Source organism: Equus caballus, chromosome 20, assembly GCF_041296265.1.
Source record: "Equus caballus isolate H_3958 breed thoroughbred chromosome 20, TB-T2T, whole genome shotgun sequence".
Taxonomy (NCBI): Eukaryota; Metazoa; Chordata; class Mammalia; order Perissodactyla; family Equidae; genus Equus; species Equus caballus.
The window spans coordinates 29,050,330-29,122,418 of NC_091703.1; the positions used below are offsets into that span (position 1 = coordinate 29,050,330).

Genomic DNA, 72,089 nt, shown 5'->3' on the forward strand with positions numbered 1-72,089 from the left:
ACCTTCACCACTCTTATTTAACATAGTATTGGAAGTCCTAGAAAGAAGAATCAGGCAAGAAAAAGAAGTAAAAGGGATCCAAATTGGAAAGGAAGAAGTAAAAGTGTCACTATTTGCAGATGCCATGATTTTATATGTAGAGAACCCAAAAGAGTCCATTTCTGAAAAAAACTTTCAGAAATAATAAATGACTACAGTAAAGTTGCAGGATACAAAATCAACATGCAAAAATCAGTTGCATTTCCATACACTAACAACAAAGCAACAGAAAGAGAAATTAAGAATACAATCCCATTTGCAAGTACAACAAAAAGAATAATATATCTAGGAATTAATTTAACCAAAGAAATGAAAGATCTGTACACTGAAAACTATAAAACATTGTTGGTAGAAATTGAAGAAGACACAAAGAATGGAAAGATATTCCATGCTCTTGGATTGGAAGAATTAACATAGTTAAAATGTCTATACTTCCTAAAGCAACCTACAGATTCAACATAATCCCTATCAGAGTGCCAATGATATTTTTCACAGAAATAGAACAAACAATCTTAAAATTTGTATGGAACAAGAAACGACCCCAAATAACCAAAGGAATCCTGAGAAAAAAGAGCAAATCTACAGGTATCACACTCCCTGATTTCAAAATATACTACAATGCTATAGGAATCAAAACAGCATGGTACTCGCACAAAAACAGACACACAGATCAATGGAACAGAATTGAGAGCCCAGAAATAAACACACACACCTATGGAGAGCTAATTTTCGCCAAGGGAGCCAAGAACATACAATGGAGAAAGGAAAGCACCTTCAGTAAATAGTGTTGGGAAAACTGGATGGTCACGTGCAAAAGAATGAAAGTAGACCATTATCTCACACCATACACAAAAATCAACTCAAAGTAGATTAAAGAATAGAAAAAAGAAACACATGGGACTACATCAAACTGAAAAGCTTCTGCACAGCAAAGGAAACCATCAAAAAAATGAGAAGATAACCTCACAATTGGGAGAAGATATTTGCAAATCATGTGTCTGATAAGGGGTTAATATCCAAAATTTATTTTTTTTTTAAAAAAGAACACATACATTTCTACAAAAGAAAACTAAGACCCCAATGAAAAACTGGGCAAAAGATCTGAACAGACATTTTTCCAAAGATATACAGATGGCCAACAGGCACATGAAAAGATGTCCAACATCACTAATTTAAATTATAAGGGAAGTGAAAATCAAAACTACAATGAGATATAATCTCATGCCCATCAGAATGACTATAATTAACAAAACAAGAAATAACAAGTGTTGGAGAGGATGTGGAGAGAAGGGAAGTCTCACACACTGCTGGTGGGAGTGCAAACTGGTGCAGCCACTATGGAAAACAGTATGGAGATTCCTAAAAAGCTTAAGAATAGAACTACCATAAGATCCAGCTATTCCACTGCTGAGTGTTTATCCAAATACGTGAAAACATGAATGTGTAAAGATACGTTCACCCCTATGTTCATTGCAGCATTATTCACAATAGCCAAGATTTGGAAGAAACCTACGTGCTCATCAAGAGATAAAGATAAGGAAGATGTGGTATATATACACAGTAGAATGCTATTCAGCCATAAAAAAGATGAAATCTTGCCATTTGTGACAACACGGGTGGACCATGAGGGTATTATGCCAAGCCAAATAAGTCATAGGGAGAAAGTCAAATACTCACGACCTCACTTATAAGTGGAGGATTAAAAACAACAAAAAACAAATACATAGAGACAGAGATTGGATTGGTGGTTCCCAAAGGGGAAGTGGGGAAGGAGGAGAGTGAAAAGGGTGATTAGGCACATGTGTATGGTGATGGATGGTAATTAGTATTTGGGTGGTGAACATGATATAATCTATAAGAAATCAAAATATGAAGTACATCTGAAATTTATATACTGTTATAAAGTGATGTTATCTCAATAAAAAAATTTTAAAACAGAATTCACTTTAAGTGATGATACTCAAAAGAAAATGTGTTTCTTGTGAGTTTGACTCACATTTGGGGTCTCTGAGATCACTCACCACTTGAGCCAGTGGTGTGTCCTGTCGCTCAGAGGACGCAAGGCCTGGAAAAATCCATGAATTGCTCTAGGGCATAATGATAGTCGGGAACTCCAGATGCTCAACACAGATGGGACAAAAAAATTTAGCCTAGCCCTGGGTACTATCACTACTGCCTTACCACAGTTGTTGGTAAGAATTCAAAAGGAAACAGTCCAAATAATTTTGGGGGCCATTGACACAATCCTGTAGTCTGTTATAGACAAAGCATGGAGAGCATGAGAAGGTAGAGATCTTCGATCCCATTTGAAAAATGTTACAGCACAATACTGAACTTGTGTTTGGTCTCTTGTTCAATTTTTTTTTTTTTTTTAATATTTTCATGGGGCTTAGAGATCTTTATTATCGGTAATTCATTTCCAAGTAATGTAACTATTCAAGTGCGATTCACGTGTTCACTTAAAGGAAATAAATCCATTTGGTGGCAGCATTTTGTGTGTCATTAAGAGCACAGAAGTAGTTTTTCACCCAGAACAATAGTCTCTGTAGTGTCGACGCAAATAACCAATAATTATTTCAATGCAAAAGAAAAGAAAAGAGTTTTATTTGAAACAAACCAACAACTATATCCTGGGAGTCTCAGCCGTCACAGGGGAAGCAAAGGTCCTGGAGAAGAGTGATTTTTAGCACAGATATATACCTTTTCGAAACAAAGATACATACATCAAACATGACAAGGGTTCATTGCTGCAAGGGTTCAAGGAGATGTTTGTGACAGATTAGCACGTACACAGCGGGTCAGCATGACCGTGGCATTATGGGAAGGGATACTTATCTTCAAAGAGTGCTGGTGTCATTAGAAGGGAGACCTTAATTCTTATCTTCAAAAGAGTACAATATTTTGCTTTTAGGTAATGATTAAAGCAGACATACCATACACATTTGACAGGCCAAAAGTCAGGCTTCTTTGGTTCAAATAAAATTCAGGTGAGTAAATTCAAACCTGAATGGCTTCCCCACATACTTCAATGGATAAAAATTTTCTTATATCAGTGGCTTCAGGAGACCTTAAAGTTTTCTGCAGCAAAGAAAGTTCATTTAAAGGATTTGAAAGTGACCATTTGGGTCTACTTATCAAGGTGCTGTTGAGCAATAACAGAGAGTGGGAAATTTGTCACCACTGGGGGTAAACAGTATTCCAAAACTGTTTTTATACTGGTATACATTAAGAATTACTATGGTGCCAAAATATATGGTTTCCCAAGTGTTGACTTCAAGTGTGAATGCTGGGATGCTATTAAGGATATAGATAGAATCTTGACCATGTGTATAATTTCTCCTAGCTGTCATTTCCGCCTCGCCAACCTGTGACTCATGCAAGATCAATTCTCATGAGCATGACCAACTGAGGGGGTTCAAGGCCCGGGAGGATGCAGGTAGTTGTCAGGACAAGAGACTATATAATAAGTTTTTACATATGTCTCCACCCAGAGACACACATGTACTTATCTGCACTGTACTACATATTGGAAAAATCTACTAAAAATCATAAACATTTCTGTGATGATACCATTGTCAAAGTTATAACCTCCACAGAAAAATACACTGTGCATGACATTAAAGATATACAAACACTAGGATTCATATCCCAAAACAAATTTACACTGAAAACTGAGCTTTGAAGGGGATCTGAGGGCTAGAATGTCAGATTCAATTTTTCCGGAATGTTTATACTTGCTACATAATTCAGAATTGAATGATGATTATTTCACGAGATGGCTGTTTATAAAGTTTAGGTATATAGACATTTTTAAAAATTAATACGCACATTATTCTTTCAATTTCCTCCTGATGAATCTGAGTAAGCTTCCACAAAACATGAGGTTTCCTGGGAATAAGGGGCCACTACTTATATCTGTATAGTATGTCACCAATTCAAATTATGTGGAGTTTTGCCAGATGTGAGATACAAACGCCATGAGCAATAGATGCCTGAATCAAAGAATTTTATAAAATGGTAAGAAGAGAGAAATTTAAACATATTTTTACCCTTTGGAAATTTTGCTGCATTACTGGAAGTAAAATATGTATAATATGAAATAGAACTTGGGTCACATGCTATTCATATATGATAACATCCCCCCAAGTCAGATTAAAAAACAGAATGGGGCTCACAAATTTAATATAATCAACATCCGTACCTCACATCCATGTTTTTTATGGCTATGTACCAAATTATAGGGAAGCACTACCAGCTAATGGCTACCATTGTCACCGGCAACATCATATCACTCCCTCACCCAGTGATCCTGTGTACAGCCTTCTATGAAATGAATGCTGCATAATATGGCTGCAACGGCAGTGAGTTCACTATATGGACTAACTTCAGAATGACTTTATCAGGATTGATGTTAGTAACTCTTTCTTTGAACTTAAAGTTTGTTTTTCTTACAGCTTCCCCCACCTACTTCTGTGAAAAACCTCTAATGTAGTCAACCTATGGACTTTGTAGTAGAACCATGATCAAAATGCCAGACTAAGTGATATCCCTCCAGCAACTGCTAGAAAATGCTAACAAGTTAATATTTCTTACAGCGTTTCAGTGGTTTTATGCTCTTATTTGGCTGTGTCTTTACAGTATGTACTTAAATGTCTTTTTGCAAGAGAAACAGAATAATGTTTCCAAATGGGGTTGCAAATAAGAAAACTTCATAGAGCTTTTAAAAATAATAAATATAACACAGATGTTCTAGAGACACTGAATCACCATCTCTGGAAGCTGGAATGAATCTATGAATGTTGATTTGAACACACGTTTTTCATAGGACAAGGAGGTAAGAAAATTCCCTTGAGAGTTGTTAGGGAAAATTTTAGCTGACACATGGAAGACAAAAACATCTTAAGGGCTCTGGTATTCAAAGACCTTCCATTAAACTGTTTTCCTCACCCAGTTATCTGGAGTCATGACCATTCCAAAGAACATTCTTCATTGCTCCCTTCACATCCTTGTTCCGCAGAGTATATATGAGGGGGTTGATCATGGGAGTAACGATGGTGTAGAAGAGAGCTATGAATTTGCCCTGATCCTGAGAGTAGTTGTTGTTGCGCTGGAGATAAGCATAGATGGCTGTGCCATAGAACAGGGTGACCACTGTGAGGTGAGATCCACATGTCCCAAATGCTTTTCTCTGCCCTGCTGCAGACTTTATCCTTAAGATGGCCCTGACGATCCCACCATAGGAGAACATGATAAATGCAACCGGTATGAGAAGTATGAAGACAACTACAAAGAAGATCTCAGACTCATTGATACTGGTGTCAACACAGGCGAGCTTGAGCAATGCAGGTACTTCACAGAAAAAGTGGTCTAATTTATTTCTCCCACAAAGTGGTAAAAGGAAGATGAGTACCGTTTGCAATAAGGAGTTGGCAAAACCAATGAACCATGAAGCAGAAGCCATCAGGGCACAGAGATGGGGAGGCATGATTACTGTGTAATGAAGGGGCCTGCAAACAGCTACATAACGGTCAAATGCCATAACTCCTAAGAGAATGCATTCAGTGCCTCCCAATCCTAGAGAGATATACAGCTGAACTACACAACCACCAAAGGAGATAGATTTGTTTATTCCCCTGAGATTGACCAGGAGCTGGGGAACAATGCTGGTAGTGTAACACAGGTCCAGAAAGCTGAGGTTGGAGAGGAAAAAGTACATAGGGGTGTGAAGATGTGGGTCCAGGTGGGACAATGCAATGATGGTTGTGTTTCCCAGCAAAGTGAAGATATAGAAGATCAAAAGAACCACAAAGAGGACCAGCTCCAGTTGAGGCCTGTCAGAGAAAGCCAGCAGGATAAACCCAGTGAAGGAGCTTGCATTTTTCTCTTCCAGCCTTGCTAGCATATGGTTCCTATCAAGACCAAGCATTTAGAAATTTTTAGAAGGTGTCTTTAAAAGAAAAGGAGAGAGGAAGAGGTGAATCTATCATGATAAAAGACACAGTCATGGGATTTTTATATGCAATTGTTTTCCGAAATGATGTACTCATTGAGATGGACATATCTTATACCAATGTAGTTCCACATTATCACAAAAAGTTATATCATTGATATTTAATGTAAGAAAAATCAAATAATAGACCTTGTGTTCCCATCATTCATGGGTATGAAAGGCCTGTTTCAGATTGAGTTTCATAAGATTTAAAGTACTATAAGAATACATGTACATTAGAGAAAATGAGAATGAGGGAAATACTGGAGCACGATCAGAAAGAATAAGAAAGAGAAGCAGACAGAGGCAGAGAGATTATTTGAAACATATATCTCAAAATTCTACAGAATTGTACATACCTCACATGCAATAGAATATAAAGCAAGATAATCTCTAAAATACATTCAGATATTGGAATTCGTGATCTAGAATGTACTTATACAAAGGATTAAATTATATTAAAAATATCACTTACAGCGCTGACTCTACATATTTTGGAAGTTTTGCTCTGTACTCTACCTAATCCATTGTATTTGTGAAGACTACCCTGGTCCTTTTTATGGTAGTCAAACAATTAAATACTCAGTCAGACACCATTCAATCACCATTATTCTGTTACAGTGTTGAACTCTTGCCCTCAAGATGCTTGAAATTACCAGACCAACTTTACAAGTCCTCTGAAAATTCACTGGCTATGCAGAGTCAGTTGGAATCAGAACTCTAAAATCCAGTGGCCAACAGTTTCCTTTTCCTTTTGCTGATTTCATTTTCAAATATTACCAACAACTAGAGTGTGTGGATTCCGGAAAGAGGTGGGATTATTTTCTATGAACGTTCTAATCAAGGTAAACATTTTTAAAAGTGATCCAATTGTGTAACCTATGTACAAACTGTAATGCTTTACATCACTCCCTGTGATAAAGTAAAAAAGATAAATACGTAGAGATAAAGACAGACACATCATCACAGCAACGACAGGTCAAAGACATATTGTAAAACAAAAAGAAATACAAGGAAAGGCATAAAAAACGAGATTTTGGTATTATAAAAATCTAAGAACATCCATCTACATTCACTTAATTTTATATACACAGCTTTCTGGAAGCTATCTTGAAGAGTGAGTTACACTGGACCAAACAGGTTGCCAGCTCTAAGGATGGTTGATTGCCGTTTTCATCCAGTTATTTAGTATTGCATAGCATGATCATACCCCAACTTAAGTGGCATCAGGAAATGAATATTTCAGTTCTAGCATATTCAAATGGATAATCACAGTAAATTTTTAATCTTTCTAAAACTTTTAAAATCTGAATCAAGTTAGTGTATAGATACACTAATGTGCAAAATAAATTGGTACAAAGTGGTAGAAAATAAATATTAACAAAATCTGAATAAGGGAAAAGTAAAGATCAAGGGAAACAAGAGTTAGTGGTAGAGAGGCCACTGGGAAATATCCTCTATCACAGGCATAAATGCCCTCCTTGTCCCATAATTTACTTCCAAGGAAAGCAAACAACCAAAAGATCGATGTTTTGAAAAGTAAAAGCATTCCCAGCAGCAACGTAATACATCATACATGAGAAGGATTAGTTAACTAAATTAACTTTATACTCAATCAGAAAACAACAGTATGTTAGAGTACTATTTCACATGTCTATCAAATACAATATTTAATTTGTACAAAATGTTTTCACATTTAAAGTTTGAAAAATTAATGTATCCAAAGGTTGAAGGTTAAACTGATATGCTACTTACATTAATAAATGTTAATACTGGCTGGTATTATTGAGTGTTTGATATGCTCTAAAATATTAACATGCATAATCTCAACTAATCTTTTAAAAACTTTTTGAAATTTATTACCGTCCCCTTTAAACATATGAAGAAATTGATTAAAGTGGTTAAATAGCTTACCCAAGATCCTTAAACTCCTAAATGTTTTAACATAAACCCAGGTCCCTTCAATATCAAAGGTCATACTTTCAACAACATTACTTTATCATCAATCAAATGGATTTAATAAAATTCAAAGGAATCGTCACGTGTGACATAGAAGATGTAGCATTTCACAATATTTCATAATTCCTTTGATTTCTTATAAGAATGTGATCAGTGATATCCACACAAAAATCTAGGCACAAAAAAATTCATAATAGAAATGATTATAAAAGTATGAGAGACAGTCTAAATGCGAAATGAAAGGATACATCCTCTGACTCACACCTGTTCAGAAGAGCAAACAAAAACAAACCATGGTCAGTCTCATGCATGCACACACAAATAGAGAGGCACTCGTTGAAATGAACTGCTGGCTAATTTTTAAATTGTATCTAATAAAGAAAGCATTCATGGAAGTGGAGAGCAAACATAAAATGCTAACTCATCCAAGGAAAACACCAAAATAATAATGCACCATTAAAATTAATTTACATGATTTCCATTTTATCATCTAAATAAGGACCAAGATGGCAATTGATGAAAGATAAAACCCCAGTGAGATCACGTTGTACAAAATATTTGTTGCTTTACATGATAATACATATATGAATAAAAAAGAATGCTGAAAGGCTACCTATTTGACAGTTATAAAAATGAATGATTTCAGGTTGAAAAATAAAATATCAGGCACAGGACATGCCCACTAAAACAGAAAAGAATGTGATTGTCTCAGTGTGTGATCATTGCTTCCAATGTCATGCAGGAGCGCATACTGGGAGGTATTAGGATACTAATGTCATATTCTATCTTCTGACTTTGAATTTTTTTCTCATTACAATTCTGGAAAATTATTATCTTTAGTAAGACTGGACATGGGAAAGATCTAATTGCAAAATGCTCTATCCCATTGATTCTCAAGAGTATGTTCGGCTGATCTAGATTACTTTGTTCTGTTCATCTTTTCTTACTTGGAATCCAACCTTTCTAAAGCTGCTTGCACCACCACAAAGGCAATCTTCCAAGAGAAAGAATTCTTTTTGGCTAAGGTCAAATGAGAAATTTTACTTCATTTCCTTCCTACCACATTTGAAGCATTGTGTAATTTGACTGGGAATCATCATCTCTGTTTAGACAAGCATCGTTTGACTCAATGCAGCAAGAAAGATTGATTCATTAGACAAACTATATAAATAATAGCGACTGGAAATATTATTCCTTAGGTACAGGAACAAAGGATGGTGTCCTTAGTAGCCATCACAATATGACGTGATATAGGAAAGTTCTGTTATAAAAATTACACATAAATTATTACTTTGGGTGCAAAAAAATAAATAATTTTTTAAGTGAAGATTATATATGAAGGAAAAAATTTAAATAGGTAAAATAAAACATATCTACAAAACAAAGATGGCATTCTATATAAAAATTACTATCAATAAAAGAATATACAGGGAAACAACATCTCACAAGCTGAGTACTGTATACATATTTTAGATATTTTTGTGCTTCTTTAAGAGAGGAAATAAACTGTTTAATACTAACAATACTGAAGATGCATTTTAAACATAGAGAATAAATATTGTGTTTCACAGAGAATAAGAAGCCAAAGGGAAAGAATGAAAGCATATTGTCTAATACTTTCAATACACACGTACACTATTTTTCTGTTACTGAAGGGCATATTTTATTACACCTAAATATGTTATATTTAAATTATTTTCCATGTGTACATACTGAGGTACAATGAATGTACTACAATCGGATGAAACGTCTAGGAATAAATCATTAGCTTCTAAAATGAACAACTAATTTAGTTCTAATATTTGGTGAATTCTGTAGTCTGTTCCTTTTGCCAATGGACATATATGCAAACCGACTGAGCTTTTTGTGGCAACAACAATTGCAACTGAAAATAAACGAACTTGCCAATTCCAAAAGCAACCGTGAGATCAAGTTCCATTCTACTCACCTTTATTCGTCTTATCTGTGCTTCCTAAGCTACTTTCCTACCTCATCTCCAGCTTACAGCCTTTAACAGAGTACTGGGGTTGGAACTCTGATATGTAGAATCAGGAATCAGGTTGTGCGGAGTGCAAAGGTTGATTATATCAGCATTGGATTATCCAGAAATTTTTCTTAAGCAAGAAGACACTTTCTCATGATGAGTTCACTTGTTTTCATGTGGCACTAGACCTGCTTTTGCCTCTAGGTGGTAGGAAGATGAAGAAAAGCAATTTCAAACTCTCAGTACTATTTCCCCAAATACAATGACTTGGCTTTATGACAGAGAGACCCTATGAGCAACATGAGAGGGTGAGATGGCACTACGCTGTGACTGGGCTGGCACAGATGGAGACTCAAACCTGTTTACCTGGCTGAAGTTTCAAGGGAATGTATGTTCTATGCTGTTGATTAGCTGATGTCACCAAGCTGTCCAAAGATGACTATCCTCAGGGAAAATGGGCAGCAAGGAGAATGTCTCTTCTTTAATTTCATATATTTGACAGAGGACGGGTAACACCCTATAGCTCTCTAGTTACCTTAGTTCTCAACTTTCAATGACTTAGATGTTTTACAAAGCCCTTAGATTTTTTTCTCAAAATTACAAAAGCTTTTTATGTATAGATAGATAAATCAATCATTCGGTTACTTAATTGTAAAAGTATACATGTAAATAAATTTTTCATTTAAATTCATTCATCACCAACTTATAAGGGATCACAAAACCAATAATTAAGCACACCTTAATCTTTAAGGGAAATATAATGGAGAACAACCATCACTTTTATTAACAAACTCCTAATGTGGCTAATGAATAATGTCTCATATCCTCTATAACAGTCTTCAGTTTATATATAAAGGTTTTAATGATTTACTCAAGTAATAAAAAGAAAATTCTTTAGTGACATTTACATGGTTGGTTATCTTGAATTTCACTAGTCTTTGCATTTAAATTCCAAATGATTTTTAGTTCACCAGGATAGTTACAAATATTTGCTAAAGAAAAATGGAAGAAAGTAGATGGAGGTTTCACGTGTTAAAGTCAAGTTTGAAGATCAACCAATTTATTTAAAAACATCTTTACTTGACTATACAGGCAACAGACAGCTATAAATAACAACATCTGACTTTGGCAAGCTTGGGCCCTAAACATCAAATGAAACTTCAAAAAAGATAAAATACCTTTATCCACACTGGAACACCTTTTGTTTCAGAGTAATAGACAACTGCTAAATAGTGGTATAACCTAGCTCAGAGAAAGCCATTTAGGCTTGAAGCATCTTGGTTTTTATACGTCATTAGTGACACAAGTACAGAGAGCGTCTGTGATTAACTTCCATTCTATAGTCAATTGTTTCCCATATATCGACAAATTCCAGTTTTATTTGTAAGATTTAGCTAGTGAGATAAGCTATCTTTCTCCTCCTAAAAACATTCTTAGGTTAGAATTTTCTCAGTTACAGCCCTACTGGTTAAAATCCCATCATAATATTTAAAGGAGGTCTAGTGAAGACTAATACTGCTTAGGGTGTCAGAGGAAGGAGGGAATTACAGAGCTACTATTAATGCTTTTCTTCCCTGTTCACTCTTGCAGTTGTAAGTGTTAATTGGTAAAATCACTTAGGTAGGATAATAGTTTTACTTTATCTGGGAATGCTGACCTGCAATAACATTCCTCAGTTTAATATTCTCTCAAGTAGTTCATGGTCATGTTCCCCAAACACATGAATAAGAATGCTCATAGCAGCGCAGTTTGTATTAACCCAAACCTGTAAATAATTCAAATGCTCATCAACAGTAAAATGGCAAAACTGTGAGCTATTCATACAACACAGTACTTTACAAAAGAAAGGAATAGACTACAGCAAAACAAATTGAAACATTGTCCTTCACACAAAAATGCTGAACAAAACATGCCAGTCACAAAGGAATCAATCTGTCTACATAAAGTTCAAAAACAGGTAAAATAAACTGTTGTTTATGAATGCAAACATAGGTGGTAAAACTATAGTTATAATCAAATATTATAGCCAAAACTAAAAAGAATATCGAAAGGCTGATTATAACAAAGTCAAGATCAATGAAGAGAGAAAGGGATGCAATTGGGTAGAGGCTGTCTGAGGAACTGTCCAGGTTCTAGTTTACAAGGGTGTAAATATCATGACTATTTACTTAATTATTATTTAAAATGAACATTTTTAAACAGGTATAGGGAGAGACAGGCAGACAGACAGACAGAGACAGAGAGAGATGGCCAGAGGAAATAAGAAATAACACATAGGACAATGTTATACTCATGTTATACCCAAACTATACCTATGACTATAAGAAAGCAGGAAACAAAGCAGCTATATAAAAATAGCAAAAATGATTAGGACTGTTTTTAAATGAATAAGGCTGATAAAAATCACATTTGGAAAAGCTAAGTTCTGAACAAAGGAAAAATTATTAGGGATTTTTAAGGAATCAAATTGGTGGACTAAAAGGAATACAAGTCTGAAAACAATCAATACTGATCTGAGGAAAAGTAACATTAATGTAAAGGAAAGAACAGGAATGCTTCTGCACCCGGTTCCAGGACACCATTCTCTCCGTAGAGTAGACACAGTGAAGATAGCCTTTCTTCTGAAATATCTAAATTGCCACCACCTCAGTAAAGTATTGAACAAGCTATTTCTAGGCTCTGAATTATTCCAAACTCTCAGATTCTCTTCCTCACTGCTTGTCGTCTGTCTGAGATAAGCGGAAGGGAAGGTCCACGCTTCCTAAGTGAAATGTTATACCACCCTGTACTGCTGCTCCGCTTTTGGATTTCTGTATTCATCACTAGATAAATGGATAAAGAGCCCAAGTGGGGAAAAGGAAAGGGAAAAGGGCAGAAACAAAACGAAAGATAGAGAAGACAAATACAGAATGACAAGAACTGAGACAGTAGATATATGCAGAGATTTCAGTGAAAAAGACTACAGATATATACACTAAATGTGAAAACAGAAGGAAAGTAATAGGGGAAACAATAAAATTATGGGCACAGGGATTCTCAAAAGCTCAAAATGCATTAATTACAAGTAAAGTAAAATATAGTGCCAGACTGTAAAGCCAGCAGGTTGTTTAATTATTCTATAGTGGAAAATATTTCACTTCTTGAAAGGACTTTCACATACATGGTCATCTTACACAAAATGTGGGATGTATTGAATATAGACTCTATGTTTCCACCAAAAGTCAAGGGTAACGAAATCTGAATGCTTTCTATTGAGCACATCCAGTCCCTCACCCCTCTCCTCTGCAGGATGTGACTCTGGAGATTCTCAAGCAGAGTTTTCATAGACAGTCCCATTGCTTCTATGAAGTTCTTGAAGGATCCTCCCAAACTATTTCATCTTGGAAGGAATTTTCTGGAATCTAAAGAAAATTACATATAATTAGTCTTGTGGGGAAATGATTATGAGCACTATAACCCAAAACCTGTGGAAAAACCCCCAGATCACATGCTGCATTTCCATCATCCATTCCCTCCCACTCCCAAAACAAGCACTTACATTTTCACACACACAAGACATTTGCTTTAGAAAGCTTCCAAAATTTAGTTTACTATGTCTTCTTTGATCATTTGACCAATGAGTGAATCTGTGTTCAGGATGCTGAATATATAGGAAATCTTATAACAATTTGAACCAATTTCTATCTTAACATATTAAAATTCTATTAACTTTAGTCATTATAGGACTATCCTTATAATTCTTATGTAATTAAACTATGGAAATTATTGACATCTTAAAATTGAAAATTATAAACACAAGGCTTATAATCACACTGAGGAAATCTTTGAATGTACAGCATGCTAATGAAAACATTAAGAAAGGTTGATTGTCATTTCTTGGTAATCATTAGCCTCTATCTAGTGAGAGTAAAGGCTTATTAAAAGGAATAAAAAAAAGATATTCCATTATTCCTTGGAAAGAGCATAACTTTGAACTCTGAAAAATCTGGGTTCACATCTTGATCTTGTCATTTAGAAGCTGTGTCACTTCAAGCAAGGATTTAACCTCCCTGTTCCAGAGTGTGCTCAACTGTAAAATAAGGATGATATTGTCCCTTAAGGTGTTGTAGCAAACAAATAAGATAAAAAATATGAAAATGCATTACAAATTGTAAATCATTGTATAAATGCAAAGAACTATCAGCATTTCTAGCCAAAATCATTCTTTTTCTTCAGTCCATTTCCTCAGATCACCTTCAGTCATGCCATGCTGTTGGCCACTTCCTCCTTGAAATGGTCTTCATTAGCTTTTATAAATTGTTCAGTCCTGATGTTCCCACATGACAATGACCATTACTTTTGCACTTTTTCTGAAACCCAAAATCCTTTTCCTTTAATTCTCTTTTTAGCCATTTCCTCTTCAAAATGATGGTACTTCAGTGAACCACAAAAGAATTGCCAAAAGTATATCAAGCTCTGAACCCTCTCCCCAATCAGACTTCTACATTTCCATTGCCATTCCTGACACATGTACTTCAAAATTTACATACACTATGGTTCTATAAATCCACTGTTTCCCTCTCCCCAACCAAAAGTAGCAGTTTTAGTTTCCTGTGGCAGCCATAATGAAGTACCACCAACTGGGGTATTTAAAACAACAGAAATTTATTCTCTCACACTTCTGGAAACCAGAAGTCCAAAATCAAGTTATCATCAGCAACGCACTCTCTCTCTGAAACTTCTAAGGGAGAATGTGTTCTATGCCTTTCTTTGAGCCTCTGGTGTTGCCAGCAATCCATCACATTCCTTGGCTTGTAGACTCATCTTTGTTCCAATCTTTGGCTCTGTCAACACATAGTGTTCTCCCTGTGTGTCTGTGTCGTCTCTGTTTTCCCTTCCTAGAAGGACATCAGCCATATTGGATTAGTACCCATTTAATAAAGTATGGCATCATCTTAACTTAATTACATCTGCAAAGAATCTATTTTCAAATAAGGTCACATTCATAGGTACCAGGAATTAGGACTTTTTTTTGTTTGGAGGTACAATTCATACCATAGCAGGAGCTTTTCATCTAGGCCCCTCCATTTCTAACAAAGGAATCAATCAATCTCTCAGTCATCAAGCAGCTTTTAAATACACTATACAGTTTTATTAACTATAGTCGCCATGCTCTACATTAAATCACCTCAACTTATTTATTCTATATGTGGAAGTTATACCTTTTGTCCACCTTCACTCATTTGGCCCACTCCCAGACCCACCCCTGGCAACCACTAATCTGTTAGCTGTGTCTATGAGTTTGATTTTGTTTGTTTTATATATCACACATAAGTGAGATCATATGGTATTTGTCTTTCTCTGTCAGACTTTTTTCACTTAGCATAATGCCCTCATGGTCCATCTGAGTTGTCGCAAATGGCGGGATATCCTTCTTTTTCATGGTAGAAAAATAGTCCATTCTGTATATATACCACATTTCTTAATCCTTCATCCATCCATGAACACAGATTGTTTCCATGTCTTGGCCGTTGTACACAATGCTGCAATGGACATGGCAGCGCAAAATCTTTTTTGTTACTGTTTTTGTTTCTTTTGCATAAATACCCAGAAGTGGAATTGCTGGATCATATGGTAGTTCTATTTTTAATTTTTGAGGAACTCCATACTGTTTTCATAGTGGCTGCCAATTTATCACCAACAGTGCACAAGGATTCCCTTTACTCTACAGCCTTGCCAAGACTTATTTCTTGTCTTTTTTTTTTAATTTCAGGTGTGCATCATTATATTTCAATTTCGGTTTAGATTACATCCTGTTCACCATCCACCACCATACACTTGTGCCTAATCACCCCTGTGTCCTCCTCCCTCTCTCCTTTCCCTCTGGGAACCACCAATCCAATCTCTGTCTCTTTGTGCTTGTTTATTGTTGTTTTTATCTTCTATTTATGAGTGAGATCATATAGCATTAGACGTTTTCCCTCTGACTTATTTGGCTTAGCATAATACCCTCAGGATGCATCCACGTTGTCGCAAATGGCAAGCTTTCATTTTTTTATGGCTGAATAGTATACCACTGTGTATACATACTACATCTTCTTTATCCATTCATCCCTTGATGGGCACCTAGGTTGCTTCCAAGTATTGGCTATTGTGAATAATGCTGCAGTGAACATGGCAGTGCATATATCTCTACGCATTCATGTTTTCATGTTCTTTGGATAAATACCCAGCAGTGGAATAGCTGGACTGTATAGTAGTTCTATTCTTAAGTTTTTGAGGAATCTCCATACTGTTTTCCATAGTGGCTGCACCAGTTTGCACTCCCAACAGCAGTGTGTGAGACTTCCCTTTTGTCCACATCCTCTACAACACTTGTTATTTCTTGCCTTGTTAATTATGGTCATTCTGATGGGCATGAGATGATATCTCATTGTAGTTTTGATTTTCATTTCCCTGATAATTTAAATTAGTAATGGTGAACATCTTTTCATGTGCCTCTTGGCCACCTGTTTATCTTCTTTGGAAAAATGTCTGTTCAGATCTTTTGCCCAGTTTTTAATTGGGTTGTTTGGTTTTTTGTTGTTGAGATATATGAGTTCTTTACATATTTTGGATATTAACTCCTTATCAGATATACGGTTTGCAAATATCTTCTCCTAATTGTTAGGCTGTCTTTTTGTCTTGTTGATGGTTTCCTTCGATGTAGTCCCATGTGTCTATTTTTCCTTTTGTTTCTCTTGCCCCGTCAGACATGGTATTTGAAAATATGCTGCTAAGACCGACGTCAAGGAGTGTACCGCCTATGTTTTCTTCTAGAAGTTTAATGGTTTCAGGTCTTACATTCAAGTCTTTAATCCATTTTGAGTTAATTTTTTGTGTATGGTGTAAAATAACAGTCGACTTTCATTCTTTGCATGTGGTTGTCCAGTTTCCCCAACACCATTTATTGAAGAGACTTTCCTTGCTCCATTGTATTTTCTTAGTTCCTTTGTTGAAATTTAACTGTCCAAGGATGTGTGGGTTTATTTCTGGGTCCTCGATTCTGTTCCATTGATCTGTGTGTCTGTTTTTGTGCCAATAATGTGCTTTTTTGATTACTATAGTTTCATAGTATATTTTGAAATCAGGAAGTGTGATACCTCCAGCTTTGTTCTTTTTTCTCGGGATTCCTTTGGCTATTCAGAGTCTTTAGTTGTTCAAAATAAATTTAGGAGTTTTTGTTCTATTTCTGTGAAAAATGTCATTGGAACTTTGACATAGATTGCATTGAATCAGTAGATTGCTTTGGGAAGTATGGACACTTTCACTATGTTAATTCTTCCTATCCAAGAGCATGGAATCTCTTTCCATTTCTCTGTGTCTTGTTCAATTTATTTCAACAAGGTTGTATAGTTTTCAGTGTACAAATCTTTCACCTCTTTGGTTAAATTTATTTCTACATATTTTATTCTTTTTGTTGTAATTGTAAATCGGATTGTATTATTAATTTCTCTTTCTGCTACTTTATTTTTAGTGTATAGAAATGCAATTGATTTTTGTATGTTGATTTTGAATCCTACAACTTTACTGTATTCATTTATTATTTCTAAAATCATTTTAGTGGATTCTTTAGGTTTTTCTGTATATAAAGTCACGACATCTGCAAATAGTGACAGTTTCACTTCTTCCTTTTCAATTTATCCTTTTTATTTCTTTTTCTTGCCTGATTGCTCTCGCTAGGACTTCCAATACTATGTTAAGTAAGAGTGGGGAAAGTGAAAATCCTTGTCTGGTTCCTGTGCTTAGAGGTATAGCTTTCAGTTTTTCTCCATTGAGAATGATATTAGCTGTAGGTTTATCACATGTGGTTTTTATGATATTAAGGTACTTTCCTTCTGTACCCATTTTATTCAGTTTTTATCATAAATAGATGCTGTATCTCATCAAATGCTTTTTCTGCATCTATTGACATGATCATTGGTTTCTATTTGTCATTTTGTTAATGTGGAGTATCACATTGATTGATTTGTGCATGTCAAACCATCCCTGCATTCCTGGAATAAATCCCACTTGATCCTAGTGTATGATCCTTTTAATGTATTATTGTCTTCAATTTACTGGTATTTTTCTGAGGATTTTTGCATCAATGTTCATCAGTCATATTGGCCTGTAATTTTCTTTTTTTGTGTTGTCTTTGTCTGGTTTTGGTATCAGGGTCATGTTGGCTTCATAGAACGAGTTAGGGACTTTCCCCTTCTCTTAAAATTTTTGAAGAGTTTGAGAAGGATAGGTATTAAGTATTCTTTGAATGTTTGATAGAATTCACCAGGGAAACCATCTGGTCCAGGACTTTTATTTTGGGGAAGTTTTTTGATTACTGTTTCAATCTCCTTACTGGGGACTGTGCTATCCAAATTCTCTATTTCTTGATGATTTGGTTTTGGAAGGATGTGTGATTCTAAGAATTTATCCATTTCTTTAAAATTTTCCAATTTGTTGGTGTATAGCTTTTTGTAGTAACCTCATATTCTTTTGTATTTCTGACTTGTCCATTGTAATTTCTCTTCTTTCATTTCTCATTTTATTTGTTAGAGCTTTCTCTGTTTTTTTCTTAGTGAGTCTAGCTAAAGGTTTGTCAATTTTGTTTATCTTTTCAAAGAACTAGCTCTCGATTTCATTGATTTTTAATTTTTTTTGTCTCAATTTCACTTATATCTGCTCTGCTTTTTATTATTTTCTTCCTTCTACTGATTTGGGGCTTTGTTCATCTTTTTCAGTTCCTTTAGGTGCAGTCTTATATTGTTTGAGACTTTTCTTGTTTGTTTAGGTAGGCCTGTATTGCTATAAACTTCTCTATTAGAACCACTTTTGTTGTATCCCATGAATTTTGGCATGTCATATTTTCCTTTTCATTTGTCTCCAAGTGGTTTTTTATTTCCCCTTTGATTTCTTAATTGAGCCAATCATTGTTCAGTAGCATTCAGTTTAATCTCCACATTTCTGTGGCTTTTCTGATTTTCTTCCTGTAGCTGATTTCTAGTTTCATACCATTCCAGTCAGAAAAGATGCTTGGTATTATTTCAATCTTCTTAAATTTATTGATACTTGTTTTGTGGACTAATATGTAATCTATCCCAGAGAATGTGCCATGTGAAAAGAATATGTATACTGCCATTTTTGGATGGAATGTTCTGTGTATATCTACTAAGTCTATCTGGTCTAATGTGTCGTTTAAGGCCAATGTTTCCTTATTGATCTTCTATTTGGATGATCTATCCATTGATATAAGAGGAGTGTTAAAGTAGGGGTACTATTATTGTGTTACTATTTCTCTTTTCATGTCTGTTAATAATTGCTTTATATATTTAGTGCTTCTGTGTTGGGTGTGTAGATATTTACAAGTGTTATATCCTCTTGTTGGTTTGTTCCCTTTATTACTATGTAGTGTCCTTCTTTGTCTCTTATTACAGTTTTTGTTTTAAAGTATATTTTGTCTGATATAAGTGTTGCTACTCCAGCTTTCTCTTCATTCCCATTTGCATAAAGTATCTTTCTGCATCCCTTCACTTTCAGTTTGTGACTGTCTTTAGGTCTCAAGTGTGTCTCTTATATGCAGCATATATACAGGTCTTTTTTTTTTCCAATTGGCCACCCTATGCCTTTTAATTGGAGCATTTAGCCCATTTACTTGTTTAAAGTAGCTATTGATAAGAATGTACTTATTCCCATTTTGCTACTTTTTTCCAGGGGTTTTAGTAGTTCTTCTCTGTTCCTTTCTTCTTCTCTTGCTCTCTTCCCTTGTGGTTTGATGGCTTTCTTTATTATTATGTTTGGGTTTCTTCCTCTTGCTTTTTTCTGTGTTCATTATAGATTTCTGGTTTGTGATTACCATGAGGTTCATATATAATAATCCAGGCATATAGCAATCTTTATTAGCTTAATGGTCTCTTTAGTTTGGCCTCTTGCTAAAAGTCCTGCTCTTTTACTCCCCTCTTCCCACATTTTGTTTATGATATCATATCTACCCTCTTTATTGTGCATATGTGTCTGTTACCCTCTTATCATGGAAATATACAATTTTAGTACTTTTGTCTTTTGACCTTCATATTAGCTTCATGGGTAGTGGATCTGCTACCTTCACTGTATTTTTCCCTTTACCAGGTTTTAATATTTTTCTTATTTTTTTTAATAATTTATTTATTCCTTCTTTGTGGTCTTCTTTTTTCCACTTAAATAAGTCCCTTTAGGATTTCTTGTAAGGCTGATTTCTCAGTGATAAACTCCTTTAGTTTTTGCTTGTCTGGGAAACTCTTTATCTCTCCTTCCATTCTGAATGGTAACCTTTCCAGGTAGAGTATTCCTGGCTGTGGACTTTTTCCTTTCAGTACTTTAAATATATCATACCACTCCCTTCTAGCCCATAAGGTTTCAGCTGAGAAGTCAGCTGATAGCCTTATGGGGTTTCCTTTGTACGAATCTTGTTGCCTTTCTCTTGCATCCTTTTAGGATCCTCTCTTTATGTTTAATTCTTTTTTCTTTTTCTTTTTTTTTGAGGAAGATTGCTCTGAGTTAACATCTGCTGCCAATCCTCCTCTTTTTGCTGAGGAAGACTGGTCCTGAGCTAACATCTGTGACCATCTTCCTCTACTTTATATGTGGGACATCGGCCACAGCATGGCTTGACAAGCGGTACAAAGATCCACACCCAGAATCCAAACTGGCAAACCCTGGGCCACCAAAGCAGAACGTGCAAACTTAACCACTGCATGACTGGGCCAGCCCCTTTATGTTTAATTCTTGACATTTTAATTATAATGTGTCTTAGCATGGGCCTCTTTGGGTTTATATTTCTTGGTGCTCTGTGTGCTTCCTGTACCTGGATGTCTGTTTCCTTCCTTAGGTTAGGAAACTTTTCAGCTATTATTTCTTCAAATAGATTCTATGCTCCTTTGTCTCTCTCTTCTCCTTCTGGACACCTATAATACAGGTGTTAGTGTGCTTGATGTTGTCCCAGAGGTTCCTTAGACTGTCTTTGTTCTTTTTAATTCTCTTCTCTTTTATTTGTTCAGCTTGGGTGGTTTCCTCTAATCTTTAGTCCAGCTCACAAGTCCATTCTTCTGTATCATCTACTCTCTGCTATTGAGTCCCTCTAGTGATTTTTTCATTTCCAGTATTATATTCTTCAGTTCTGATTGGTTCCTTTTTATATTTTCCAGTTCTTTGTTGAAGTCATCACTGAGTTCATTCATTCTTCTCCCAAGATCAGTAAGCATCCTTATGACTACTAGTTTGTCCTCTTTGTCAGGTAGATTGTTTATCCCTGTTATGTTTAGTTCTTCATTGGGTTTTTTTCCTGTTCCCTTGCTTGGAACATATTCCTTTGTCTCCTCTCTGTGCTATATCTATGTATTAGGTAGGTCAGCTACATCTCCTGATCTTGGAGAGGTGGTCTGATATAACAGTTGCCCCATGAAGCCCAGCAATGTTCTTCCCTCTTGTCACCAGTTCCAAATGTTCCAGGATTCTCCCCTGTGTGGGCTACATGTGTCCTTCTGCTGGAGCAGAGTTATGCTTGCCACAGGTACCCAGGAAGGCTAGGCTGTGCCCCAGGGGAGCTAGTCACAATACTCAGCTGCACATGGTTGCTATGATCCCTTCTGTCACTTTATCAGGTGGGGTGAGCCCCAGTACAGTTGGCTGCAAGGTTTAGTAGCACATTCTTTTTGCAGTTTTTCTGTTAACAATGTAGACCTCCAGCATGGCTCGTTGCTCGGCTCAGGGGCTTACAATTGCTGTAGGCCTATGGCCTACAAGGCTGTTGTCAGCTCTCAGGATTGCAGTGGAGTCAGGCTGGCCCCAGGCATGAGAGCACCCAATTTTTTTCTGGCTTTGGAGGATGGGGCCGATTCCCTATGTGGCTCTTTGAGAAGACAAGTCTGCTGCAACTCACAAGCCTCACAGCCAGAAGGGACACACACCACGTCAACACAGTCTTGCTCCATGCCCACACCCTGACCCACTGAAGCAGACCCTTCCATCCTGCTGCAGAGGTCCTGCACACTCCACCAATGCAGGCCCACCCCTCACACACGCCCTGCCCCACAGAGGTGGACCCACTCGCCCACCTGCAGAGGTTCCAGGTTCCCCACTTATGCAGGCCCACAAGTTGCCTGAGGGCTTGCGGTTGGCTAGGCCCAGTCCCTAGGGCAGGCTGTCTGCCCTGGCTGAGCTGGATTAAATTGGTGCCCTAGTGGGTGGGGCAGATCCTGGCCTAACAGGCCAGGGGAAGAATTCCAATGGCTCCTGCCAGCATCTGTATCAGCACACCTGCACTAGGTGACAATAATGGCTGCCGCCAATGTCTCCGTCCCTTGGGAGGTAGTTCCAGCCAGGGGAGGTCTCACCCCTCACTGAGAGGCACCCAGAGCCTATCAAGTGAATCTGTTTTCATCAGAGGACTGTGTACCTTTCTTTCTGGTGATTTTAGGTTGCTTTTCAAAATGGGTGAGTTTGTGCATGGGCTGTTTAAGAGCAGGCTTTCTTTTTTCCCTTGTGTCCAATAGCTTTTCTGGGAGTATTCTCCATTGTAGTTAATAACCAATAAAGCCAGATATTATGACACTTGTCTCAGTTATGCTGAATCCAAAAGCTGCTTATTGTGATAATGTTCCCCGACTCAGATCCCCTACTTCTCCAGGGAAGGCTTTATACCTTAGGATTGCGCCCAGCTGGTCAAAAAGCACCACGGCTGGAAGGTGGCATTTTTCCCTCCAGAAAGGAATTTCTGCCTCTCCCACCTCAGCCAGTACTGTCCCTTGTTGTGGGGGTTCTTGTTATCTGGTTTTCAGTTCTCTCTCAAGGATAACTTTTCAAGAGTAGTTGAAAATTAGTTATGTCATGGGAGGAAGTGAGTTCAGAGTCTGCCTATGCTACCATCTTGACACCAGATCTCCAAGAGAATCATTTTAACTAGACAACTAACTCCAGAATAAGTAGTAACTATACCCAAAACAGTAAGTTCTGATTGATAATCTCCAATGGGGAAAAAACAGAGAAGAGGTTTAACAGCTGATTAACCCAAGCAGGCACCTTAGGTGACTAAATAGAATTGGACTTTAACAGTTCCAAGGTGCTAAATTAAACAAATTATCTTAAAGAAGAACACTTAATGCTCAAATTTGATTTCTCATTTCTTGTGAGGAGTATTCTCTAGGTGTACCTACTAACTATAATGAAGCATTAATAAAGCGGGTGTAAGTTTTCCATGATTCTAAAAGACTGCAGTAATACATAAAAGTGACAGTCAATGAGTATATAATATTGACAAAGAAAGTAAAATTATAAAAGAATTTAGAGAGATATTCTAGATTTAAAGGAGTAATATTTAAGAGAAAGGAATTGACTTAAAGTTGTTATTTATAAAACAAGTAAATATAACTCTAGAGAGCACTCATAGTCTTAATGGTAGCTTGGCTTTAAAAAACATACCAGATCCATTTCCTGAACAAGAATCAATCCTAATCTCTTTTTAGCTAATTGATTCTGATTTTTTTTTATTTCTTTGCATTCCTTTTAATGATATCTTAAGATGGGTGCTTATATGACAGTTTAATTCTTTGTTTAATAAAAATGGTTTGACTTCTGGGGCATAAAATAGCACATTATCAACCTTACCTGGAAGAAGAAGACACACTTCACAGAGTAAGAAATGCTTTAACTTAACTATGATGTCTGAAAAGACATCCACTATATAAGAACATTCAAAGTGAAAGGAGCATCAGAGGGAAAAGCTGATCTGCAAAACTAGAAAAACAAAGAAACACAACATGAAGAAGGACCTTGACTGCTATGCTTAAGAGTTAACACTTTATTCTGAAGACAATGGTGCACTGCCAAAGAAATTTAAGCAGAAAAGTAAGTTATCATTTTTACATATTAATAAGATTCCTCAAATCCACGTTCATAACCTCACTTCTTAAATCAATATCTACTTGTGAAGGATGTACATGTACCTTTAACATATACAGAGAGAACAAGATAATTCTCAGATTCTTTTTCAATCCACTACAATTAGAGCTTACATTGAAATTACATTCATTGTTTTGGAATTTCAGCTCATTAACTTAATATTCATTAAGAATAAAATTTTGAAAACATAGAATGCATAGGACATAGAATTACACTGGGGATAGAAAGGTGAAGAAGAAATAGGTCCATCCTGAAGGAATTCACATTCTACATGGAATATAGGCAGCCAAGAATAAATACCATGGCCACTGATTAGTAATAATAATAATTGGGTAGAACATGTTACAAGACGTCAAAAAAGAGAGCAAGTGGGGATTTTATGGTCTTCATAAAGAATATGATCCTTGAGCAAAGAATTCAATGAGAAATACCTTTCAGATGAAACAACATGTTAGAGTGATAGAGTGCCTAATATATTGGCCCCAAACTGGAATGTGTATGCAGTGAAAAGCAAGTTGTGGATTTCTTCCCACAACTACAGGGTCCATGGAATAAATACAGTTTCATATGTTAAAGTTGTACTTTTTATTTAATCTTGTAGAAGATAGCTATCTTTAAGCAAAGAAGTGATGCGATTATGTAGTTTAGGCAAAAAATTCGATAAAACTAAAGAAACTGCGAGTCGATTTGGTTGGAAGTTCTCCTAGGAGATGAATTAAATAGTTCTTGCAAGAATAAAAAGATCTTAATTAATATGTTGATAACAAGCGGAAAATGTGTGCTAGAGGGTGAATGTATTCTAAAAACACGTCAGAAAGAGAATCAACAAAGCTTAGGTTCAATGTTGTGACCAAAACAAAGGGCAGAGTCAAGGAAAATTCAGGAGTCTCAAAGTGGTTACTGAGGGTTTGGTAAGGAGATTATGGAAATTTGACATGTTTTCTTACATGATTTACATGACTTACATGGAGCTATTTTCATAAAATGATAATTAGATTGTAAAACTATTGAAATTTTCGAGTTCATAAATAGTCCATGTGTATATAGCCAAGATTCCATTTGCTTTAGTATTGAACTCAAGAGTAGGTCTACATTGTAGATATGGAAAGAAGATTTATCATATACATAGATAGTAGTTTGAGCCATGGAAACAGCAAAGTATCTCAGGATCAGTATGGAGACAAAAGACAGCCAAGGATAGAATTTTAGGAAATCTAAACATTGAAGCTTATGTCCGATGAGAAAGAAGAGTGAGAATCAGGGTTCCAAGAAATAATAGATAACAAACACAGAGAAGCTATTAGCATAATTTCTTGAAGGAGGGAACATCATCAATGCCAAATTACGTCAAGTAAGATGATGATTAGTTTGTCGACCTTGTTGACTGGAAAGGTATTGAAGATTTCAGCGAAAGCAGCTTCACAACAGCGGGAGGGCAAGAATACAAATAAGAGTATTTAAAAGTGTTGATGAGAGGAGAACAAACATGGGTATTTTGTGTACTATCAAGATGATTCTAAGTTAATGAAAGGGAGAGCTAGAAGAGTGTGGGGTTGGGGAAGAGCAACTTAATCTTAATTTTATTTTTCTGATAGGGCACACTTCAGCATATTTTAGCTACGGATAAACAGATAATGGGATATAAGAAGCTGAAGATGGAATAGATTAGATATGTCTGAGTAACAAAGTCTCAAAAAATGTGGAAGGTAAAAGTTGATAGCACCATTAGAAAACACTTTTTTTAAGTGAGTCATTAATAGTGGAAGAATATAACTAATATGAAAAAAGTCGCAGAAGTTTATACTTACTGAAAATTTTTTTACTCTTTTAAGTAGGAAAAAATAATATTTCTGAAAATAGGATGAAGAATTTAAAGACTAGCCATGGGGATGTAATGTACAGTGTAGAGACTATAGTTAGTAAACATTGTATATTTCAAAGTTGCCAGAAAGTAGATCTTAAAAGTTCTTATCACAAGAAAAAAAAATTTTAACTGTGTGCGGTGATGGATGTTAACTAGACTTATTGTGGTGATCGTTTTGCAATATATACAAATATTGAATCACTATGTAGTACACTTTAAACTAAATAGTATTATACATCAATCATGTCTCAAATAAACAAAAGGATTTAAAGTCTAACAGAAAAATTTGCAATCAATACTACTAGATTTGAGAAATGGAAATTAAGTAGACAATAGGTTCACTCCTAGTCAATTTGGCAGGAAGAGATGGACAACCTGTTGATGTCACCTCTTTAGAGCCTTCCTGCTTGGCTGCTCCCAAGAGGCAGCCAAACTCTGGATGCCTGAACTGAGGCTAATGAGTTACACAGGGCAGGGCACTCTTGGGACCGCTAAAAATAAACACATCCTCATGTATTTCAGTCCCTAAAGCATGTACTTTGACTTTGTGACTTATAAATATATCCTTCAGATGTAGTATTAGCCCTTCTTTCATGGGCAGATTCCATAGAATTCACAGATTCCAACTTCTGTTTAGCTACAGACTCAATTGTCCATTCTAATTTATTTTTCCTCTTTTGCACTGGAACACTATAAAATGAGTGGACAATCTTCCTGGAAAAACCTGAGGATGACATGTTATGCTAGCAATAATTATAAAAAGAGTTGGTACTACTTTTGACTATCCTGAAGTACCAACAATTTCCATTTTCCTTGACTTTGATGATTAACAATTTTCAAGGATTATCCTGCCCAAGGTTGGCATATTTTAAGGCATTTTTAAAATATATGGATCTGTATTTATTTTAAGAATTCTGTTCTATCTACTTCAGCCCCTAACACATTTCTGCAGTTCCACGACCACACACTGCTTAGTAATTACTGAATGTATCAGCATTCATGGGGAACTATTAATCATGTGGTTTCATCTGCTAGATATTAACTTTCCCAACAATATGCCAATCTTCTAGTTTCACAGAACTGCAGTGGTCCTTCAAAGACCATCTTGCTTCTTTGAGAAGGTAATTGGATAGCTATAATCTTTCTTATTCTTCTATGAAAGAAGATGTCATATTTTTAACCCAACATCCATTCAAATGTTCCAAAGGCCAGCTGAGATTGCTCCTTTTGCTCCTGATTCCTTAGATCCAAATGTGGTGGTGCTTCGTGCAGAACTGGTGTCTGTGCATGAGTTTGCTTTATACATCGATTAAATTCTAGACTGAAAGAGTAGTCTAAACTCCACATACCACTTCAATAAAGAAGTGAAAGGACATAAGTATTTTCTCTTTCAATTCAAACCAAATGCTTAGTGCTAAGTCTCATAGGCATGCAACCTGTATTTATGTTTCAGATCCCTAAAGTGTAACAAGGTGTGTATAGGAGAAAAGCCTTCATTGGATATTCATGCTTACTAAGGGGAATCAGTTTTTCCTATTACTGTGGACTTCTGCTATCTACACACCAATTGGAATAACAGAAATAGCAATTTTATCGATAATAATCTTAGCAATTATCATAGTCACATTGTACCTCGTTTATGAACTTGGAATAAGATAGAACTAATATCTGCATCTTAGGCTTATCACTGCATAGCACGCATTTATAATAAAGAACTCTTATAATTTGACAAGCGTGATTACACTATTCTATTGGTATGGGTTGAATAGTGTTCCCCAAAAAAGATATGGTGAAATCCTAATCATTGGTTCCCATTCATATGACCTTGTTTGGAAATAGGGTCTTTGCAGATGTAATCAAGTGAAGGGAAAGTTATACTCAGTTAGGGTGGGCCCTATTCCAATATGACTGGTATTCTTATAAGAAAAACAGAAAGACAGATAGACAGGGGGAGACCGCTGTGTGATTACCGAGGCAGTAATTGAAGTGCTTCAGCTGCAAGCCCAGGAACCCCCAAAACTGGCAGCAAACCACCAGCAGCTAGAAAATTGCAAGGATTTATTCTCTCCTACAGGATTCAGAGACCCTGCCAACACCTTTATTTTGGACTTCCAGCCTCCACAACTGAGACAATAAATTTCTATTGTCTTAAACCATCTAGTTTGTGGTACTCTGTTATGGCAGGCCAGGAAAATAATATAACATACAGAAATCTATATTAAAATGCCTATGTCAATTTAATTCTACTTTTGTAGTTACAATGAACTTTATGTCTTTTTTATTAGAATATGTGCTTTCTTGGTTCAAATCACTTTCTGTGCATCAGTAAGAAGAATAAAATCACTTAAAATCATGTTCTAGGCTGAGTCATGAGATATTTCAGTGATCTCTGAGAAACAACAGCCTATACGAAAGCATTTTAAGAGCCTTTAACTGGCACCGTGATGGACTGGAGACGCTCCTTCTCTGTGACTCTTAAAGCACAAGGATAGAGAGAAGAAGCAAAGGTAAGCACTAACAACATTTGATAAAACAAATTCTGGTGACCAAATGCCAGTTTTATGATTCTGGATATTTTGAAACAAGGCCTGATAATCTGGAAGCTATAGAAATTAAGAACCGTTTTGTCACTAAAGGGTGTGGAAGGACTGAGGAGAGTATATTCAAAGTACAACAGTAGGGGGCCAGCCCCATGACGTAGTGGTTAAGTTCAGGTGCTCCTCTTCAGCAGCCGGGGGTTCTTGGGTTTGGATCCTGGGCACAGACCCACACACCATTCATCAAGCCATGCTGTGGCTTGATGTGGCCCACATATAAAGTAGAGGAGTATTGGCACAGGTGTTAGCTCAGAGTCAATCTTCCTCAAGCAAAAAGAGGATAATTGGCAACAAATGTTAACTCAGGGCCAATTTTCCTCATCAAAAAAAAAAAAAAAAATTCCACAATAGATCTATTGGAACATAAACCTACCAGGTTTCAGTAAAGAGCTAAAACATTGTCTTTCTTTGGTTATTAAAAGCTGACAACAGTATCTCTTTTATTTTGAAGGAGAGAAGGCCAGGAAGCAGGGGTGGGGGGAGCAGCCTTTAGAATCTCAGAGCTTATTAGTCATAGATTTGTATTAGAATTCAAGCATCCTGATTCCCACTTCATTGCATTTTAGAACTTACTATTCCAAATTAATTTCACTCTTTGAAAACACAGTAACAACAGCCACCAAAACAATATCCTCTTGCCTGGTCATGGGTTTTGCTAACAGAAAAGTGACATTTACAAAAGATTAACAGTCCTGAAAGGGTCCATACAACACAGCATTTTACAAAAATCTAAAGTTTGAATGGTAAAGACTGCTTATTAACTGTTGTTCGAGATTCCTTTCTTTTTTTTGCCCTTGTACACTTATAGATTTCAATAACCCTTAAATTCACTTTCTATAACCTATTACAGATTTTAAACTTCTTCCGTATTTTCATTTATTCAACATATATCTTTTGTGAATCTACCATATACCACTCTTTTCTAGGCTGTTGTGATATTATGAAATATTTCTCTTCCTTACGTATTATTTACTACTAAACTTGCATCATGGAGGGTGTGTATGTGCGTGTGTTTGTGTGTGAGAGAGAAGTTTATTTCCAAGAAAATGCCTGCTGATTTTAATTAAAAAAGGAATGATTTGGTATTTATAGGAAGAGCAGAGTGAAAGGTGGAAAAAAATAAATTACTCTACCACACTGAAGAATTTAAAAAGAGAATTACAAAGTGAAAAAAAAGCAAAGAGTAAACATTGTGTTGTTCGTTCCCTGAGTTTTTGCTGAAAGTGGTATCAATGGTGATTCTTCAGGATTAGTCCTCCAAAACATGAGATTTTGGACACAATGAATTCTTAAATCATTTCCAACCTTTAAACATGATTTCAGGCTCCGTAACCAAAGGTTCCTTTGGTGTAGGCATTAAAACGTATTATTCTCTTTGAATAAAATTGGTGATGGTAAATTTTATTGTTTATGAAACTTCAGATAATATATTTTTTCTCTACACAAAACAGAAGAAAGGCAGTCTGAAATATTTCAATTCTTCATGGAAAACAAAACTAGAGGGACTGGGGAGTACATATTTGCAAAATATTCAAGACAATTAGATTTCATTTTTTGAGAAACTTGGCTTATCTTTAGAGTTCATGCAATTATAAAAAGGCAGTGTCCCTAGCAGTAAAGAACTCATGTCGTGGCATCAGTTTTAATCCTGCCTCTGCTATTTTTTTTTTTTTTTTTTTGAGGGAGATTAGCCCTGAGTTAACATCTACTGCCAATCCTCCTCTTTTTGCTGAGGAAGACTGGCCCTGAGCTCACATCCGTGCCCAACATCCTCTACTTTATATGTGGGACTCCTGTCACAGCATGGCTTGCCAAGTGGTGCCATGTCGGCACCCGGATCCAAACCGGCAAACCCCAGGCTGCCGAAGCTGAACTTGCACTCTTAACCGCTGAGCCAGCCCCTCTGCCATTCATTAGATGAGTCACTCTGGGAAAATTACTGAACCTCTTTAAGACTCAGTTCCTTCTTCTATTCAGTGGAGATCATGATAATGCCAAGCTCATAGAGTTGTTGTGAGAAAATGCATAGGAAGTTTAGGCCAGTGCCTGAAGCATAGAAGATACTCATATACAGTACCTATTTATCACTCCCTTTCTTGCCAACCAGGAAGTGTTGTGAAAATGCTTCAAGCTCCCAACCAAACTCTATTTACCCACTCTAGGAAAAAAGAGGTGGATTAAACATGGAAAATAAAAGCATAGAGTCCTCTTAATTCCAACTGGCAGAGTACAATGGAAAGAGCTAATGACAGCACCTTCTCTGGATTCATTCTCCTGGGCTTCTCCAACAGACCTCAGCTAGAAACGGCTCTCTTTGTGGCCATCCTGATCATCTACTTTTTGAGCTTTCTAGGTAATGGCACAATTATCCTTTTGTCAGTTTTGGATCCTCGCCTCCATACCCCTATGTATTTCTTCCTCTCCAACCTCTCTTTCATGGATCTTTGTTTGACTACTTGCACTGTCCCTCAGACACTGGCCAACTTTAAGGGGAAGGACAAGACCATCACCTATGGTGGCTGTGTGACCCAGCTCTTCATTGCCTTGGGACTCGGGGGAGTGGAGTGTGTCCTCCTGTCTGTCATGGCCTATGACCGCTATGCGGCTGTGTGCCGCCCACTCCACTACATGGTGATCATGCATCCCCAGCTTTGCTTGCAGCTTGTTGTGACTGCTTGGCTTACAGGGTTTGGCAATTCTGTAGTACAGACGGCATTGACCATGACTCTTCCCCTCTGTGGTAAAAACCGAGTAGACCACTTCTTCTGTGAAGTTCCAGTGATGCTAAAACTGGCCTGCACCAACACCTCCATCAATGAGGCTGAACTCTTTGCTGTCAGTGTCTTCTTCTTGGTGGTGCCCCTGTCATTAATCTTAGTATCCTATGGTCACATTACCCGTGCAGTCCTGAAGATAAAATCAGCCCATGGAAGGCGGAAGGCTTTTGGAACCTGTGGTTCTCACCTAATGGTAGTGATCATTTTCTTTGGCACACTCATCTCCATGTACCTCCAGCCTCCCTCCAGTTATTCGCAGGATGTGAACAAAAGCATTGCCCTCTTCTATACTCTGGTGACTCCCCTGCTGAATCCCCTGATTTACACTTTGAGGAACAAGGACGTCAAAGGGGCGCTAAGGAGACTAGTGAGGAGAACCAGAGACTAGAGAGAGAGCTAATGCAGGGCATGCAGGCCCAAGCACTTGTGCACTGGAAGACTTCTGAGTGACTAAAATCTAGTCATATCTTAATTCAACAAATTCTTGCAAAGCACCTGCTGTGTACGAGATGCTATTCTAGGTATCTGGGATATATCAGTGATGGAAACAGAGATCCCTGGCCCCATGGAGCCAACCATCCAGTGAGGAGCAAATAAGTTATATAAGATAGCTAAAAGCAAACTGTGGTCTTCTGTGTATTGGAATACTATACAATAATGAGAGTAAACAAATTTTAAGTACCTACAACATGAGTGATTTTCATAAACACAATGTTGAGTGAAAGAAGCCAGACACAAAATAGTTCGTACTGTATGATTCCGTTTACATAAGACACAAAACCAGACAAAATGAATCTGTGATGCTGGAAGTCAGAATAGTGATTCCTTGGGGCCAGCCCACCGGCATAGTGGTTAAGTTCGTGTGCTCTGCCTGGGCAGCTCGGGGGATTCACAGGTTTGGATCCCAGGCACACCACTTGTCAAGCCATGCTGTGGTGGCATCCCACGTACAAAATAGAGTGAGACTGGCACAGATATTAGCTCAGTGACAATCTTCCTCAAACAAAAAAAGGAAGATTGGCAACAGATGTTAGCTCAGGGCCAATCTTCTTCAACAGCAACCAAAAAAAGAATAGTGGTTCCTCTAGGGAGTAATGATTAGAAGGAGAAATAGAGGGAGGGGGCTTCTGGGCTTCTGCTTACGTTCTGATTCTTGACATGGATGCTGGTTACATAAAGTATACAATTTGTGAAAATTCATCAAACTTTCCACTTAAGGTACCTGCGCTTTTTGTACGTATATTGTACTTCAATATCATTTACTTTTAAAAAGGTTTAAAGAAGCTGAAAATTAATAGAATAGTATGACACTAAATAACCACATTAAGTATTTTTTGCTCCTTTCACACAAAGTTTGGGTTTATATTGTGATCTCAGTTACTTCTCTCCATTGAACTGAACTAGTAGATTCCAAAGTGGTTTTGATATTAGTAATATTTAGCCAATTAGAATGAATCCTAATTCTCTTTTGAAGATCTCAATCAAAGGTAATTTGTACAGTGAGTGTCTGATCGCTTATTCATTCCACATAGATACCTAGTGGCCAGTTCTTAAGGTAAAAACACTGATAATTTTCAAAAGAAAATTTTACTACTGAGTATTGTATTGCTGTGAATTAACTATATTTTGACTGAAAAAGATGTTTAGTGTGTGTGTGTGTTTGTATATCTGTGTGTATTTGTATGTATGTAGTCTACAAAAATCCACAGTTTAGTAGAAACCTAAAAATATTTTCATTCAACAGAGATTTCAAGATATTTAATTAATATTTCATGGCATACTAGTAAAATAGCAGATATTGAAGGGGATTTATAAAATAAAGTAAAAAATAGAATCAAGTAATTGGTAAACTCAACGTGCAGTTAGTTTAAATATTTTCTTCTTAAATGTTTCTTATTAAACTATGACAAGTTTGAAGCTTTGTTCATTTATTATTATGCTAATTAAAGTATAGAAGAGCAAGGATTTATTCTGTTTACTTAAAATAAAATTGATTAGTGAATTGTTGAGTTCCATAATGATTTTGTCTCTGCTTGTGTTGAATAAATTGAGTGGTTTCTGATTGTATTCTGGATATAACAGAGAAGATATGATTTTTTTAACTATTTGTTCAAGGTCATATTCATTTACAACATTGTGTAAATTTCAGGTGTATGTTATTATATATCAGTTTTTGTAAAGACTGCATCAGCATCTGGCCTCATGGCTGAGTGGTTAAGTTCACAAACCCTGCTTTGGCAGCCAAGGGTTTCGCTGGTTTGGATCCTGGGTGCAGACCCAGCACCACCCATTAAGCCATGCTGAGGCAGAGTCCCACACAGCACAACTAGAAGGACCTAAAACTAGAATATACAACTAGGTATGGGGGGGGGCTTTGGGGAAAAGAAGAAAGAAAAAAGATTGGCAACAGATGTTAGCTCAGGGCCAACCTTAAAAGAAAAGAGAGAGATTGCTTCAGGTTCAACATCAATAGTCTAGTTTTATCCATCACCATACATATGTGCTCCTTTACCCCTTTCACCCACCACTGAACCCCCTTCCTCTCTGGTAACCACTAATCTGTTCTCTTTATCCATCTGTTTGTTCATCTTCCACATATAAGTGAAATCATGTGGTGTTTGTCTTTCTCTGTCTGGCTTATTTGGCTTAACATCATATCCTCAAGGTCCACTTATGCTGTTGTAAATGGGACAATTTTGTCTTTTTTATGGCTAAGTAGTATTCCATTGTATATACGTATATACGTGTGATATGTGATATGTGATATATATCACATCTTCTTTATCCATTCATCAGTTGAAGGGCACTTGAGTTGCTTCCACATTTTGGCTATTGTGAATAATGCTGCAATAGAGGTGCATAAATATCTTTGAATAGTTGATTTCAAGTTCTTTGGATAAATACTCAGTAATGGGATAGCTGGATCATATGATATTTCTATTTTTAATCTTGTGAGAAATCTCCATACCATTTTCCACAGTGGCTGCACCAGTTTTCAATCTCACCATGAGGGTGCTCTTTTCTCCACATCTTCTCCAACATTTGTTTTTCTTTGTCTTGTTAATTACAGCCATTCTGACAGTTATAAGGTAATATTTCTGTAGGTTTGATTTGCAGTTCCCTAATAATTAGTGATGTTGAACATCTTTTCATGTGCGTGTTGGCCATATGTATCTCTTCTTTGGAAAAATGTCTGTTCATATGCTGTGTCCATTTTTTGATTGAGTTGTTTGCTTTTTTCTTGTTGAGTTATATGAGTTCATTTTATATTTTGGAAATTAATCCCTTATTGGACATATGATTTGCAAATATGTTCTCCCAGTTGTTGAGTTGTCCTTTCATTTTGTTCATGGTTTCCTTTGCCCTGAAGAAGCTTCTTAGTCTGATGTAGTCCCATTTATTTATTTCTTCTTCTGTTTCCCTTGCGTGAATACACATGGTATTCGGAAAGATGCTGCTAAGACTGATGCCTGAGACTTGTGCCATTACCATGCTGTTTTGATTACTATAGCTTTGTAGTATATTTTGAAGTCAGGGACTGTGATGCCTCTAGCTTTAGTTCTTTTTCTCAGAATTGCTTTGGCTATTCAGGGTCATTTGGTTTTCCGTATAAATTTTAGGATTCTTTGTTCTATTTCCATGAAGAATGTCATTGGGATTCTGATTACAATTACATTGAACCCATAGATTGCTATAGGTAATATGGACAGTTTAACTATCTTTCTTCTTCCAATGAATGAGCATGGGATATCTTTCCATTACTTTCTATCTTCTTCAATTTCTTACAATAATGTCTCATAGTTTTCAGTGTATAGGTCTTTCACCTCTTTGGTTAACTTTATTCCTAGATATTTTATTCTTTTTGTTGGGATCGTAAATGGGATTGTATTCTTGACTTCTCTTTTTCCAAGTTCAGTATTAGTGTGTAGAAATGCAACCAACTTTTGTATGTTGATTTTGTACCCTGCAACTTTGCTGTAGTTGTTGATTATTTCTAATAGTTTTCTGGTGGATTCTATAGGGTTTCCTACACGTAGAAACATGTCATCCACAAAGAGTGAAAGGTTTACTTCTTCCTTCCAATTTGCATCCCTTTTATTTCTTTTTCTTGCCTAATTCCTCTGGCCAAAACCTCCAGTACTATGTTGAATAGGAGTATTGAGAGTGGGCACCCCAGTCTTGTTCCTGTTCTCAGAGGGCGGGCTTTCAGTTTTCACCATTAAGTATGATATTGGCTGTGTGTTTGTCATATATGGCTTTTATTATGTTGAGGTACTTTCCTTCTATACCCATTGTATTGAGAGGTTTTTTTTTTTTTATCATAAATGGATGTTGGATCTTGTCAAATGCTTTCTCTTCATCTATTGTAAGGATCATGTGAATTTTGTTCCTCATTTTGTTAATGTGTTGTATCACATTGGTTGATTTGCGGACGTTGAAACATCCTTGCATATGTGGAGTAAATTTCACTTGATCATGGTGTATGATCATTTTAATGAATTTTTGTATTCGATTTACTAATATTTTGTTGAGGATTTTTGCATCTATGTTCATCAGCAATATTGACCTATACTTTTCCTTTTTTGTGTTGTCCTTTTCTGGTTTTGGTAACAGGGTAATGGTGGCCTTGTAGAGTGAGTTCAGAAATGCCCATATGCTTCCCTATTTTGAAATAGTTTGAGAAGGATGAGTATTAAATCTTCTTTGAATGTTTGGTAGAATTCACCAAGAAATCATCTTGTCCTAGACTTTTATTTTTGGGGAGGTTTTTGATTACATTTTCAATCTCTTTACTTTTGATTGGTCTATTCAGATTCTCTCTTTCTTCTTGATTCAGTTTTGGGAAGTTGTATGATTCTAAAAATTTATCCATTTCTTCCAGGGTATCCAATTTGTTGGCATATAGCTTTTCGTAATGTTATATTCCTTTGTATTTCTGTGGTGTCCATTGCAATTTCTCCTCTTTCATTTCTGATTTTATTTACTTAAGTTTCTCTCTTTTTTTCTTAGTGAGTCTGGCTAAGGGTTTGTCAATTTTTTTTATCTTCTCAAAGAACCACCTCTTAGTTTCATTGTCCTTTCTTTTCATTTATTTCTGTTCTGAATTTTATTGTTTCCCTCCTTCTATTGACTTTGGGCTTTTTTTGTTCTTCTTTTTCTAGTTATTTTAGGTTTAGTTTAAGATTACTTATTTCAGATTTTTGTTTGTTGAGGTAGACCTCTATTGCTCTAAATCTCCCCCTTTGTATCACTTTTCATGCATCCCATAAGAGTTGGTTTGTTGTGTTTTCATTTTATTTGTCTCCAGATATTCTTTGATTTCTCCTTTGATTTCATCCTTAATCCAATGGTTGTTCAGTAGCACATGGTTTAGTCTCCACATGTTTGTGACTTTCCCAACTTTTTTCTTGAAGTTAATTTTGTGTTTCATAGCACTGTGGTCAGAAACGATGCTTGATATGATTTCAACCTTCTTAAATTTATTACGGCTTGCCTTGTTTCCTAACATATGGTCTATTTGAGAATGTTCCATGTGCACTTGAGAAGAATGTGTATTCTTCTGCTTTTGGATGGAATGTTCTACATATATCTATTAAGTCCATCAGTCTAGTGTTTAATTTAAGGTTACTGTTTCCTTGTCGACTTTCTGTCTGGATGATCTACCCATTGATGTAAGTGGGGTATTAAGGTCCCCTACTGTTACTGTGTTGCTTTCTGTTTCTCCTTTTAGGTCTGTTAATAGTTGCTTTATATTCTTTGATGCTCCTGTGTCAGGTTCATGTATATGCATAAGTGTTATGTCTTCTTAGTGGAATGTCCCTTTTATCATTCTATAATGCCCATCTTTGTCTCTCATTATCTTTTTTATCCTGAAGTCTGCTTTATCTGATATGAGTATGTCTAAACTCATTTTCTTTTGCTTGCCATTTGCTTGGAGTATCATCTTCCATTCCTTCACTCTGAGCCTATGTTTGTCTTTAGAGCTGAGATGTGCTTCCTGGAAGCAGAATACTGTTGGGTCTTGTTTTTTAATCCATCCAGCCATTCTGTGTCTTTTGAGTGGAGAATCCAATCAGTTTACATTTAGAGTCATTATTGATACATGAGGGCTTAACAATGCCATTTAATCTCTTATTTTCCAGTTTTTCTATATTTCCATTGTTTCTTTTCCCTTGTATTTCTGACTGCCATTTCAATTTGGTGGCTTTCTGTGATAGTTTCTCAGTTTTATCTTTATTTATGATTTGTGACTCTGCTCAGATTTTTTGTTTAATGGTTACCATGATGTTTGTATAGAAGATCTCGTAGATGAGATAGTCCATTTTCTGATATCCTCCTCTCCCCATTAACCTGAGCAGATTCCATCCCTTTCCTCTTCTCCTTCTAATTTTTGTTTTCACAGATTACTCTTTTTTGTGTTGTGAGCTTGTGACTAAGTTGAAGAGTTTATAGTTATTTTTAATGCTTTCTTTCCATTTATACTCTGTGTTATAATTAAATGTTTGCTAACCTATTCTGACATAGAGTGGCAATTTTCAGATTTTGTCTGACTATTATCTCCTTGCTCGAAGCTTTGTAAACTTTTGCCTTTTTATTTCAAACAGGAGTGCTCCCTTCAACATTTCTTGTAAGGCAGCTCTGGTGGAAATGAACTCCCTCAGCTTTCGTTTGTCTGGGAAAGCTTTTATTTCTCCATGATATCTGAAATATAATTTCATCAGATAGAGTATTCTTGGTGATAGTTTTTGTGTTTCAGTATTTTGAATATATTGTTCCATTCTCTCCTAGCCTGTAAGTTTTCTGAGGAGAAATCTGCTGAAAGTATGATGGAGGTTCATTTGTAGGTTATTTTCTTTGCTCTTGCTGCCCTTAATATTTTTTCTTTGTCATTGACTTTTGACAGTTTTAATCTTATATGCCTTGGAGAACGTCTTTTGGCATTGATGTAATTAGGAATTCTCTTGTCTTCATGTACTTGTAAGTCCAGTTTTTTCCCAGGCTTGAGAATTTCTCAGCTATTGTTGCTTTGAACAAGTTCTCCGTTCCTTTCTCCTTCTCATCTCCCTCTGGGATACCTACAATACTTATGTTACTTTTCCTAATTAAGTTGGATATTTCTCAAAGAATTTCTTCATTTTTTAAAAATCTTACTTCTGTCTCCTCCTCCACCTGAAGCATTTCTATATTTCAATCTTTGAGCTCACTAATTGTCTCCTCCATAAGGTCTGCTTTCTACATTATTTTTTCTACTTTATTATGCTTTCTATATTATCTTTTACTTCATTAATTGTGTTATTCATTTCCAGAATTTCTGTTTGCTTTTTTTTAAGCTTCAATCTCTTTGATGAAGTGTTCCTTCTGTTCATTAATTTTATTCCTGAGCTCTTGAATTGTCTTTCTGAGTTTTCTTGTAACTCGTTGAGTTCCTCTATGACTACTATTTTGATTTCTCTATCAGTTAGATTGTAAACTTCAGTGACTTCAAATTTGCTTTCTGGAGAGTTGTAATTTTCCTTCTGTTCTGCAGTGTTACTGTAGTTCTTCATGGTGTTTGAGCAATTGATCCTCTGCCAGCACATTTGTGGTAGTAATCACCTTTTCTTATTTGGGTACAGCTGTTGTTGCTTTGGTTCTAATCACCTGGCTCTTGTGTTCCTCCACTGGCTCTTTGCAGGCTCAGATGCTACTTTCCCAAGAACCACCTACACTGCTGTTCCTGGGTTATCTTGGGTTGCTCATTGCACCACTGACAGGGTTGCTTCGTTCAGGTGCAGCAGTCACTGGCAGGGGCTGAGGAACCCAGAGACCTGTACACAGCTCCCGCTGCTGCTGGAGCTGGTGTTTGGGTTCCTGCCACTGGAAGCTGAGTCACCAGTTCTGCTGTGGTTCTTGTTGCTTCTGGTTGGAGGTTCTACTTGCCACAGACATGATTATTTTAATAATAATTCCTTAGACTTTTCTTTCAAACATAACAACTAACTTCACTGATAACCATATCATTTTTGTGACACAAAGGTTCCATACTCTATATCCATCTAGGTGTTTACTTTTGCTTTTTCAGCAAATAAACATTGCTTCCATTCACTAACTCAATTTATTATCCCATTCAAGGTAGCCTTGTGTGACTTCCACTTCCAGATAGGATGTATTAGGTTGTAACAGGCCAATATTCCCACTGAAATTACTTGAAAAAGCCAGATGAACTTTTAGCAATCATACTTTTGAAGACATTAGAGAGCTGTGGAAGTGACAAGAGTGATGTAGATGAGACTTACAGAGGACAGAACCTTCTGAACTGAACTGATGAGTGCCAGTATTCTTTTTCCCAGGGAGCATTTGCAGAGCCTGAATGTGAGCTGATGATTGGTCTTGGCCCAGAGAGAAGGCCTTTGCCAGAAGGAAAAGAAACCATCATAACAGTCATGTAAGGCTGAAGTGACAAATGGAAACCTAAGAGACTTCAAATACATGGCCAGATGTTTCCAGTGGAAATTTCCATAATCAGTGGACCACGTGGGAAACCAGAGAGTTAGACCAATAGCTTCAAAAATATAAAATAAAACATCTTGCACTTTTATTGTGCTTGAGAAATGCATACCCACTAGGGAGAGTCCTATCTCTACCACATAGCTCTCTTTATTAAGGCATTTGCCAAATTTTGAGCTGCATAGAGCAGGGGACTAAGTAGCTAAGCTGAAGGGCAGAACATAATCTTCCAGAGTCTTTCAGGACCGATAAAAGACTTTCCAGACTTTCGGTCAAAATCCCAGGAGGACCAAGCCCTAGAAGTAAGAGAGAACAAGAGGTAGACTGAATATAAGTCTGCAGTCCAGCCTGACCAACTTAGTCTTAATCAAGGAAAGGGAGAACGCTCCCTGGGGGAAGATAACATCCTCTAGGATCCGCTATGGTTCTTTTATACATCACATCTGGTATATGATTAAAAATTAAAAGACATTAAAAGAAGGAACATTATATGACTGATAATTGAGGGGAGAAAATGATACTAGAAGCAGGGAGACAAATGATCTAGATAGTGGATTTAGCAGCCCAAGACATTAAGATAGCTGTGATTAATACATTCAACAAAAATGGAGGAAAAGATGGGAAAAAGTGATGAAAGGAAATAGAATTTCAACATAAAATTGGAATCTATGTGAAAGAATTAAGCAGACATTATAGAAATTAAAAATACAACTTCTATTACTAGAACCTCTCCAACTGTGCACATGTAATGAGTGTAAGACTCATATATATGCCTTTGGAACATTCTTCTCATGATTAGGCACACAAGTCTTAAAGGTATTCTCAACAGGCAAGGGTATGGACTAGTTTTGAGAGGTTTTCTGTTTTTTAATCACAGCAATAGTGAGCAGGATTTAAAGCTTTCCTTACTTTAGAAGTAAGTGGATGTGTGATGGAATGGAGATAAACAGAAAATTGCTTCCCTGTGATGTGCAGAAAAAAAAAGAGGGTGGAACTCAGGAAACAATAAAAAGTCTTGTTAGAAATCAAATGTCAATAAAAAATTATAGGTTTCTTAATGCAAATTTAATCTGAACATCCAAGGTTTTTATAGAAAAAAAACAGCACTGAAAGTTCAGAATCTTATCCACTAATTAAGGATAGCACTTGATTTTGGAAGTTCCATGCTTTAAGAGTAGGATTTCACGCTAGAGGACCTTGGATTGGAACCCAGGCCCCAGAAATATGACTGTTTGACGCTGAAGAGTCAGTTACACTTTCAGTGCCATGGATTACTGATCTATAAATAACAGTTAATGTCATTTAAAAAGAAACAAAATTTTTAAAAAAAGAAGGATTGGCATTATTCTTTAAATATTTGGTAAAATTCACCAGTGAAACCATCTGATCCTCAGCTTTTGTTTCTTAGAAGGTATCTGACTACCGATGCAACCTCCTTACTTGTTATTGGTTTCTTCAAATTTTCTATTTCTTCATGATTCAGTCTTGGTAGGTTGTATATTTCTAGATATGTATCCATTTCTTCCAGGCTATCCAACCTGTTGGCATGTAATTGTTCATATTAGTCTCTTGTGATCCTAGGTGTTTTTGTGATGTCAATTGCAATGTCTCCTCTTTCATTTCTGATTTTATTTATTTGAGTCTTCTTTTTTGTTTTCTTAGTCTAGCTGTAGTTTTGTCAATTTTTTTTATCTTTTCAAAAAACCAGTCTTAGTTTGGTTGATCTTTTCTGTCATTTTTCTGGTCTCTATTTCATTTATTTCTGCTCTGATCTTTGTTATTTCTGTCCTACTGCTAACTTTGAGCTTTATTTGTCCTTTTTCTAGTTCCTTGAGGTGTAAAATAAGGTTGTTTATTTGAGATCTTTTTTTCCTTAATGTAGGCATTTATTGCTATTAATTTCCTCCTTAGAACTGCCTTCTCAGCATCCCATAGGTTTTGATATGTTGTGTTTCCATTTCATTTGTTTTAAGATACAAGCATACCTCATTTTATGGTGCTTTGCTCTACTGCACTTCACAAATAATGTTTTTTACAAGACCCTCCACCAGCAAAAACATTACAACTCACTGAAGGCTCAGATAATGGTTAGCATTTTTTAGCAATAAAGTATTTTTTTAATTAAGCTATGCACATTTTTTAGACATAATGCTATTGCACACAATAAACTACAGTATGGTGTAAACATGACTTCTATCTGCACTGGGAAGAAAATCATGTGACTTGCTTTATTGAGATATTTGTGCAATTGCAGTGGACTTGGACAAAACCCACAATATCTCTGAGATATGCCTGAATTTTTTTACTTCCCTTTAATTTTTTTTGGCTTCAGAAGTGAGTTGTTTAATTTCCGCATATCTGTGAATTTTCCAGCTTTCCTGCTATTATTGATTTCTAATTTTATACCATTGCGATTAAAAAAGATGTTTGGTATTCTTACAATCTTCCTAAATTTGCTAAGATTTCTTTTTTAAATTATCATATGTTCTATCCTGGAGAATGTTCCTTGTGTGCTTGAGAAAATATGCATTCTGCCACTGTTGGATGAAATGTTCTGTGTATATCTATTGGGTCTTTCGGTCTAAATTACGGCTCGAATCCAATGTTCCTCTGTTGATTTTCTGTATGGATGATTTATCCATTGTTGAAGTCAAAGTATTGAAGTCCTGTGCTGTTATTGTATTGTAGTTTATTTCTCCCTTCAGATCTGTTAATATTTGCTTAATATATTTATTTGCTCCTGTTTTGGGTCCAACATATTTACTATTGTTGTGTCTTCTTAAAGAATTGACCCTTTGATCATTATATAATGAAGTTCTTTGTCTCTTGTTACCATTTTTGCCTTAAAGTTTATTTTGCCTAACATAAGTGTAGCTACCCCTTCTCTCCCAAACATTTAAAGAACTAATGCCAATCCTTCTCAAGCTCTTCAAAACACTTGAAGATGAAGGACGTTCCAGAACTCATTTTACAAGACTAGCATAACCCCGAAACCAAACCCAGATAAACACTAAAAAAAAAAAAAAACCCTACAAATCAACGTCCCTCATGAATATACATGCAAAATTGCTCAACAAAATATTAGCAAACCAAATTCAACAGCATATTAAAAGATTCATACGCCATGAGTAAGTGAGATTTATACCAGGGATGCAGGATGGTCCAACATACACAAATCAATAAATGTGATGCATGGGCTGGCCCGGCGGCACAGCAGTTAAGTGCGCACCTTCCGCTTCAGCGGCCAGGGTTCCCCGGTTTGGATCCCAGGTGCGGACATGGCACCGCTTGGCTATGTACAAAATTCTACATAAGCACTACCTAGTGTTATTGCCAGCTAATGGCTACCATTGTCACTGGCAGCATTGCATCACATCCTTCATCCAGTGATCCTGTGCACAGCCTACAATGAAATTAATGCTACATAATATGGCTGCCACATTGGTCAGGTCACTGTAGGACCTAATGTTGAAATGGCTTTATCAGGATTGTTGTTAGCAAGTTTTTTCTGAGCTTAGAGCTCGTTTTTCCAGTTTCTCCACCTACTTCTGTGAAAGGCTCGGATACAGTCAACCTGCGGACTTTGTAATAGACCATGATCAAAATGCAAGAATAAGTGATATCCCTCAGGCAATTACCAGAAAATGCTAAAATATTAATATTTCTTACAGCGTTTCAGTGGCTTACACTCTTATTTGGCTGTGCCTTTATGATATGTACTTAAATGCCTTTTTGCAAGTAGAAAAGGGATAATGTTTCTAAATGCTAGTGTAAATGAGAAAGCTCTATAGAGCTTTTGAAAATGATAAATATAATGCAGATGCTTAAGGAACAGGGAATGAGCATCTCTGGATGTTGGAATGAAATCAAGGTTTATAATAACTTACTTTCATAGGAGAATGAAGCGAGAAATTCCCTTGAGAGCTGTCAGGGGAAATTAGGGTGACACACGCAGGATGCAAACATCTTAAGGACTCTCGTATTCAAACTTCTTGCATTAACACATCTTCCTTAACCAGTTATCTAGAGTCACAGTCCTTCCAAAGCACCTTCTTCATTGCTCCTTTCATATCCTTGTTCTGCAGCATATACATAACGGGGTTGACCATGGGATGGTGTAGAAGAGAGATATGAACTTGCCCTGATCCTGAGAGTAGTTGTTGCTGGGCCAGAGATAGGCATAGATGCCTGTCCCACAGAACAGGGTGACCGTTGTGAGGTGGGAAACACATGTCCCAAATCTTTTCTCTGGCCGGCTGCAGACTTTACTCTTAAAGATGGCCCTGAAAATCCGACCATAGGAGAACATGATTAATGCAACAGGTATAAGAAGAATGATAACACTGACAAGAAGAGCTCAGATTCATTCATAGTGATGCCACACAAGCAAGCTTGAACAAGAGGGGCCTCACAAAGGAAGTGGTCTAATCTATTTCTCCCACAAAGTGATAAAAGGAAGATGAGCACCCACTCCCATAAGGAGTTAGCAAAACCAACGAACAATGAAGCAGAAGCCATCAGGGCACAGAGACGGGGGTGCATGATTACTGTGTAGTGGAGGACCCTGCAAACAGCTGCAGAGCAGTCAAATGCCATAAATCCTAAGAGGATGCATTCTGTACTTCCCAAACCTACAGAGATATAACAGCTGAACCACACAACCCCCAAAGGATATACATTTGTCTTCTTTACTGAGATTAACCAGAAGCTGCAGAACAATGCTGGTAGTGTCACACAGGTCCAGAAAGCTGAGGTTGGAGAGGAAAAAGTACATAGGGGTGTGAAGATGTGGGTCCAGGTGGGACAATGCGATGATGGTTGTGTTTCCCAGCAAAGTGAAGATATAGAAGATCAAAAGAACCACAAAGAGGACCAGCTCCAGTTGAGGCCTGTCAGAGAAAGCCAGTAGGAGAAACCCAGTGAGAGAACTTCCATTTTTCTTTTCCATCCTTTGTTAGCACATAGTTCCTGTCAAGACCAAGCATTTAGGAATTTTTTAATTCCTAATTCCAAAAAAAGGGATGAGGGATCTATCATGTTAAAAGACATGCCCAAGGTGTTTTATATGTACCTATTTGAATAAATGATGTGCTCATTGAAGTTGACATATCTTAGACCAATTTAGTTTTACATCCTCACAAAAAGTAATATCATTGATATTTAATATACAAAAATCAAATCATGGACCTTGTGTTTGCATCAATCATGGATCTGTTTCAGATTGAGTTTAACAGGATTTAAAGTACTGAAAGAATATATGTATGGTATTTGAGAAAATGAAAATGAGGGGAAAACAGAGAGATTGATCAGAAAGAATAAGAGATGCAGACAGAGGGAGAGAACTTATTTTAAATATGTATCTCAAAATTCTACACAACTGAATTTGCACATACCTCACATGCAATAGAATATAACAGGATAATCTCAAAAATTCATTCAGATATAGAAATTTATGATCTGGAATGTACTGATACAAAGGATTAAATTACATTCAAAATGTCACTAATAGTGCTGACTATATATATTTTGGTAGTTTTGCCTGTCTACTCTACATAACATATTATATTTGTGAATGCTACCCTGGTCTTTTAGTATGGTAGTAAAACAATTAAATAATCAGATATGGGGCTGGCCCGGTGGCTCAGGGGTTAAGTCGGCACGTCTCGCTTCAGTGGCTGGGGGTTCACCGGTTCGGATCCTGGGTGCGGACATGGCACCGGTTGGCATGCCATGCTGTGGTAGGCATCCCACATATAAAGTAGAGGAAGATGGGCACAGATGTTAGCTCAGGGCCAGTCTTCCTCAGCAAAAAGAGGAAGATTGGCAGCAGATGTAAGCTCAGGGCTAATCTTCCTCAAAAAATATCAGATACAACAGGAAAATATCACCTTTCAATTACAATACTTAACTCCTTCCTGCCCTCAAGATGCCTAAAATTACTGTACTAATTTAACAAGGACTCTGAAAATTCATTGGCTGTGCATAGTTAGGTTTTTTTACATTCAAATTGTATTTATTCGTTGTTTAAGAAATATGCATCAAATTCCTATTATGATCTAGATGTCTTTTTTTTTTTAGAGTATTGCGGTATTTATTTTTTTTCCAAGTAATTTTATTGGGATTATAATGGTTTATAGCATTGTGTAATTTGGGGTGTACATTATTTTTTATCAATTTCTGAATACACTTCATCATGCTCACCCCCAGTAGTCTAATTTTTATCCATCATCATACTTACGTGCCCCTTTATCCCTTTCACCCACCCCTCCACTGCCTTCCCCTCTGGTAACCACTAATCTATTCTCTTTATCCTGTATTTGTTATCTTCCACATATGAGTGAAATCATGCAGTATTTGTCTTTCTCTATCTGGCTTATTTCACCTAACATCATACTGTCAAGGTCCATCCATGTTGTTGCAAATGGGACAATTTTTTAATCAGAACTCTGTAATCCAGTGGCCAACACTTGCCTTTTTCTGTTGTTGATTTCGTTTTCAATACTACCAACAACTAGCATGCCTGGAATTTTTGAAAAAGGTAGAATTATTCACTATCAACACTTTAATCAGGATAAACATTTTGAGAAATTATCCAATTGTGCAGTCCATATATAAAGTGATTGCTTTACCTCACTCCCTGTGATAAAATAAATAAATAAACATACAGAAATAAAGACAGACACATTGTCAAAGCAATGTCAGGTCAAAGAGACATTGCAAAACTAAAGGTAATACCAGGAAACATATAAAGAAAACGATATTTTGGAAATATAAAAATCTAAGAACATCCATCTACATTCAGTTAATTTTATATATACTCTTTTCTGGGAGCTACCTTGAAGAGTTAGTTACACTGGACCAAATGCATTGCCAGCTCTAAGGTTAGCTGATTGCCATTTTCACCCAGCTATTTAGTGTTACACAAGCGTGGTCACATGCAGACCTAAGTAGCATCAGAAAATAAATAATTCATTTCTATTATACTCAAATCGTTAGGCATACAATAAATTTTTCATTTTCTAAGACCTTTAAAATCTGAATCAGGTTTGGGTATAGACCTATTGATGTATCAAATAAATTGGTACAAAATTGGCATAAAATAAATGTTAAGGGGCCGGCCCCATGGCCGAGTGGTTAAGTTCTCGCACTCCGCTGCGGCGGCCCAGGGTTCGGATCCTGGGCGTGGACATGGCACCACTCGTCAGGCCACGTTGAGGTGGCATCCAACATCCCACAACTAGAAGGACCTGCAACTAAGATATACAACTATGTACGGGGGGGTGGGGGGGGGGGTATGGGGAGATAAAGCCAAAAAAAAAAAAAAGATTGGCAACGGTTGTTAGCTCAGGTGCCGATCTTTAAAGAAAAAAACATGTTAATAAAATCTGAATAAGGGAAAAGTAAAGGTCAAATGAAAGAAGAGTCAGTAGGAGAGAGGTCACTAGGAAATATTTCTCCATCACTGACATAAATGTCCTCCTTGTCCCAAACTTAGTTTCAAGGAAAATAAACAACAAAAAAATCAAGTGTCTTGAAATATAAAAGCACACATAATAGAAATTTAATACATCATATATGAGAAGCATTAGTTAAACTAATCTGCATTTACACTCAATCCCCAAACAACAGTATGGCGAGTACTAGTTCACAAATCTGGCAAAAACAATAATATTAAATTAATAAAAATTTTTTCACATTTAAAGTTTGGAAAGTTATCCAAAGGTTGAAGGCTGAACTGATATGTTCCTTACACTTAATAATATTAATACGAGCTGGTATGATTGAGTGTTTATAAATTCTAAGACATATACAAGCATAATCTCAACTAAGCTTTCAAAAAATTTTTGAAATTAATTTCTGTCTGCTTTTTCATAGCTTCTTTTTAGCATATTGTTGTATTCTATTTGGCTAGTATTTTGTCCTTTTTACATATGAAGAAGTAGGTTAAAGTGGTTAAACAGCTTACCCAAGATCATTAAAATCCTAAATGTTTTAACACAAGCCAAGTCTCTTTGATGTCAGACTTCATACGTTTAACCACCACATTACTTTATCATCAATCAAATGAATGTATTAAAATTCAGAGCAAGTCATCACATGTGACATAGAGGATGTCGTATTCACAATATTTCACACTTCCTTTAATTTCTTACAAGGATGTGATCAGTGGTATCTGCAAAAATTTCATAATAGAATTAATTATAAAAGCATGAGAGATAATCTAAATGTGCAGTTCCAGGAGACATCCCCTGACTCACATCTGCTCAGAAGAACAAATAAAAACAAACCATGGTTCAGTTTCACACGCACATACATACACAAATATAGTGACACTCTTCTGAAACGAACTGCTGGCAAATTTTTAAAATGCTCTAATAAAGGAATTATTCACCATATTGAAGGAGGGCCCAAAAAATGCTAGCATCCGAAGAAAATGCCAATATAATAATGCACACTTATAATAAAATAATGTTATATTTTAACATTTTCATATCAATAAGGACAAAGAAGGCAGTTGATAAAAGATAAAACCCTGTTGAAATGAAGTTGTTCAAAAGATTTGCTGCTTTACAGGATTATATAGATAGATAGATACAGATATATACAGATATATAAATGCTGATGGCTACCTATCTGACAGATATAAAAATGAATATGATTTTCAGTTGAAAAATAAAACATTAGGCAAAGGAGATGTCCACCAAACAGAAATAAAAATGTAATTATCTCCATGTGTTACAACTGCTTCCAGTGCCACACTGGAGAGCACACTGGGAGGTAATTAGGATACTAAAGTCGTAGTCTATCTTCTTACTTTTAATTTTTTTCTCTTTACAATTCAGGAAAATGATTATCCTTTAGGAAGATTGGATATGGGAAAGATCTAGCTGCAAGATGCGTTATCCCATTGATTCTCAAGAGTGTGTTCTGCTGATCTGGGTCACTTTGTTCCCTTCCTCCTTTCCTACTCGGCATCCATCCCTCCTAAGGTTGTTTGCACCACCACAAAAGCAATCTTCCAAGAGAAGGATTTTTTTTTTTTTTTGAGGAAGATTAGCCCTGAGCTAACTACTGCCAGTCCTCCTCTTTTTGCTGAGGAAGCCTGGCCCTGAGCTAACATCCATGCCCATCTTCCTCTACTTTATATGTGGGACGCCTACCACAGCATGGCATGCCAAGTGGTGCCATGTCCGCACCCGGGATCCGAACCAGCGAACCTTGGGCTCCCCGCCTCCCCCGCCCCCCCCCCCCCCCAGAAGTGGAACGTCGGAACTTAACAGCTGCACCACCGGGCCAGCCCCCAAAAGAAGGAATTTTTTTGGCTAAAGTCAAATGAGAAATTTTACCTCATTTCCTTCCTACCACATTTAAAGAATTGTGTATTATGACTAGGAATCATCATCTCTGTTTAGATAAGCATCAATTGACATAATGCAGTAAAAAAGATTGATTCATTTTAGATAAACTATATAAATAATAATGACTGGAAATATTAGAAACATTCATCCTAGGTACAGGAACAAAGAATGGCATCCTTAGTAACTATCACAATATGACATGATATGGGAAAACCCTGTTACAAAAATCACAAGTAAATTATTACTTTGGATACAAAAAAATAAATAATTAAAAAAATGAAGATTATATATGTAGAGAAAATTCCAAATAGGTAAAATAAAAATAGATTCTACAAAACAAAGATGGAAGTCTATGTAACAATTACCATCAAAAAAAGAATATAATGGGAAATGACATCTCACAAGAACACAATTATACAATTATAAAGAGAACAGGCATCAAATGAAACAAGTTAAATGCTTAGAATTGACACATATCAGGTGGTGGAGGTAGTATTTTACAATTACAATAATTGTACAATATTGACAATTAATCTAACTCTTTATGAAATACTCAGGATGCAAACTACACATTTTAAAGAGAAAAGATCTCAAGATAATGTTTGTATTTAAGATATTTCAAATTATACAATATTCACTGAAATATTTAACATACAAACTCTGCCCTGTCCAGTTCCTGAATAAATTCTGAAAAGTGCTCGCAAAATTTCCACAGCCTTAGTCCTATGACTGAATTGCTATTGCTTTAACAATGCTTCTGTCTCATGGGTCTAAGTTGACTCAAATATATTAGGACTAGCTCGTAATGGCAATGGAGGATGTATGAATGAGGGGGAAATATATCTACCACTCTATTGGTAATGACAGGTCTACTGAACATGGACAGTGTTTTAGTCCAGATTCTATGAAAAAAGAGGCTGAAGTAGGAATTCCATTACATGTTGTTTTTTGAGGGAATATTCTCAGGATAAAGGGAGTGAGAGCAGAAAAACAGAGCGGAGAATGTTGCTAAGATGTGATCTAAAGTGGAATATAGCATGAGCCTGATCCCATAAGAAGCTGGAGCAGGACTCTGCAATAGAACTATCTGTGATGGTAGAAATATTCTGTCTTCACTGTCTGATACAGTAACCACTATCCATATGTTGCCACCTGAGCATTTGCAATGTGATAGCTAAGAAACTGAATTTTAAATTTTATTTGATTTTAATTAATTTAAATTTAAATAGCTACATGTGGCTAGTTACTACTGTATTGGACAGCACACCTCTGGAGCATGAATTGCAGCAGAATTGTTCTCATCTCAAGGCAAGGGCACCCTTTTGTATATCCCAAGGGTCATTTGTTGTGAGCTGCCCTGACCAGGTTGCAGAGACCTCCTGGCAATGAGGCTCCTTTTCAGCTGACAGCAATTCTCTGAAAAAGGGAATGGCTGTGAATCTAGCAGTCAATACTTATAACAAGTAAGGGATGGATGGAGGCTCCAGCCCAATAAAAAGGATCTGAGCAAGGCACCAATAGCATTCATACAAAGGAGTCCTTTCATAGAGTACTAGGGTTGGAACTTGGATATGTAGAATCAGGAAGTAGGTTATGTGGAGTGAGTGCCACGATTCATTATACCAGCATTGGATTATCCAGAAATTTTTCTGAAACAAGGGGATTCTTTCTCATGACTTCATATATCTTCACATGGTACTAGAGATCTGCTTTCTACCTCTGGGTGGTAGAAAGACAAAGAAAGGCAATTTCTAAATTTCAGTATTATTTCCCAAATACAATGACCTGGCTATGTGTCAGTGAGACCTTAAGAGCAACATGAGAAGATGGTGTGAAACTGTCCTGTGACGGGTCTAGCACAGATGGTGAACCAAATCTGTCTACCTGGCTGAAGTCTCTGGGGAATGTATGTCCTGTACTGTTGATTGGCTGATGTCCCCCAGATGTTCAGAGATGACAACCCTCGGGGAAAGTGAATATCAAGGAAGATGCTAGAGCATGCTTAATCTGTCTCTTTTATTCATTTCATGTATTTAACAGAGGACAGATAACTCTCTAGATCCCTCTGTAATTACTTTTTCTTTGTGCGTGTGTGGAAGATTGGTCCTGAGCTAACATCTGTTCCCAATCTTCCTCTTTTTGCTTGAGGAAGTTTGTCACTGAGCTAACATCTGTGCCAATCTTCCTCTGTTTTATGTGGGATGCCGCCACAGCATGGCTTGAGAGGCGTGCTGGATCCACACCTGCAAACCCCTTCCGCTGAAGCAGATCACGCACTTAACCACTACACCACCAGGCTTCCCTCCCCCACCAATTACTTTTGCTTTCATCTTTGAGTGACTTAGATGTTTTACAAAAACTTAAGATTGTTTTTCTCGAATTGCAAAATAATTTTACATATAAACATACAAATATATAAATAAAAATTTATTCAGTTTCTCAATTTTAAATGTAAATATGTAAATTAATTTCTTAATTCCGTTCATAACCAACTTACAAAGGATCACAGAGCTAACAATTGGGCACATTCTAATCTTTAAGCTTAGGAATATAAGGATCTATAAGGTTAGGGACTATAATGGAGGACAACCACTACATTTATTACCAAACTTCACATAGGCTAAAGAATAAAATCTCACATCCTCTACACCATTGTTCAGTTTATATCCAAAAGTTTTAAGGGTTCACACAAACAATAAAAAGAAAAATTATTGATTTTTTAATGAAACTTACATGGTTTGTTTGAATTCAACTAGTCTTTGCATTTACATTTCAAATGATTTAGAGTATACCAGGATAGTTATAAATAATCACTAAAGAAAAATGGAGCATTATGAGGGGTGCTTTGGCTGTTGAAGTCAAGTTTGAAGATCAATTAATTTATTTCAAAACAACTTGTCTTCACTTGACTATACAGGCAAAAGGCAAGCATAAATACCATCTGAGTTTGACAAGTTTGGGCCCTAAATATAAAATGCAACTTCAAAAAAAAAAGTCTCTTCTTTCAGACTGGAACACATTTGGTTTCAGAGTAATAGACAACTGCTAAGTAGCAGCATAAGCTGGCTCAGAGAAAGCCATTGAAGTTTGAAACATCCTGGTTTTTATATGCCATTAGTCACACAAGTATAGAGAGCTTCAGTGATTAACTTCCATTCTATAGTCAACTGTTTCCCATATATCCATAAACTCCAGTTTTATTTATAAACTTCAGCATAGAGAGGTAAATTATCTATTTCCTACTAAAAAATTCTTAGGTTAGATTTTCTCAGATATCTCCCTACTAGTTAAATCCCATATGATATTTATAAGGAGGACGAGGCAAGACTAATACTGCTTAAGGTGTCCAGGGGAGGGAGGGAATTACAGACCTGCTATTGACACTTTTCTTCCCAATTCACTCTTGCTGCTGCAAGTATTAATTGGTAGAATTACTTTGATAATAGTTTGACATTATCTGGGAATGCTAACCTGCAATTAACATTACTAGGTTAAATATTCTCTAGAGTAATTCTTGGCCATGTGACTCGAGACAGAGACATGTATAAGAATGCTCATAGCAGCATTATTTGTATTAACCAAAACCTGGAAACAATCCAAATGTTCATCAACAGTAAAGTGGGAAAATTGTGGCCTACTGATGTAACTGATATAACTATGCAATAACAAATGTGAAAAAACTACAGCTAGACAAATCAAAATGACGTCCTCAGAGAAATACTGAGCAAAAGATGAAGATCACAAAGTAGTCAATGCTTCCAGATTAAGTTCAAAAACAGGTTAAAAAAAAAAACTGTTGTTTATGAATGCAAACGTAGGTGGTAAAACTACAGCTATAGTAAAATATTGTAGTCAAGGGGCCAGCACAGCGGTTAAGCTCGTGCCCTCGGCTTCAGTGGCCCGGAGGCTCACCAGCCCAGATCCTGGGCCTAGACCTACACATCGCTTATCAAGCCATGCTGTGGCAGGTGGCCCACATAGAAAACGGAAGAGGATGGGTACAGGTGTTAGCTCAGGGCCAATCTTCCTCAGCAAAAAGAGAAGGACTGGCAGCAGATGTTAGCTCAGGGCTGACCTTCCTAAAAAAAATTATAGTCAAAACTAAAAAGAATATCGAAAGCCTGATCATAACAAAATCAAGGGGAGAGGAAAGGATGCGATTGGGGAGAGGCTGTCCAAGGTACTGTCCAGGTTCTAGTTCTTAACAAGGATGGTGATATTATGACAATTCCCTTATTAATTATTCTCTAAACTGGCCATATTTTTATACAGATATATAGAGAGAGAAAGAGACAGAGAGAGAGAAAGCAAGAGGACATAAGGAACAACACATAGGACCCAATATGATACTTACAACAATTAGAAAGCAGGAAACAAAAGGGTGACATAAAAATAATATAAATGATTAGGAGTACTTTTTAGAGGATGAGTATGGTTGATAACATCACATTTGGAAAAGCTAAGTTTAGGCAAAAAGGAAAAATTATTAGGGATTTGTAAGGAATCAGGTGGACTAAAAGAAATACATCAAGGAACAATCACAAATAACCTTAAGGAAAAGCAACTTCAATGCAAAAGGAAAGAACAGGAACGCTTCTCCACCAGGTTCCGGGACACCATCCTCTCTGTAGAGCTAGACATAGGACAGGCTTTCATCTGACATATCTCAATTGCCACGACCTCAGTAAATGCTTGCACAGGCTATTTCTGGTCTCTGAAATATTCCGAGCTCTCAGATCTCTTCCTCACTGCTTGTCCCCTATCTGAGATAAGTAGGGGGAAATGTCCACACTTCCTAAGTGAAATGCTGCCACCCAAAAGCTGCCCTGCTTTTGGATTTCTGTGGTTTCCACTAGATAAATGGATAAAGAGCCCAAATGGGGAAAGGGAAAAGGGTAAAGCTCAGAAACAAAGGTAAAGATAGAGAAGACAAATCTTCCCCTGGAAGAACACAGATCAAAACTGTCAACAAAATATTAGCACACTGAATTCAACGATACATTAAATGGATCATACATCATGATCAAATGGGATTTATTCCAGGGATGTAAGCGTGGTTCAATACGCATAAATCAACCAATGTGATATATCACATTAACAGAATGAAGGATAAAAATCATATGGTCATCTCTATAGATGCAGAAAAAGCATTTGACTAGAATTCAACATGCATTTATGATAAAACTTTCAGCAACGTGGGTACAGAGGGAAGGTATCTCAATATAATAAAGGATACATAGGAGAAGGCCACAGCTAATATCATAGTTAGTGGTGAAAAGCTGAAAACTTTTCCTCTAAAATCAGGAAGAAGACAAGGATGCCCACCCTTACCACTTCTATTCAACATAGTAGTGGACGTCCTAGCCAGAGCAATTAAGAGGAAAAAATGCATCTGAATCAGTAAGGAACGAGTAAAACTGTCACTATTTGCAGATGAGATGACATTACCTAATTTCCTTTAGGTTCCAGAAAATACCCACAAAGATGAAACTTTTCGAAATCTTTCAAAAAACTCATAGAGGCAATGGGAGTGTACAGCTCCAGTCCATGAAAACTCTGCTTACATGAGAACCTCCAGGGTTCATCCTGCACAGGAGGGAGATGAAGGACTGGATGTTGTACTGAACAGAAAGCTATCAGATTGTTACCATTGCTTTTGGTGAAAATATAGCTTTCTATACTTAATATGTCCCACTTTTTGTGTAAGATGACCATGTATGTGAAAGTGCTTTCAAAAAGTGAATTGTTTTTCAGTAAATAATAATTAAACAACATGCTTGCTTTGTAGTCTGGCACTATGTTTTAATTGTAATTACTTCAATGCATTCTGAGGTTTTGAGCTTGTAAGAATTTTGTCTTCTCTCTTTCCCTTTGTTTCTGAGCCTTTTGCTTTTCCCTTTCCCCATTTGGGCTATTTATCCATTTATCTAGTGATAACTACAGAAATCCAAAAGCAGAGAAGCAGGGTAATGTTGGTGTCATAAAATGTATTTGCAAATGTTCACTCCTGTTTTATTTTTCAAAAAAGTTTGAGTAGGATTGATATTCTTCTTTACATGTTTGACTAAATTCAGCAGTGAACAGCCACCACACTTCCAAGAATTTCCCATATGGGTGGTTCCCAATGTCTGCCATATCAAGTTTTGAAATATGATACTACAGTAAAAAGATGGAAGAAAGCTCTCAACTATATTACAAGGTCATTCTTTTCTTTTCTCTTCTTTTTTTTCTTTGGTGAGGAAGATTGTCACTGAGGTAACATCTGTGCCAGTCTTTCTCTACTTTATTTATAGGACACAGTCACAGCGTGGCTGTTGTTGAGTGGTGTGTAGGTCCATGTCTGGGATCTGAACCCACAAACCCCAGGCCACCAAAGCAAAACATGCAAACTTAACCACTACGCCTCCGGGCCAGCTCCAGCTAAGGGCATTCTAAGACAGGAGTAGGATAGCCTACCCGGCTGCTTCATAGTACAACATAGATTTTTGTACTGACTTTAAGCATATGCAGCTTGCTTACTAGCTTCACCTGTTAGACCAGGGAGAAGAGTCCCAAAAGTTTGTTCACAGCAGGATGCATAGGATCTGTTTAGAATGTAGTAAAATTACAGCACGTGGGCTGCAATTATACTAATGAATAAAAGTTAGTCCTAAATCCAGAGCAACGCTACAATGATGGGGACACTATAAACTGAGAAACTCCCAAGCCTTCTCTGTGCTGACTTGTACCACACAAGTTAGTGCCCCACATTCCAAAAAAGAAAATATTGAATTCCACTGTAGAAAGGAAAACTTAGGAAGCTGTGGCTGACTGCATTGGGGCCCCATAGATATTGCATGTGTTGGTGCTCCTGTTTGTATCCTTTGCTATTGTTAGGATATTTTATGCCGGTTAAAAATTCTGTTTTACGCCAGCCTGATTGACGTTTTGGGTCTCAGTGATCGCTCATCACCTGAGCTGGTGGTGTGCACCCTGTGTTCCTCAGAGGATGAAAGAGCTGGAAGAGTCTATGAATTGCTCTAGGGTATAATGTTAGTCCTGAACTCCGGATGCTCAACACAGATGGGATAAAATAATTTGGCCAAGCCCTAGGTATGACTGCTGCAGCCTTTCCACTGTTGTTGGTGAGGATTCAAAAGGAAACAGTCCAGATAATTTTGGCAGTTGACAAGCATGGAGAGCTTGAGAAGATAGAGTTCCTAGATCTCATTTGAAAAATGTTACAGCACAATACAGAATTTGTTGTGTTTGGTCTCTTAAGTAATTTTTTTTTATTTTAGCATGGACCCAGAAATATTTCTCATCTGTAATTTATTCCCAAGTAATTTAACTATTCAAATGCCATTCAAACGTTTGCTTAAAGAAAATAAATCCATTTTGTGGCAGCGTTTCATGTGTCCTTAAGAGCAGAGAAGGAGTTGCTAGTCAGAAAAACAGTCTCTCTGGCTACATGAGGCCTTGAGGTTTTCTGAATCAAAGAAATTTCATTTGTGAAACTTTAAAGGGACCATTTGAGTATAACTATCAGAGGGTTGTTGAATGATCATAGAAAGTGGGAAATTTGTCACCATTGTGGGTAAATACTATTCCAAAACTGTTTTTATACTGGTATACATTAAGCATTACTATGGTGTCAAAATACGTGGTTTCCCAAGTGTTGATTTCAGGTGTGAATACTGTGATGCCATTGGGGACATAGATAGAATCTTGACCATGCGTATAATTTGCCCTAGCTGTCATTTCCAGGTCGCCAACCTGTGTCTCTTGCAAGATCACTTGTCGTGAGAATGAACAACTGAGGGGATTCAAGGAGGAGGAGGTTTAGCTGTCAGGAGAGGGAAATGTATGAGAATTGTTATGCTTATGTCTCCAACCAAATACATACATGTTTTTACCCGCACTGTGCTACATGTTGTAAATCTACATTTACGAAATGTTTCTGTGATTATAACATTGTCAAAGCTCCAACCTCCGTGTAAAAATATACTGTTCATGACACTGAATATATACCAAAAAACAGGATCCATACCCCGAATCAAATTTACACTGTAAACTGAGCCTGAGTGGAAATCTAAGAGCTAGAATAGCAGATTCAATTTTTCTGGAAAGTTTACACTTATTACATAATTGAGAATTGCATGACAGTTATTTCATAAAGAGATGGCTATTTGTAAAGCTTAGACATAAAGAGATTTTTAAAAATTAATATGCACTTTACTTAAATTTCCTCCAGATGAATCTGAGTAAGCTTCTACACAACACGAGGATTCCTGGGAATAAAGGGCCACTTCGGATATTTTTATAATATGCCACTGAATTCAAATTATATGGGGCTTTGCCAGATGTGAGATACAAAGGCCGTAACTAATAGATGCCTGAGTCAAAGAATTTATAAAATAGTATGAACAGAGAAATCTAAACATATTCTACCCTTTGAAACTTTTGCTGCATTACTATAGGTGAAATGTGTAGACTATGAAACAGGACTTGGGTCTTGTACTATTCAGATGAGATAATGTCCTCAAAAGCCATTCTGAGAAAGGAAAAAGGTGGCTTGCAAAAATTAAAATTAACCAACTGCCATAACTTACATCGATGTTTCTCTGACTACGTACGAAATTATATGTAAGCACTGCCTGATGTTATTATCAGCTAAGGGCTGCCATTGTTATTGGCAGTGTTACATCACATCCTTCACCCAGGGATCCTTGTACAGCCTTCAATGCAATGAATGCTACATAATACGGCCGCCATGCTGGTGAGGTCACAGTAGGACCTAATTTCGGAATGGCTTTATCAGGATTGATATTAGCAGGTTTTTCTTTGAGCTTAAAGCTTGTTTTACTCACAGTTTCCCCACCTATTTCTGTGAAAAGCTCTGATACAGTAAACCTATGGACTTTGTAATATAGCCATCACCAAAATGCAAGAATAAGTGATAGCCCTCTACGATTGCTAGAAAATGCTAAAATGTTAATATTTCTTACTGTGTTCCACTGGTTTTATGGTCTTATTTGACTGTGTCTTTATGGTACATACTTAAAGGTCCTTTTGTGAATAGAAATGGAATAATGTTCCCAAATGGGGATGCAAATAAGAAAATCCTGTAGAGCTTTTAAAAATAATAAATATAATGCAGATGATCTACAAACACTGAATCAGCATCTCTAAAGACTGGAATGAAGTCATGAACTAAGATTTGGAACATTCATTTTCATAGGAGAATGACGTAAAGAAATTTCCTTGAAGGTTGTCATGAGAAATTTTGGATGATACGTGGAGAGCACAAACATCTTAAGGACTCTGGTATTCAAGTCCTTTCATTAAAACATCCTCCTTACCCCATTATCTGGAGTCATAGTCCTTCCAAAGCACCTTCCTCATTGCTCCCTTCACATCCTTGTTCCGCAGAGTATATATGAGGGGGTTGATCATGGGAGTAATGATGGTGTAGAAGAGAGCTATGAACTTGCCCTGATCCTGAGAGTAGTTGTTGCTGGGCTGGAGATAAGCATAGATGGCTGTGCCATAGAACAGAGTGACCACTGTGAGGTGGGATCCACATGTCCCAAATGCTTTTCTCTGCCCTGTTGCAGACTTTATTCTTGAGATGGCCCTGACAATCCCACCATAGGAGAGGATAATTAATGCAACAGGTATGAGAAGAATGATAACACTGGCAAAGAAGAGCTCAGACTCATTCATAGTGGTGTCAACACAGGCAAGTTTGAGCAATGCAGGAATCTCACAAAGGAAGTGGTCTAGTTTATTCCTCCCACAAAGTGGTAAAAGGAAGATGAGGACTGTCTGCAATAAGGAGTTGGCAAAACCAATAAACCATGAAGCAGAAGCCATCAGGGCACAGACACGGGGAGGCATGATTACTGTGTAATGAAGGGGCCTGCAAACAGCTACATAACGGTCAAATGCCATAACTCCTAAGAGAATGCATTCGGTGCATCCCAATCCTAGAGAGATGTACAGCTGAACTACACAACCAGCAAAGGAGACACACTTGTCAGCTCCACTGAGATTGACCAGGAGCTGCGGAATAATGCTGGTAGTGTAACACAGGTCCAGAAAGCTGAGGTTGGAGAGGAAAAAGTACATAGGGGTGTGAAGATGTGGTTCCAGGTGGGACAATGCGATGATGGTTGTGTTTCCCAGCAAAGTGAAGATATAGAAGATCAAAAGAACCACAAAGAGGACCAGCTCCAGTTGAGGCCTGTCAGAGAAAGCCAGCAGGACAAAGCCAGTGAAAGAACTTCCATTTTTCTGTTCCATCCTTTGATAACACATGGTTCCTATCAAGACCAAGCATTTAGCAACTTTTTGGAGGTATCTTCAAAAAAAATAAAGGGGGCAGGAGATGAATTGATCATGTTAAAAGATATAACTATGGGATTTTATATACAACTCTTTAATAAATGATGTACTCATTAAGATTGACATACACCAATTCAGTTTCACATTATCACTAAAAGTAGTATCATTGATATGTAATGTAAGAAAAATCAAATAATGTACCTTGTGTTTGCATCAGTCTTAGGTAACAAAGGTCTGTTTCTGATTGAGTTTAATAGAATTTAAAGTACTGTAAGAATATAGGAACATTTTAGAGAAAATGGGAATGAGGGAAACACAGGGAGCGGGATCAGAAAAAATAAAGAGAAGCAGACAGAGGGAGAGAGGTTATTTTAAATATGTATCTCAAATTCTACACCACTGAACTGTACCTACCTCACATGCAATAGAATATAATAGAAGATAATCTCTAAAATACATTCAGATAAAGAAGTTTATGATCTAAAATATACAAAAGACTAAATTACTTTCAAAATATCACTATAGTGCTGAATATACACATTTTGGCAGTTTCACCTCTCTACTCTACCTAATATATTACATTTGTGAAGGCTACCCAGGTCCTTTTTTTATTGTAGAACAATTAAATACTCAGACACCATTCAATTACCACCATTCAAATACAATGTTTAACTATGCCCACAAGATGCCTAAAATTACCGTACCAATTTTATAAGAACTCTGAAAATTCATTGGCTATGTGTAGTCACTTGGAATCAGAACTCTAAAATCCAGTGGCCACATTTTTCTTTTTCTTCTGCTCATTTCATTTCCACATATTACCAACAACTAGAGTGTATGGATTTCCTGAAAGTAGTGGGATGATTCCCTATCAACATTATAATCAGGATGAACATTTTTAAAAGTTATCCAATTGTATAACCTTAGTAAAAGAATAATGCTTTACGTCACTCCCTATGATAAAATAATTAAATATATAAATACATAGAGATAAAGACAGATACATTGTCAAAGCAATGACAGGTCAAAGAGAGGTAATGTAAAACTAAAAGTAATACAAGGACAGGCATAAAGAAAAGGACATTGATGTATTTTAAAATCTAAGAACATCCATGTACAATCAGTTAATTTTATATATACACCTTTCTGGGAACTATCTTGAAGAGTCAGTTACACTGGACCAAACACATTGCCAGCCCTAAGGTTAGTTGACAGCCATTTTCGTCCAGTTATTCAGTATTACGTAAGCATGATCATACAGGAACTTAATTGGCATCAGAAAATGAATATTTCAGTTCTAGCATATTCAAATGGATAATCATATAGTAAATTTTTAATTCTTATAAAACATTTAAAATCTGAATCAGGTTTGGGTGTAGACACTTTTATGTGTGAAAGAAATTGGTACAAAATGGCATAAAATAAATATTAATAAGATCTGAATAAGGGAAAAGCAAAGATCAAATGAAAGAAGAGTTAGTGGTAGAGAGGCAGCTGGGAAATATCATCTATCATGACATAAATGTCCTCCTTGTCCAGTAATTTAGTTGCAAGAAAAATAAACAAAAAAATTATATATTTTGAAAAGTAAAAGCACATATAATAGAAATTTAATATATGATATAAGAGAAAGATTAGTTAAACTAATCTAACTTTACACTCAATCCTAAACAACATGAAAGAGTACTATTTCTCATATCTGGCAAAAAACAAATATGTAATCAGTGAAAAATTTTTCAAATTTAAAGTTTGAAAAATTAAAGTATCCAAAGGTTGAAGGCTGAACTGATATGCCACTTACACTTAATAATATTAATACCAGCTAGTGTTGTGAGTGTTTGACATGCTCCAAAATATTGACATGCGTAATCTCAACTAATCTCTCAAAATATTTCAAAATTCATTGCCATCTCCTTTAAACATATGAAGAAACTGATTTAAGCGGTTAAATAGATTACTCAAGATCATTAAACTCCTAAGCGTTTTAACACAAACCCAGGTGCCTTTGACATCAAAGTTTGTACTTTTAGTCACAACATTACTTTGTTGTCAATCAAATGGATGTATTAAAATTCAGAGTAAACACCACATGTGACATAGAAGATGTGGTATTTCACAATATTTCATGCTTCTTTTGATTTCTTATAAGAATGTGATCAGTAGTATTCCCTTAAAAATCTATGGAAAAAAATTTCATAACAGAAATAATTATAAAAATATGAGAGACAGTCTAAACGTGCCATGACAGGATACATCCCCTTACTCACACCTGCTCAGAACAGCAAAGAAAAACAAACCGTGGTTCAGTCTCATGCACATATACACAAATATAAAGACAATCATCTGAAATGAACCACTGGACAATTTTTAAATTATATCTAATAAAGGAAGCACTCACCAAATTGAAGGAGGGCAAAAATAAAATGCTAACTCATCCAAGGAAAAACACCAAGATAATAATGCACCATTATAATAAAATATATATATAAAATATATATATAAATATATATATAATAAAATAATGATATATTCTTATATCAATAAGAACCAAGACGGCAGTTGATAACAGATAAAACCCTGGTGAGACAAAATTGTACAAATGATTTGCTGCTTTACAGGATAATATATATAATAATTTTTAAAATGTTGAATGGCTACCTATCCGGCAGGTATAAAAATGAATATGATTTCAGGTTGAAAAATAAATATCAGACAAAGGAGATGCCCGCTAAAATGGAAAAAAGAATCTGATTGTCTCAGTGTGTTACAATAGCTTCCAATGTCACACTGGGAGCACACTGGGAGGTATTAGGATAATGTCATATTCTGTCTTTTACTTACAATTTTTTTCTCGCTACAATTCAGGAAAATTATTATCCTTCAGAAAGACTGCATATGGGAAAGATCTAGCTGCAAGATGTACTATCCCATTGATTCTCAAAAGTATGTTCCGCTAATCTACGTCACTTTGATCCCTCCTCCTTTCCTGTGTGGCAGCCATGCCTCCTAAAGCTGTTTGTACCACCACAAAGTAATCTTTCAAGGGAAGGAATTTTTTTTTGACGGAAGTCAAATGAGAAACTTCATCTCATTTCCTTCCTACCATATTTAAAGAATTGTGTAATTTGACTGGGAATCATCATCTCTGTTCAGGTAGGCATCAATTGACTTTAATGCAGTAAGAAAGATTGATTCATATTAGACAAAATATATAAATAATAATGGCTGGAAATGTTAGACACGTCCGTCTTAGGTACAGGAATAAAGAATTGTGTCCTTGGTAACTATCACAATGTGACATGATACAGGAAAGTTCAGTTATAAAATTACACATTAAATATTACTCTGGATACAGAAAATAAATAATTGATAAACTAAGAATATATAGATAGAAAAAAGTTTTTAATTGGTAAAATAAGAATAAATAGATTCTACAAAACAGATGGCATTCTATGTGACAATTACCATCAAAAAGGAATATAATGGAAAGTGACATCTCACAAGAACACGATTTTACAGTAGGAATCAAGAGGATAGGTAACAAATGAAAGAGGTAAGTGCTTAGTGCTGAGAGATATCCAGTGATAGAGGTAATAGTTCACAATTACAATAACTATACAATACGGACAAATAACTCCAAAAATTTTAGTGGAAGAATACATATTTCAATAAAGCTAGATACTTAGCAAACTACACATTTTAAAGACAAAAAACCTCAAGATAATGTCTGTATTTAAGATATTTCAAATTATACAACATTCACTGATATATTTAACACACACACCCTGCCCTGTCCAGTTTCCTGAATGAATCCTGGAAAAGTGCTGGCAAAATATCCACACCTCAGTGCTATGACTAAATTGTTATTGTTTTAATAATGCTTCTGTCTCATAGGTCTGAGCTGAACCCAGATCTAGTAGGACTGGCCCCTGATGGCAATGGAGAGTGTATAAATGAGGGCGAAGTGGATCTATCACTGTACTGGAAATTACAGTGTATACTGTCCACTGAACATGAACAGTGTTTTTATCCACATTCTATAGAGGAAGAGGCTGAAGTAGGAATTCCATTGCATGTTGTTTTTTGAAGTAATGTTCCTAGGATAAAGGGAGTGAGAGCAGAAAAATAGAGCAGAGAACGTTGCTAAGCAAGGATGTGATCACAAGTGAAATATAGCATGAGCCTGATCCCATAAGAAGCTGGAGCAGAAGCGAAATAAGTCAGAGGGAGAAAGTCAAATACCGTATGATCTCACTCATAAGTAGAAGATAAAAACAACAACAAACAATCCCATAGAGACAGAGATTGGATTGGTGGTTACAGAGGGGAAGAGGGGAGGGGGGAGGGCAAAAGGGGTGATTAGGCACATATGTGTGGCGATGGATTGTAATTAGTCTTTGGGTTGTGAAAACGATGTAATCTATACAGGAATAGAAATATAATGAGGTACACCTGAAGTTTATATAATGTTATAAACCAATGTTACCACAAAAAATAAATTAATTAAATAAATAAATAAGTAAGCTGGAGCAGGACTCTGCCGTAGAACTATCTGTGATGGTAGAAATATTCTATCTTCACCGTCTAATACAATAGTCACTATCCACATGTTTGAATGTGGTATTTTAAATGTGAAAGCTAAGGAACTAAATTTTAAATTTTACTTAATTTTCTTTAATTTAAATGTAAATAGCTACACGTGGCTACTTACTACTATATTGAACAGCACAGCTCTGGAGCGTGAATTGCAGCCGAATTAACCTCATCTTAAGGCAAAGGCAACCTTTTGTATATCCCATGAATTGCTCATTGACTGTGGGCTGCTCCCACCAATTCCTGCAGACCTCTTGGCAATGAGGCTCCTTTACAGCTGAAGGCAATTCTCTGAAGAAAGGAACGGCTATGATCTTAGCAGCCAATACTAATAACAAGCAGGGTTTGGATGGATGCTCCAGCTAGCAAAAAGGATCTGAGTGGGGTCCCAACAGCATTCACACAAAAGAGTCCATTCATGAGTATGTGCAAGGATGGAAGGATGGTCACTAGTGTACATTACACATCACCTCAATGCAAACCCATAGAAGAAAATTGTCGTTGGCCTAATTCACCAACTATTTAAACAATCAGGTCACCTTTTCTTTTTCCTCTTCAAATTAGTATTTGTACTTAAGTGAGGAATCATCATTCTTCATTAACAATAAACTCAAAATAAAAATGCATTGACACAATATTCACTTAATGGAACTTCCTTGTAACTTTCAACCTAGCATTTTGAAGATTCCATACATATTTTAGACATATTTTTGTCCCACTTTAATGGAGGAAAAGAACATTTAAAAACTACAGATACTGAAAATACATTTTAAGGACAGAGAACAAATATTGTGCAGTTTCACAGAGAATAAAGAGGTAAAAGGAAAGAATGGAAGCATATGGTCTAATACTTTTACATACACACACTATTATTCTATTACTGAAGAACATATTCTATTACACGGAAATATGCTCTATTTATGTTATTTTCCATATGTACATGCTGAGATACAATGAATGTACTACAATAGAATGAAATATCTGGGAACGAGTTGTCAGCTTCTAAAATGAACAATAAAATTTAGTTCTTATATTTGATGAATTTCTGTAGTTTGTTTCTTTTGCCAGTGGACGTGTAGGCAAACCAACTTAGCTTTTTGTTTCAAGAGCAATTGCAACTGAAAATAAACTAACTTGCCAATTCCTAAAGCAACACAGAGACTAAGTTCCATTCCACTCACCTTTGTTCTGTGGGTCCTAAGCTATTTTTCTACCTCATCTTCAATTTGCCGCCTTCAATAGAGTACTGGGGTTGGAACTTGGATATACAGAATCAGAAGTATGTGGAGCGAGTGCAAGGTTAATTATACCAGCATTGGATTATCCAGAAATTTTTTTTAAGCAAGAGGACACTTTCTCATGATGGCTTCACATATCTTCACATGGTACAAGAGATCTGCATTCTGCCTCAGGTAGTAGGAAGAAGAAGAAAAGCAATTTCTAACTCTCAATATTATGTCCCCAATACAATGACCTGGTTTTATGACTGGGAGACCCTTAGCAACAACATGAGAGGGTGGTATGACACTGTGCTATGACTGGGCTGGCACGGATGGATGGAGAACCAAATCTGTTTACCTGGCTGAAGTCTCTGGGGAACATATGCTCCATACTGTTAATTGTTTGATATCACCAACCTGTCCAGAGAAGACAATCCTCAGGGAATCTGAATATCAAGGAGGATGCCAAGGGATGCCTAATCTATCTCTTGTATAACTTCATATATTTGAGAGAGGACGGATGACTCCCTGGACCTCTTAGTTACCTTCTCTCTCATCTTTACATGACATAAATGTTTTACCAGAACCTTAAGACGTTTTCTCTCACTACTGCAAAAAAATTTTACACATAAGTATATAAATAAATAAGAATTCATTCAGATACTTAATTTTAAATGTAAATGATTTTTTACTCAATATAATTTATAACCAACTTATAAGGGATTATAGAGCTAATAATTAGGCACATTCTCATCTTTAAGGTGAATATAATGGGGGGAAACTCCGCATTTGCTACCAAATTTCTATGGTGGCTACAGAAAATAATCTCAAATTCTCTATAACATTGTTCAGTTTGTATCCAAAAGTTTTAATGATTTACTCAAACAATGAAAAAAGATTATTGATTTTTTTAAAGAAACTTACATAGTTTGCTTGAAGTCCACTAGTCTTTGCATTTAAGTTCTAAATGATTTTGAGTTTACCAGGATAGCTATAAATAATTGCTAAAGAAAAATGAAAGGAAGTTAATGGGTGTTTTGCCTGCTGAAGTCAAGTTTGAAGATCAATCAATTAATTTCAAAATAACTTATCTCTACTTGACTATATAGGCAAAAGGCAGGCATAAATAACATCATCTCACTTTGACAAACTTAGGCCCCAAATGCCAAATGCACTTGAAAAAAAATATATAAAATCTTTTTCCACACTGGAACACATTTGGTTTCATAGAAATAGAGGGCTGCTAAGTAGCAATACAAGCTGGCTCAGAGAAAGCCATTTAGGTTTGAAGCATCTTAGTTCTTATAAATGCCATTAGTCACACAAGTATAAAGAGTTTTGCTGATTAATTTTTATTCGGTAGCCAACTATTTCCCATATACCCAGAAATTCCAGTTTCACTTATAAGATTCAGCTCAGAGAGATAAACTATCTCCTCCTAAAACCATTCTTAGGTTAGACTTTCTGTTATCTCCCTACTAGTTAAATCCCATCATGATATTTATAAGGAGGTCTAGGCAACCCAATACTGCTTAGGGTGTCCAGAGAAGGGAGGGAATTACATACCTGCTATTAAAGCTTTTCTTCCCAGTTCACTCCTGCTGCTGCAAGTATTAATTGGTAAAATCACTTTGGATAATACTTTGACACTATCTAGGAATGCTGACCCACAATTAACATTACTAGGCTTAATATGCTCTAAAGTAGTTCTTGGTCATGTGCCACAAGAGACATGAATAAGAGTGCTCATAGCAGCATCATTTGTATTAACCAAAACCTAGAAACAACCCAAATGCTCATCAACAGTAAAAAGCGTAAATTGTGGACTATTGATACAATATAGTAGTATACAATAACAAATATGAAAAAACTACAGCTAAACAAATTAAAACAATGTCCTTCACACAAAAATATTGAGCAAAAGATGCAAGTCACAAAATACTTAATCTATGTAAAATTCAAAAACTATTGTTTACGAATGCAAACATGGGTGGTAAAAGTAGTTATAACCAAAGTTATAGTCAAAACTAAAAATAATCTCAAAAGGCTGATTATAACAAAGTCAAGATCAAAGAAGAGGGAAAGGGATGCAATTGGGAGAGGTTATCCAAGATACTGTCCAGGTTCTAGTTTACAAGGGTGGTGATAGCATGACTATTCACTTTTTAATTATTCTTTAAAATGAACACATATTCATACAGCTCTATAGAGAGAGAGACAGACAGACAGACAGACAGACAGAGACACAAAGACAGAGAGAAAGATTGCCAGAGGAACTAAGAAATGATACATAGGACAATGTTATACTCATGTTATACCCAATATTAAACCTCTGACAATAAGAAAGCAGGAAACAAAAAGGCTATATAAAAATAATATAAATGATCAGGATTATTTTTTAAATATGGCTGATATCCTATAAAAAGGAAAAATTATTAGGAATTTGTAAGGAATAAAATTAGTGGACCAAAAGAAGTCAAAAACAATCAACACTGATCTAAGGAAAATCAAGATCATAGAAGGAAAGAACACAAATGCTTCTCCACCAGCTTCCAGGACACTATCCTCTCTGTAGACTAGACATAATGAAGATAACCATCCATCCAAAATATCTAAATTGCCACCACCTCAGTAAATTATTGAACAGGCTATTTCTGGTCTCTGAATTATTCTGAAACCTCAGATTCTCTTCCTCAGTGCTTGTCCTCTGAGATAAGTTGGAGGAAAGGTCCACACTTCCCAAGTGAAATGCTACCACCCCTCTACTGCTTCCCTGCTTTTGATTTGCTGTGGTTATCACTAGATAAATGGATAAAGAGCCAAAATGGGGAAAGGGAAATGCTCAGAAACAAAGGGAAAGATAAAGAAGACAAGTATAGAAGGACAACAGGATCTGAGAGAGACAGCAGATATAAACGGAGATTTGAATTAAATAGAGACAAAAGATATAAACTAAAAGTAAAAACAGAAGGAAAGTGATAGTGAAAACAATAAAATGATGGGCACAAGGATTATTAACACCTCAAAAAGCTCATAATGGATTGAAGTAATTACAGTCAGGTAAAATTTAGTGCCAGGCTACAAAGCAAGCATATTGTTTAATCATTCTATATTGAAAAATAATTCACTTCTTGAAGAAACTTTCACATACATGGTCATCTTACACAAAAATGGAACATACTAAATATAGACATCTATATTTCCACCAAACGTCAATGGTAACAAAATCTGATCACTTTCTGTTCATTACAACATCCAGTCCCTCACTCCTCTCCTGTACAAAATGTGTGTCTGGAGGTTCTCATGTAAGCAGAGTTTTCATAGACTAGAGCTGGACTCCATTGTTCCTGTGAGGTCCTTAAAAGATCTTCCCAAAGTATTTTACCTCTGTGGGAATTTTCTGAACTGTAAAGAAATCAGGTATAGTTAGTCTTATGGAGAAGTGACTGTGAGCACTATAACCCAGAACATGTGGAAATAGCCCATATATCACACACTACATTTCCATCATCCACTCCCTCCCACTCCCAAAACTACACTCGCATACACATAGACACAAAATATTTGCACCAGAAAGCTTCCAAATTTTGGTTCATCATGTCTGATTTGATTATCTGATCAATGAATGAATCTATGTTTATGTTGCTGAATATACCAAAAAACCTTAAAACAGTTTGAATCAATTTCTATTTTAATATATTAAAATTCTTTTGAAACTGCAGGAGTGACATCAGTAACATGGCAGAGTGAGCTGTTTCCTTCCTCTCCCCCTCTGAATTACAATGAAACAAACAATCATTGGCCAACAGAGGATACCCACACAGCACAACAGGATGCCTGAGAGACCCCCAGAGCTATACATCTGAAGGTGGATGGACAGGATCCCCAGGAAGGAGCGGAGATGGGTGAGTGCACCCCTCCCTCACCCTAGCAGCAGCAAGCCAGGTCACAGGGCCTCACACAGTGGCCAGTATGACTCTAAGAGGGAGTGGGGGCAGTTCAGCCTCCACAAGAATGCTACCATGGCCTATAGGAGAGCCCACTGTGCTGTGGCAGCTCTGCCAGTGACAACACTCCCCACTGAGTGGCTTCAGCTTGACATCTGTGAAAGACCCCAGCCCAACAAGCACAGCGGCCAGTGTGACTGTAAGAGGAGTTTGAGTCAGCCTGGCATGCACAAACACTATCCCAGCCTTCCAGAGTGCCTAACATGCCATGGCAGCCCCACCAGCGGGAACACTCACTACTGAGTGGCCGCAGCTCAGCCCCTGTGAAGGAGCCCTGCCCACCAAGCACAGTGGCCCACATGACTATAAGAGGAGGCAAGGGCAGCCTGGTGCACATGCAAACATCTTTGGAGGGGTAGTGTGGTCTGCAGGAGCACCCACCATTCCCCAGTGGCCATGCCAGTGGGAACACTCCAGAACAAGTTGCCACAGCCCAGTCTCCATGAACGTTCCCTGCCCACCAAGCACAGTGGCTCAGCCAAACCACCAGCAAGCACAGTGCTGGCCAGTAACTGTGCAACCCACCCACTGAGCACAGAGGCACAGAGGTCCCACCACTAAGAGAGCTACCCGCCCAGCAGCTGTGGCTACCTGGTACACATGCAGAGCAGCCATACCTGCACAACTTCCAGCAGAGGAGGCAGGATCAGAAACACAGCTCCTGCTTCCCCCAAGTGATGGCAGGTGGAATCTGCCACCTGATACAACCACTAAATGTGCCAGCAAAGGATGAGTTTATCAAACACCATGAAAAACTACAGTAAGACTTAAGAGCATAAGGAAAATGCCAAGTCTCCAGAAACCAAGCCTGAAATCAAAGAAATTTACAATCTAAATGACAGAGAATTCCAAATAGTTATGAAGAAACTCAATGAGTTACAAGAAAACTCAGAGAGACAGTTCAATGAGCTTGGGAACAAAATTAATGAGCAGAAGGAACACTTCACCAAAGAGATTGAAATTATTTTAAAAAATTCTAGATAATGAAGAACACAATTAATGAGATAAAAAATAATCTAGAATCCTTACAAAACTAGAGCTGATGTTATGGAGGACAGAATTAGTGATTTAGAGGATAGAAATATAGAAATGCTTTTGGTGGAGAACAGAGAACTAAGATTTTTTTAAATTAAAGAAATTCTTCAAGAAAAATCCAACTCAATTACGAAAAGCAGCATAAGGATTATAGGTATTCCTGAGGGAGAAGTGAGCGTGAAAGGAGCAGAGAGCTTGTTCAAAGAATTTATACCTGAGAACATCCAAACCTAGGGAAAGAACTGGACTTACAAGTACATGAAGCCAATAGAACTTCTAATTACATCAATGTCAAAAGACCTTCTCCAAGGCATATAATAGTACAACTGGTAAAAGTCAATGACAAAAAATAAATATTAAGGGCAGCAAGAGAGAGGAGAAAACTCTACAAAGGAACCCATATAAGGCTTTCAGTGGATTTCTCAGCAGAAACCTTACAGGTTAGGAGAGGATGGAATGATATATTCAAAATACTGAAAGACAAAAACTCTCAGCCAAAAATACGCTATCCAGTGAAACTATCCTTCAGATACAATGGAGAAATAAAAGCTTTTCCAGATAAACAAAAGCTGAGAATGTTATCACCACTAGACAGCCCCGTACAAGAAATGATGAAGCTCTCATACCTGAAACAAAAATGCAAAGGTTTACAAAGCATTGAGCAAGGATATAAATAACCAGACAAAATCAAAAAATTGCAGCTCTCTATTACAACAGGTCAGCAAACAGTTTTAACATAAAAGATAAAAGGAAGGAAAGAATCAAAATAATGATAAACACTTCAATGTAGTCACAAACTCACAACACAAAACAGAATAATTTGTGATAATAACTCAGAAGGGGAAGTGGAAAGGGATGGAACCTGTTTAGCTAATGGAGATAAAAAGCTATCAGAAAATGGACTATCTCATCTATGAGACCTTTTATACAAACCTCATGGTAACCACTAAACAAAATCAGAGCAAAGTCACAAATCATAAATAAAGAGAAAACTGATAAACCATCACAGAAAACCACCAAATTTAAATGACAGAAATATAAGGGAAGAGAAACAATGGAAATATAGAATAGCTGGAAAACAAGAAATAAAATGGCAGTATTTAGTCTTCATATATCAATAACCATTCTAAATGTAAATAGATTGAATTCACCAATCAAAAGACAAAGAGTAGCTGGATGGATTTAAAAACAAGACCTAACAGTATGCTGCCTCCAGGAAATACATCTCAGCTCTAAACACAAACATAGGCTCAGAGTGAAGGGATAGAAGACAGTACTCCAGGCAAATGGCAAACACAAGAAAGCAGATGTTGCCATACTTATATCAGACAAAGCAGACTTCAAGATAAAAAAGATAATGAGAGACGAAGAGAGAGATTATATAATGATAAAAGAGACAATCCATCAAGAAGACATAGCACTTATGAATATATATGTACCTAACACAGGAGCACCAAAGTATATAAAGCAACTATTAAAAGACATAAAGAGAGAAACTGACAACAATACAGTAATAGTAGGGGACCTCATCACCCCACTTACATCAATGGATAGATCCACTTTCATCCAGACAGAAAGTCAACAAGGAAATAGCAGACTTAAGAGAAATGCTAGATTGCGTGGACTTAACAGATATATATAGAACATTCTATCCAAAAGCAGTAGAATACACATTCTTCTCAAGTGCACATGGAACATTCTCATATAGACCATATGTTTGGAAACAAGGCGAGCCTCAATAAATTTAAGAAGATTGAAATTTTATCCAGCATCTTTTCCAATCACAATGCTATGAAACTAGAAATCAACTACAAGAAAAAAGCTGGGAAAGTCACAAATATGTGGAGCCTAAACAACATGACACTGAACAACAATTGGATCAATGAAGAAATCAAAGGAGAAATTTTTAAATACCTGGAGAGAC

At 36.6% G+C, this 72,089-nt stretch overlaps 3 protein-coding genes and 1 pseudogene across 3 annotated transcripts; 1 reads left to right on the forward strand and 3 right to left on the reverse strand.

Annotated features, from left to right (window-relative positions):
• Positions 1–4,990: 4,990 nt before the first annotated feature.
• OR2B8B (olfactory receptor family 2 subfamily B member 8B) lies at positions 4,991–5,941 on the reverse strand. Its single transcript, XM_001494055.4, has one exon. It carries the CDS (start codon positions 5,939–5,941, stop codon positions 4,991–4,993), a length of 951 nt encoding a protein of 316 aa, XP_001494105.4.
• Positions 5,942–30,593: 24,652 nt separating this feature from the next.
• On the forward strand, positions 30,594–31,526 carry OR2B7 (olfactory receptor family 2 subfamily B member 7). The gene has a single exon (NM_001391154.1). The coding sequence runs from the start codon at positions 30,594–30,596 to the stop codon at positions 31,524–31,526; it is 933 nt and encodes a 310-aa protein (NP_001378083.1).
• OR2B39P (olfactory receptor family 2 subfamily B member 39, pseudogene) lies at positions 43,654–44,588 on the reverse strand (annotated as a pseudogene).
• OR2B8 (olfactory receptor family 2 subfamily B member 8) lies at positions 58,330–59,283 on the reverse strand. The gene has a single exon (NM_001391153.1). The coding sequence runs from the start codon at positions 59,281–59,283 to the stop codon at positions 58,330–58,332; it is 954 nt and encodes a 317-aa protein (NP_001378082.1).
• Positions 59,284–72,089: the final 12,806 nt, after the last annotated feature.

Coding starts and splice junctions, on each gene's coding strand:
- OR2B8B (XM_001494055.4), bottom strand. CDS start 5,941: ATGCTAGCAAGGCTGGAAGAGAAAAATGCAAGCTCCTTCACTGGGTTT.
- OR2B7 (NM_001391154.1), top strand. CDS start 30,594: ATGGAAAGAGCTAATGACAGCACCTTCTCTGGATTCATTCTCCTGGGC.
- OR2B8 (NM_001391153.1), bottom strand. CDS start 59,283: ATGTGTTATCAAAGGATGGAACAGAAAAATGGAAGTTCTTTCACTGGC.